At 37.5% G+C, this 72,089-nt stretch overlaps 1 long non-coding RNA gene across 1 annotated transcript; it reads left to right on the top strand.

Annotated features, from left to right (window-relative positions):
* The first annotated feature begins 16,844 nt into the window (after window positions 1-16,844).
* LOC137850214 (uncharacterized) lies at window positions 16,845-43,004 on the top strand. Its single transcript, XR_011092371.1, has 6 exons — window positions 16,845-17,052; window positions 31,771-31,996; window positions 35,099-35,215; window positions 38,525-38,628; window positions 39,893-39,978; window positions 41,705-43,004. It is a non-coding gene; the product is annotated as an uncharacterized lncRNA (long non-coding RNA).
* Window positions 43,005-72,089: the final 29,085 nt, after the last annotated feature.

The raw sequence follows: 72,089 nt of genomic DNA, 5'->3' as shown, positions 1-72,089 counted from the left end.
AAGACCCAGAAAGATATAGTTTGGGAATATCTTAAAAAGAGAACCTCCTCAACTTCTCAATCCATTAACCTTACTTCCCTTAGTTGCCTTTGCTTTGATCTGTTTCCTCCATGAAGGTACTTAAATATAATGAAGTGTTTCATCAAGAAAAGGAAGAGCAGAAAAATATCCCAAGGTGACTCACTACAAACAGCTGCATTAATTCTCTAAACACAATTTGCAAGCATGTCGTAGGCCAAATGTTACTGACACAAGATCTCCAAATAATTATAGGCTGCAGTCAGATTCATAAAAATAAAAGTATGTTTATGAACAATTCATTTTCTTAATTGTTTGCTTTACATAGGGACAAATGACAGTAGGAAATATATAGCTCATGTGCTACTTATGAATTAATGGCTTCTTTTAGTAATAATGAGAAGACCTTGACTAGTGGTGAGCATGCGAAGACAGTGTGGCTAATATAACCATAAGAATATTTTCCATATATGTAATACTATTAGACCTATTACAATATTATTATTTGGCTAAATATTTTACTTGACTAATAATCAGGCAGCTAATTCTGAGAACAGTCTGGTCACTTCAAAGTTCTCTGCTGTTTTCAGGTAGATGATATTTTCCTTTACTCTCTTTTTATTTCATCTGTCTATCCAGCAAATTTGCAGTCTCCTGAAGAAAAACAACATTGTCAGAAAAGGTGTCACAGATTTTGGTACACATACAGCACTTTAGCTAATCCACATTAAAAAAAAATACAAAACACAAACTCAATTGCATGTCTTTGTAATTCTTAACTACTTATACTTTATTCAAAATAAGTGTTACTTTTGGAAACTAGTATTTAATATGCACATCTGGAAAACAACAGAGACTAGTAAAATTGATTGTAAATCTAATATCCTCTAGTCAGCACAGCCTTAAGCTAAAAAGCAGTTAACGTGCTAGAATCAGACAGCTCTTCTGCTTCCTCCAGCGTCTCTCTCTAGCTCTGCATTATGAAATACCAAACTGCATTTTTAAATACTTTGCAAAAACAAGCTATTATTGTCGTGTTGTCTAAAAGACCAAAGGAATAACCCTATACATCCTGAATCTGAAAACTTCCTGGAAATTTTTTTGGAGGTCCTTTGGTGTGGACCCTTCTCAATCTCAGCTCTACAAATGCACCTGGCCATTGAGTTCAGTGATGCTTGAGCAGACAATGAGTGCTGAGAGAGGTCGAGTGTCTTAGAGGTTAGGATGCAAAATCTTCACTCAGATAATGAAAATTGCCCTGCTGAAGGGGAGTATACCTTTGGACATTGACCTTATGTACAAGATATGCATCCAAGTCAGTTTAAGATGCAGCTGTGTAAAAGACTGCTTCAAACATAACTCCATATTACCTGTGTTGGTGCTTTTTGTTTGTTTGTTTGTTTTGTTGTTGTTTTGTTGGTTGTTTATTTGTTTGTTTTAGGACTTCTCTACAAAGATGAGAAGGAGGTGCTTCATGAAAGTATCATGTATTGCCAATATTTTTATGCATAATAAGCAGTAGTTCAGCTTATGTATATTTTTTCTTCATTTTTTATTCTGTCCTGAGCAAACTTGCTGAGAAGCTGTATTAGACTTCTAGACAGGAAATAATTACAGAAAATGATTACATCTTTTCCAGGACTAAGGGAGTGGCTGGAGTTGGGGCAAAACACTGATGTAGCATGGTATATAAGGGAGAAAAGATCTGTAATTTTCACTAGCAGTTAATAAGAAACAGTAAAAAAAAAAAAAAAAAAAAAAAAAAAAAAAAAAAAAGCTCTGCAACATGACTGGTCTGCCATGGTCTGTTGTTTTGTGGTTTGGTTTGTTTGGTTTTGTTTTGCTTTTAATTGGATCCCAGGGAGTTAAATGTGCAGGTCCTAATGAAAGCCTATTGGGTTTTGGCACCCTCAAGTCTTAGCCTTCGTTTTATCTTTTGGAATTAGAAAGTGGATGTGTGTAGCAGATGTTCCCAGCCTGCTTTGCCTCATTGTAATTCCTACAATACTCAGTTCCTTATCTTTAACCCATTTCTGAAATCGATGGTGTCAAGCCTCTCTGGCTTCACATAATCTAGTATATTTTAAAAAATGATTTTTCTTGCCATCTTATTCTTTCCGCCTCACTTCTGCATCTTCCATCGACTTTAATTAAGCTTTCCTTGGGCCTGCGACCTTGGTGAGCTTTTAAAAATAAAGTGAACTGAGTTGCAAGGTGATTTTTCCCAATCTTTTTGTAGCCCTTCTGGAAATTCACTTCATGTGGTGTTTGAAAATACAGGCTGTTCTTCTGGGATCATCATATGTGCATGGAGTGGCAACAAGGATAAACCTCAGTCTTTTTATTATTCCATTGCAGTAAATATTTAATTTCTCTATAATTTATGCTTTGACTTTTCTACCTCTTTAGGACCTAACTATACACTGTTGTTTTTAAGAGAAAGATAGAGAAGACATGTTCTTTCAGGCAAACAGTTTTGAAAGAAAACCTTTAAAAAATAGAGAGTACAGAGTAAAAGGCATGCAGAAATGCCTTACAGAGATTCTCAGCATTCTTGTTACCTTTCTTACCATTTTTTCCCCAATAAAATCCCAGAATAGATGGGAAGAAGTAGATGACTCTTCCTAATCCCATTTATAATTACATTTGTCTGGCTTCCATCAAATGTCTGAATAGTAGTAGCATCCTGTCCCGATTTTCACTGCTATGGAATCTGCATATATATCACTGCTTATAGTCATACTCTGGAAGGCTGAACACAAAGCAGCCCTAAAGCTGAAGTTATAGGTGCTAGATAGATCTACAGATAATCTTACATATAAAATGACTAAATGGGGCTAAAACTTGAAAAGATTTTTGTCTGTGAGTTTGTTCTGTTCTTTCTTACAATATTTTTTTATTAGTTTCTGTGCCTTGTGGATAGTATGGAGTGTACAACCCTATACAGAGCTTTATGCAGCTTTTTATGTGCTTGCCATTGCAGAGGCTTCCCTTCCTGCATCCCTCAGAGAGCTGAAGGAGTTAGCAGAATGTATGGGACCTACCCAATGCTGGACCTGCAGTGAAAACCATGTGATGCTGGAGCAGCCACCTGTGTCAAGTAATGAAGACAGTAAGACAGTATTAGATCTGGCTGAACACACGGAGCACAGAAGTAGGAAAAAAAGGCGGGGGGGAGGGGAGGTTATGGGCATTGAATAATATACTAAATAACACAAATGAAATATTAGTAAAGGCTGGCGGTTTAGTATTAGGCCGAGGTAAACACTGTGATGAAGACTACGGTGTGCCTTGACCTAATGACCTATAGTAGTAGTAGGTAAGTAGTCCTTATTGTTTTTGCTAAGAATATATTTTGGTTAGTTGCTACTTGTTAAGACAGTAAGCTCCTTCCTGTTTAAAAAAGCAATGTCTTAAGAGATTGTGCCTAGTGTTAGCAAAGACGAACCTTGAATTAAGCGTGACCATCTGACATACTGCTAAATTTAGCAATCTTTTTAAATATGATTCATTTAAAACTCTCTTAACTAGTAGTACTCCTCAAGTCACATTCTAGCATGATGTAGTTTTCTGTCTCAGACACGGCCGTTAAATGAGGTTGTGAACAATATCAGTTTTGTGTTACTTATGTTCCCTAATATATACCCCAGCAAACTGCATGGGATCCCTGCAGCACCATTCAGTATTCTCCTTTCAGAACCAGGAGCAGTGCATCAGTTCAGCCAAGTGCAATGCCTTCCTAACACAGCTGCAATGCTTTTGAAATCCAAGAGCTCTGTGCAAGTGTGTGCTGTGCTAGGAAGGAGCTTGTGTGTCTCTGCCATACTGCCGCAGTGCTCTTCATGGACACAGCCCCACTGAATAGGAGGGGATGACTCACTGCCATGAAATTAGGTGTGTGACTTCATACAGTGATAGATCAAGGCATCATCCTGATTTTAAAGAGCACTGATTTAGTCATTTAGGTCAAGTTTAATGTAAGGTATTAATAATGCCATAAAATTATTAGCAGCAACTCTTTGCCATCTATGAAAAGTGAATATTTCAAACAGCTATGACATTAAAGTCACACCAGCCTTCTTTTCACTCTTTAATGGTCTATAGTCAGTCTATTGTTGCTATTGTATTTAAAGGAAAAGTTAGAAAAAGAATGCTGACAGCAGACAGGCTGCAAATTATTTCCCATGTGCATTTTTCCCCAGTGAAGCACTTCTTGATACTTTAAAATCTATTTGAATGTATAAGATTGCAACCCTTGAGATTTCTAAATAGACTTAAATTGAAAGGTGGGAGATGATGAAAGAATAGGAGGGCCACTCCTCAGAAAAGCTAGGACCTTTGGATAATACTGATACTGCCTTTAGAACTAGAGGGGAGCTTCGTGCTATTCCAGAAATGTGATTGATGAGAGGAAGAGATACTTTGGCCTGACATTTTTTTCCTAAGCAGATAGATTGTTGTCACAGCTTCTGTTGCATTGTGCACAAACTTTCTGCTCTTAAAAAGCAAATACCTTTCCTTCATATGCTTGAATTAAACCATAGATGTTTTTTTGTAGATTGGGGGTATTTGGGAGTGGGGAGTTCCTTGCCTGTGCTAAGAGACACAAAGATGCAAATGTTTTCTTAGACTTACTGAGAATGAATGGTAGGTCCTTAACTGTCTGAGCATAGATCAATGTTAGAGTTAATAAATCTGGTACATAAGGTTAAGGCACTTTTGCACTTTCTTTCTTTTTTTTTTTTTTGATCATAATTTGGAATATGTACAGTATCAGCAAAAAACTCTCAGGCAATTTTATTTTGGAATCTGTGAAACTCAGCATCTCTTAAGTGACTTGGAGATAAATTACCACTTTTTACAGTCCTCTTTGGAATTCATATTTAGTCAACAGCATTTAGGATTCAGTTTAAAAGAATTCATTGCTCCCTGTCCTATTGATACTAGCTAGCATTCATGCAGGACAGATTTATCAGCTTTATTTTCCAGCTATATTTACAGGAATGTTTTGGAAAGTTCTTTTTCTCTTAACAAGTACATCCAGACCAATGAATAAGATCTGTGCTTCCAGTGCCTTAAATTCATTTCGCCTTAGAGCGAGTGGCTGCTTATGGTATACTATAGCAAAAGCTCAGATCCATTCTAGGCTTGCCTGACAAGTGTTAAGTAGATATTTGCATTTAAAAAATACAGGTTATTTATATTGATAAACAGATCTGGGTTGGGGTTGATTTCCTGAACATTGTGCTGCTTTAATGGCTGGCATTCATAATCCGGCAAAACTGGTCATCAAGTGTGCTGCTCCCCTTTGACTACAGAGTAAAGCAACATGAGAGAAAAGAGCCAATGGCATCTCCTGCGTCGGTTATTGTGCAGAAGGTATTCCAGGTTTAGCCTGACTATTCTGACACTCATTTACCTTTCAGATCTGCACAGGCTAAAATATATATTAAACCAAATCTTTGACATTTTAGCGATGTCAGATGGAAGTAAATCAGAAGTTCATTACGAAATTCCCAAGTGAATTTGTATAAATGGGGATTTATGGGTGTCAAATGACATTTCTTTAGCTTTTTAGGCCTCTAACTTGGAATGATCTGTATGCTTAGCTATGAAGACTAATAAGTCATGGTGATATCTGAATCATTTTCTTTTATCATATTTTATGTCAAAATAACTTGGCTTTTGAGTATAATCATGTTACCAGTTGGTGAATCTCCCGTTAGTCTCAAATATCAACTGAACCATTTTTCTTGGTATACTGTTCATTCCTTAGATCAAAATTTTATCTTGCTTTTACTTTTATTTCAAATTTGTTTCAACATTTGTCTGACTGACACATGATTATGATTCAGTGAGTGCATAGCACATCAGAAATAATCTCAACAAATCCCGATGCTGAAGCTTGATGCTGAACATATACATAGGTAGATAGTATGCATAATAAAGTATATAGGTACTAGGGATTAAAGTTGTTGACAACTGACATTCTCCAGATCAGCTTCAGTTGGTGAATAAGGGAATCCTTATTCAAAATGGATTTGTATTTTGGTGTTTGAAAAACTGAACGACGTGCTCTATTGGTGCTCTATCAAGATTTCTCTAGGTCTTGTAATTTCCGTTTTCGTCTGTAGGTCCCGGTCTTGGACTCCATATAACTAATGTTTCTGAAGGCTTTAAGAAATCCATCAGTGGGTGTGGATTCATCAGCTCTCATGATACGAATATTTGACAAACAGGAGGCTCTTCATTCTAAGTGTTTATCTTTGCTGTACTGACCTTAACACAGGAAAGAAAGCTCTGGGATCCTGAAGCAACTCATGACAGAGTGTGCATTTAGGTTGGTACAAGCATATTAAGAACAACAAAAACTTGCTTTTATAGTCTGTCTGATTAATATCAATAACTGCAGCAAAGAGGTTCTGTATCTAGACACACAGTGATGTGTATCTGTTATGCTACAATAACTTTGAAGACAAAGTACTCAACATCTTTGAAAGATGGTAATTCATTCCTTAGTATTTTCTGTTTTCCTCTCTGACTCTTGAGTTGTCATGATCAACTTGTCACAGCTACATTGCTTTGAAGAAACAGTTATCTCTGACAGACAAATATGTGTGTTTCATGAGTATGTATACATGCCACACACCATTATTGTATAACACAGCTTCAGGCACTACTGCAGATATTTGCAGAATATCTGGAAATTTTTGAGTTTTAGTAAGTCACCTCTGACCAAAATAGCTGAGAACGACCCTGTTGCTGGAATGTCCTCCATCTTTCATGCATTCCTAAGCCCATCCTAGGTGAAATTTTAAGTGGTTGGAGAACAACCAGCTGGAGGAGACCAAGATGACAGGGAAAGCAAAGACAGAGAGTCTCAAAGAACAGAAAGATGAACAGTTTGAGTATGGTGAGATGAAGTACTGCTAAGCAGAGAGGTCAAGAATTACCCAAGCTTGTGACAACAGATTTAAAAACCTGCATCATGTTCTGCCAGTTGTTGTTTTTGTTTTTTCTTTTATTTGTTTTTGGTTTTTGTATTTGGTTCATGACAGAAGGCCTTGACAAAGGTGAGTTCAGCTATGGCAGGTATTTGATAGATGCTTCAAGATTCATGTGCACATATATACATATTTCTGAACAACCTATGAGCTAAAAAGCACAGCATTTGGGTTATCCCATTTGATTGTAATCATTAAGAAGTAAGTGCCTAAACAGCTTTTTGGATCCATTTCAGTATAACTATCAAGGTCTGATGGGTATCTGAGGGCTTCTAAGAACAGAGCTCACAGGCCCTGCCAGTAGCTTCATGACTGATTTGTTTTCTGGAGTGAAGGCATCACTTTCTAACTGTTCTCATTCCTAGAGAAGCATGAAAAGGGAAGGACAACTTCCATACTTACTTATTAGCATAGTAAGCAGTGCATGAATGTTTTGGGTACCTAAAGGAGGAACAGAGTCCAGGAAACACTAAAGTACTGCTTATTGAGTAGGTGATGACAAACAGACGTCTTTCTGCTCAGTGATGCTTCTTTATGTTTTGATTGTTTGGCACTCTGTAAAGATATAAAACTTTCATTACAGACAGCGCAACTGTCAACCTACTTTGAGTGGGGAGTATTGCAACTTGTGAATTTGGTGATGAACTGTCTGTTATGCCTAAGAATCAGTTTTTATCTGTTATAGCAATCTCATGCATTTAAAAGATACAAGGGAAGTAAAATGTCTTAATGTGACAAAAAGAACAGTATCTGTGTATGGAAAATGCCAGTCATAGGAATATTATTAAACTTCAACCCCTACCAGGCCTGCTATTGGGGCAGAGGTGTCCTAAGACAAATAGTGATACACAGAATTAGATTTGACTTGGAGCATAAAAATATTACCAATTAGAATAATTTTAAAGGCTAAAAAACAACTATTTAAACCTTCTGAGATTTATTCCTGAGCATTTTTCATATGCATACAGGCATCTTTTTTATCTTATAGTTTTTTTTTTTTATCTTGTCTTTTATGTAAGAAAAAAAATAAATAAGGCATTTGAGCATATTTTTGACTCAGATTGTGGACTAACATTTAGCTGTCCTGGAATGATTACTTCTGTGCAAACAAAGTAATAGCAATGTAGTGGGTCACTCCTCATTTATTAAATTGTTTCTGTTTTTAGCTGGTCTGCAAATGTTGTTTGCTTGTTGCTTTTTTTTTGGTAGAGGAAGAGCTGCTATTGTTGTCCCCAGACAACATGAACCAGATGCCAAAACATGCTGCTATTTATTGCTGCTGTTACTTGAAAGATATCTATGGGAAAAGAGAAGAGCCAGTAGTGCAACATTTTAGAAAGATGCAACTGAAAAAGACAGCATTTATCTTAAACATATACTATGCATGAGCAGACGGTAGAAATATAAATGAAGATTCCAATTGTCCTTGGGCTGCTAAAATTTTTCATATATAAAGAGGCCGCTATCTAAAATCATATCCAATGTTAGAGATGGAAAAAAGAAGTTTGAAACAGAAGGATGAAACAAATGTAAGTTACTTTTTTTTTACTTTTTTTTTTTTTTTTTAAGTCTTCTCATTACACAGCAGTGGCAATATTATTTAAATTTAAATGTTTCTGTTAGAAAAACAAATGCACACGTGAAAAATAGGAGTAGAACAGCTAGGCTGGTAACAGTGGGTGTTCCATTTTTCCAGGTAAGAGAGAAAATGAATCACCTTTGAAATATACTTAATATGCAGAAGTTGTAAGTGTGAATGCTGTGACTACCTCACTTGCAAAAACTATTCATATAAATAGGTTAACATGAGCAAACTAAAAGAGAAAAGCACAGGAATGAGAGTTTGAAGTGATTCAAAGCACCATATATGTAGCCTTGCTATTGGAAACTTCCTCCCCTCTTTCTCTTTCCCTTTCTCTCTCTCTTTCTCTCATATATTCATAATTTGTTCACTTTTCAGCCCTGTTGATGGTGAAAATTTCTCACTTCTTTATATATTATATTATATTATATGTATACATATATTATATATATTATATATATATTATATAAATTGGTGCAAAATTTTATCCTTTTATTTGTCTGTAGTGACTTTTTCTACTTATACCACCTGTTGGGAAAAAAAAAAAAACACACACACACACCTGAAATAGAAGGTGCAATTAAGGGCAAAAATTGTCTCCACAAAGGTTATTGGGGCAAATTTAATTTGGAAAAATTAGGCAAAATTAAGCAGCTAAACTATTTATGACATTAATCTACTCTTTTAAGCGTTTCTGCAGTTGTCTTCCCTCTTTTGAGTACTGCTGCAATTACATTTAAGTCAGTGAGTGAGTATACTTACCACTCCATCCCTGACTTGCCTCATTCACTTTTTCTTTTGCTTTCCAAGCCTTACTGTGATGGTAGTTCACATTAGTTAAATATGTATTCCCATATTTCAGTATGTCCTATAAGGAATATAAATCTATCTCTCTCATAAAACCTGCTGCATGTAGGTAATAATTTGGACCAGTGTATTTCCCTGAGACTTGATGCTTACTTCAGGTCAGGTGTATTCAGCCTATGTTTTCTGTGCACAAGATGAGGGTTTTTTTGGCAATCAGGAATTCAGCTCGTATGTGTTGTGTTTTTTGTTTGTGGGTGTGTGTGTTAATGTGAACAGGTGTATTGAGTCATCGAATATTCTCATTTCATAGACCTGAAAGGAAACTCCAGCTGTCAAAATGCAATAGAAATGGCAGGCAGTCCTTTCATATAAGAGGGAATTGAGGTGAACTGACTGATAACATCCGAAGGGGCAATGTATATTGCTTAACACTTTTGAAGGCTGAGCATTTGATATCTGTCCTCCAAGGCTGCATTTTTGCTCCTGCTCCAAATGGACTTGCTTAAGGTGGGGGCCAGGAGACAAAACAAATGGCCCATAACAGGTTTCTGGTTGATAGCATGGATTCAGGGGAGCTTGTTATAGTCAACAGATATTACTTTCCAATAGCTCTGCAATAAAATTTTTCTCTCAGGAAGAATCCATATTTTTACTGAAAAATAAACCAAGATTATTTAGCCAGATGTATTACAATAAACCTTGGAGTGTGAATGGGGAAGAACACATGGCTAGAAAAGAAACAAATCTGTAAGATAGATATATTTATTGCCAGTTGATATAATGCAGGTTTTTATGTACTACATCAACTTAAATTTAATGTCTAACCAAAAAGAAAGCACTTTTCAAGTGATAATTTAAAAGGAAAAAAAAAAGTAAAAGAGAGAAAGAGAGACAGGGAGAGAAAAAGAGATGGGGAGAAATGATTAAAATCTCTGCTAATAAGTTGAGATCTGCTTTGCTGGAGGCATGTTTACCACTGGAGAACAACCAGAATATCAGAATGAGATTAAAGCTGTGCAGTTATAATGGAGTTGTGCAGTTAATGTGTATTTCCAGAGTTGCAGAAAAATAAAATATATGACCACTTCTTTGGGAGATTTGTTTTAAACTGACTGATATGGCTACTACATTTTCTACTAGATATGAGATAAAGTTAACTTAATTTGTCTCAGGCTTCAAGATTTGGGGAATTCGTACATACCCACTATTTACTATATAAATCATCTACCAAATATCTAAACACAGTACAGCATTTTCTCTTCTCTTCCTTTCATTTAGAATAATATAAATGTGAGTACTTCCTGCGTAAGTGCATGTGGCTTTCTTTTTCTTCCTAAACCTCTAGCAACTTGTTGAATAAACAGAGAACATCCAGGCAGATGGTTCTGAACTAAGTCTCTCACTTAGCCCATGTATTGAAAATATTTGTGAATGCTGTCTTCTCTGTTTTTCCCAAAGTGCTCTAAGTGTGCATGAAAATGGTTAGTAGAACAGAAAGTTTTGAGAATTACTAATGGAGCATGTTATCAGTGTAGGTTCCTGTTGTAGCCATGGTATAGAATACCAAAGGTCAGGTTACTCGATTACAGAAACTCTCTGCCTTATTTTTTTTTACCTTAAGGAAAATGTGAACATGTATTGATTTGGGGGAGAAAAAAAAAAAAAAAAAAGGAAAAAAAAGAAAAAAGAAAAAAAGTTATTGTAAGACTTCATTAAATAAATATTGCCTTTTACAGGAATGAAACTAAATCTCATCAATGAAGCATGTACTAGCTAAAAACTAGAAGTTGATTTGAGATCAATATTGACAGACTGTTTCATTGAAGGGTGTCTTAATATACATGAGTAAAACATTGAGGCTTTTTTATTAATATTTTGTACATCCCTAAGACTCTTGAATATAAAAGAACTGTAAATTGCTACTACTTAGTCATTCTGCTTTCTGCATCTAAGTTCTGGCAGTTCATCAAAAGTGGAAGAAAAGTTCCAATAAAGGTATCTTCTTGGATTTTGTACATACAAGAGTATGAAACAGAAGATATTGTTGTAAATTAATGATCATATATGGGACCAATACTCAATGAGTTGGATGAGATTTATGTTTGGTTTTATTTTCCCAAAATGGACAATCTGCAGCTGGCTTGATGCCTCCTAGGTAGTGACAAAGGCAAGTTAAATGCAAATCCCATCCTGCACTGATTCAGCTGAGGAACTACCTTAAGCAGCACTATGCTGTGAATGCTGCCACAAGTGAAGTGAAAGACTTCAGCAACAGTGGTGTTCCCATTAATCATCCAGATAATGATACTGGAAATGATGATCCTCATCATGGGAGTGATTAGCCTGCATTCAAAGGGTCTGTACCTGCTTTTATTGAGTTCAGAGGCAGCTCTGAAAGAGGTCAAAGATAGTTGGTAGCAGTGTATTTGAAGTATAGCAGGAGTGAGAGCACTTTTATCTCCCCTCCCCCCCTTTTTTCTTTAAAACATCAATTAATTTCAGCAATTACTCTTCCCTCTTTCTAGTTTATTGCTTGGATACCACTAAGGCCACCTTTGCAGCAGTTGCAATAGCAGTATCAATTTACTTGGAAGCTTACTGTGCAACTCCCACAAACCCCACTGATTGCTACCAGAACAAGAATGATATATGAAGATAGAAGGGAGGCAGAGGCTTAAGGCAAGAGATGCTGAAAGGAGTATTTGTGCAGCCATCTTGAGATGCCAATCCCATTGAGCAAAACTGGCTCACAAGCAGGCTACAAACATGCAGCCTCTGTACAGCATCATTTCAGCGAGTTAGTAGCCCTGTGATAGAGGTGGTCGTGCATCCGTGCAGCCCACGCCCAGAGATGCCCAGCTGGGACCAGCACTGTACCATTGTGTGAGTTCAGGGCTGGCCCTGCCATAAACTGGATGAGAAACACTTGTTTCCATTTGGATTGAACTTCACACCACTGCAGCTTCCAGGCCAGAGCTGACTTGTTTCTAGTTGATGTGGAGGTCAATCGAGTAGAACTAGTACCTGTAGGGAAATGAGCTCTAATAAGTGATCTGACTGGTCAGAGTAAAATGGGGTAACATTATGCAGTGTGTAAAGATACAGGGCAAATAAAATGCAAAGGTCCCTTCAAGGAAAATGAGCAGAAAAAAGTACTTAATTTTTGTTGTCGTTTGTCATATGATCTAATATGCTATAACTGAGAGACTATTTACTTTTTGTTGCTTTATGAAGTAAATAGGGTAATATTAATTTCATTTATTTATCATTTATTTTTATTTAATATTTTTATTTTTATATAAAATTTTATGTTTATATTTTATTTTTATTTAATATTTTTATTTATATTTATTATTTTATTTTATTATATTTATTTATAAATAAATATATTATATAAATATAAATAAGAATATTTATTTCATTTATTTTTAACTTTTTTATTATTATTTAAAAAACTGGACATGCAAATGGTTAAAAATCTTATTCATAATGGTCAGAGAGCCATGTTAAAGTTTTCATTCTGGACAGCATCAATTTGGATAAAGATCTAGGCATTACCAGTATTTTCACGTATTGTCTAAAAGGTTTTTAAGGTCAGGGTACACTATTCTGATCAGAGCTTGACCTCCTGTCTGCAGCATGTGCCACAAAACTTAACTTGTCAAAGGAGTTTCTTTTTCTTCTTGCTGCATTTAGATCACCTTGACTAGCTCACTGTGAATATTCACGATCTGACAGGCTGCAAGGAAAACGTTCTGGAATTTAGAATCAGAGAATGGTTGGGGTTGGAAGGAACCTTAAAGATCATCCAATCCCCCAGGTCATTCCAACCCCCCAGCCAAGGGCAGAGACACCTCCCACCAGGCCAGGCTGCCCAAAGCCCCATCCAGCCTGGCCTTGAGCACTTCCAGGGAATGGGACATCCACAGCTTCTCTGGGCAGCCTGTGCCAGGGCCCCACCTCCCTCAGAGTAAAGATTTTCCTCCTAATATGTAATCTAAATCTCCCTTCTTTAAGTTTAAAGCTATTACTCCTTATCTTATCACTACCATCCCTGACAAAGAGTCCTTCCTCAGTTTTCCTGTAGCCCCCCTTTAGGTACTGAAAGGATGCAACGAAGTCTCCCCAGAGCCTTCTCTTCTTTAGGCTGAACAACCCCAACTCCCTCGGCCTGTTTTCGTAGCAAAGGTGATCCAGCCCCTTAATGATCTTTGTGGCCCTCCTTTGGACTCTCTGTAATACTTCCATGTCCTCCTTATATTGGGGGCCCCAAAGCGGAACACAGTGCTCCAGGTTGGCTCTCATGAGAGCAGAGCAGAGAGGCAGAATCACCTCCCTCAAGCTGCTGGCCGTGCAGCTTTTGATGCAGCCCAGGATACAATTGGCTTTCTGGGCTGCAAGTGCACATTGCCAGCTCATGTCAAGCTTCTCATCAACCAATACCCCCAGGTCCTTCTCCTCAGGGCTGCTCTCAATCCATTCTCTGCCTGTCTGTATTTGTCCTTGGGATAACCTTGGCCCAGATGGAGGAAACCATATTCATCAAATCAGATGGTTAGTTAGTCTGAGTTTAATATGATATTTTCAGGGGAATCAATCCCCACAAAATTGTTGTCCTTCAGTACGTTCATGTGCATATACTTCTTTCACATCCTGTGTGCTTAAGCAGTTACTGAGAATTGCTTACCTTCTCGTTGACCTTACTGACTTATTCACCTTTCTGAAGATGGTTCTTCGCACACCTTGGGTTTTTCACTTGAGGTCCATATTGGTTAAAAACATTTATCATGGGCCTTCTCTTTTAAGGGGTGGACTTGTACACAAAATGGACAAGCAAATATTATTATTTTCACATGACAAGAGGATTAGGCAGTCACTGTGCCAACTTATTTCATTTGTTGTCTTCCGGTTTCCTGGAAAACAAAACAAAACACCAAACCCTGGGAATAATCATTTTACAGATAGCACAGATGCAGTACATCGAGTAGGTGATGGATTGCAATTGAGATCCTCTTACTCAACTAGTTTATAAAGCCACCTCTACTACCACTAGTTGTTTTCTGACTTTGCTTATAGAATTATATTCTAGAGCTTCCTATCCAAAAAGGTGTCAGGGAACATCTGAGAAGACCTGCTGTATTAGGTCAGGTTAGAGAGAAGGATACTCTTTTCTTCTTGATTATTTAGCATTCTGTTTCATCTTTAATGTTCGAAGTGTGGGGAAAAAAAAATCATTTGGACAAATATTTTTTTGCCTATTCAGGTCTATTTCAGGGGTTGTAATGGAAGATGACAGAACAGCAAAGTACTCATGGCTAAAAGGCTGAAGGCTATGGTATATGCACAAGTAGTTGAGTTACCTCTTGGTCAAGCCCAGTTATGCTGACACCTGAGGAAAAGTGCCAGGATTATCAGGCTAGCTTTGACAGCATTAGCATGAATTGACAGCTTTTATGTCTACTTAGGGCCTAGGGCAGAGATGACCTAGTTAACAGGAGTACCCAAGTTTAACAATATTAGCACTTCACATCTGAGTGAGGAAAACAAGCAGATCCCCTGAACTAATCATGTTAATGCTGCTGACAGCCTCTTCTGTACCATGAGGATTTTTCAGCTTTGTCGCTGTGCCAGTGGGGTTGTATGTGGGGCTCGTGATAGCATGAATCAGGCTCTGCTTGGTCTTGTCAAGAGTGTGGTAGATTACTCACACAATTTCCTCTTTCAGCTGTACTTGCCGAGAACTTCTCCAACAGCTAGCTGCTATTTTTATGCAGCCACAAGGAACTGATTTATCTGTCAGTGCAGGAGAATGTGCTTTGCAAAGCAGTAAGCTTCATATCTGGGTCATGCATTGTATCATACGAGGCAACTGTGTGCAGTTCAGTCAGGAATTAGACAGCTATCAAGTGTTGGTTTGGGGGGAAGGAAAAAGAATCCTGAAACAGCGGGGAAGGAGTGTTCTTTGGGATAAAAATCACCATATGCTAAGCTTCTCTTTTGCCACAAGCTAGACAGCCATACTTTGAAGAATGCCTAGAGGATTAAAGTGAAGCGGTCTCTGTATTCCACAATTTCTTATGATAAAGGAAAAGTGAGCACTTATTCATTGATTGAAGCTTTGTTCTTGACATCAGTGACAGAAGCAGGTACCCATAAGCCCTTCTCTAAGCCATCCTAGCCTATGTGTTATTATTGTAATTATAAAGGTATTTGGGGGTGGGGTGGGAACAGAACTAGCCTAGCCTTTGTGGTAGGAAAAGGACAGAAAAGCAACCTCTTCTGTGGGAGCCTGAGACAGGCAAGCTTGTTAGCTCTGCTGTTTCTCTCAAACAGATTCACTGGAAAATTAATTCACAAAGCATTGGCTGTACGTGCTCACAAAGAGGAGAGCTGTGTCCCTCAGGTTTCACTAGGCTAATGGTCTTAGGCTTGAACCTGCTGCTCAGAGAAGGTGGCACAGCTCAATTTCTCCTTTGATGGAAGGAGGTTGATTATCCTCTGTGTGGTAAGGGATGAAGTTGAGGGAGCTCCACATTGGGAAGATGCGAAAACAGAGTACACAAACCTCTGCATCCTTTGGAGAGATTTTGAATGTCTTGCTGTTTCAGTGTGGAGAGCCCATGCTGGGAGACTGGTTCTGGCTGGCACAGTACCTTTGGCATCAGACCAGCTGCTGCCAGCTCCATATTGGCAGAACATTTGATGAAAACCAAGGTTTATCCTCTGCCCAGCAAAGTCTGATAAGCTGGGTGGTATTGGCTGTGGATGTTAGCATTTGTGCTAATTGAAGTCATATATTTCAAATCTTCAGCCACAGCTACTGCATTATGGACCAGCTGTCAACTATAATATGTTCTCTAAGAGTTTGTAGGAGGAAGAGGGAAGAGAAGAAGGAAGAGATGAAGGTGAAGATGGACCGTCATAAAAAGATGGAAAAATGAACTAGAAATCAATGTGTGTGGTAAAAAATAACATGAAAATTTACCTTACAAGAAGGGTATTTTATGCACAAATTACCAGCTATGCTCTGATACATATGGCTGGTACAAGATATTTTTAAGGTTTTGACAACACAATCCTTTAATGTGGATAAAAAATTCTTTCTTTTACGTAACTATGAAGTCTAGGCAGATCAGGAACAGGCCTGGGTCAGGATCTGTCAGTACTGCTGAATACTTCTAAAGCAATATCAGGTAAATTTTAAGCTGATGATATTTCTAAATTGAAGTTTTGTGTTGGTGACTTTTAAATGAAAGAAGAAAATGTGTATGAATGAAGAAAAACATCTGTTTGATTTGCTGAGGACCTGCTGATCAGTGGGCTGATGATGTGGATTGACTGGGGTTAGAAGATGAAGTAGAGCTGACAGAGCTTTGACAGCAAGTATGTGTGCAATACAAAACAGAAGCAGAAGGAACTCATGACTTTATTTTTCAGGATCTTGCAACAGCATGGAAGTGGTGGCAACATTGACATGACCAGGGCTCAACTGTCTGTCTGAAGATGGAAGGACACTAAACTCCAGAATCTGATGAAGTCCTGTCATTGTGCTGTGCTTGCCTTGCATGGCCAGGACTGGTGCACTTCAGACATCACACACCTGGGTGGAATACATGGGCTACAGCAGCTGCTCTCTAACAGGTGGGTAGAAAAGGAAAAAAATGTGTCATTAGAAAAAAAAGTATAAAAACTGCTATCTAATTAAGAGTTAAAAAGGTCCATGGATTGTTGCATTATATTGTCAACCTATTGCTCCTTCTGATTTTCTGTAGTACAGTATGTCGTCATAAGGTTTTACCGTATGCAGAACCCTTTTACAAAAACTTTGAGGACAGAAGAACTTTTAATTGAGTTACGGTTGCTTTGGATACCTGCTTCTTTCAGTGTTTTTGAGTTAAAGTATCCAATTGGCTTGGATGAAAGCAATTTGGAAAATGTACAAGTTTCATTTAACGTTTCATATGAGCTCATTGAACTGGATTGATGCTAATAGGTCTGTGTATAAATGAATAAAATCCTGTGAGAAGTCCTGTATGATCATTTTCAGGAATTCATTTTAATTCTTTTCTCTTATGCAAATGAAGTGACATTGAACTAAATTTAGCAGATGCAAACTAAAAACTGTATTTTCCATATTAAAAGGTGCATGATAGGTACACAAGAGCAATGTCTTTCTCTTGAATGCTTTACTAGGAAATTGCTCTTTATGTCCCTTCTCTTTCCCTTTTTTTCCCCCTCTCCTCTTGGTTACCTGGTCAATCTTCCTGCCTTCTTGTTGGAAAGAGTATGATGTATAGTGTCATTATGTCAACCCTGTTGGTTCTGAAGAGGCTTCTTAGCTATCACTGTATTTCCTCAAATACACTCATGTTGTGTACTTTTCTATATCTTCATAATGAAATGTTCAATTGAACTGAAGCTCCTTTTTTTTTTTTTTTTTTTTTTTTTTTTTTTTTTTTTTTGCCAGCCCTAGCTTTCTGAATGTAATCCAAGGTTCATTAATACTATTTAATTCTGTGAGGATTTGTAATCTTGTCAAGGGCAAAACAGGTTAAGCTGAATTGATGTCTACCTCACATGTTAGTCATCTGAATATTACACAAGAGTAGACCTTTTGAGGTGCCTATTACAACCTTACATGTTTTCCAAAGTTATGTATATGTATCTGTATGCATGTATATGATTTAAAAGATACAACTTGGTTCTGCCACTCTAAATGCATTTTTTTATTACCAGTAGTGCAGTGGTTTAAATGAGTAGCAAGATACGCGTATTGGATTATCTGACATGAACTACGTGACATATAGGATGTCACTTGATTGTATTTTAGTAATTTGATACGAGTGAGTATGGGAAAAAGGAGATCATAGTCTGCGAGTAAGACGATTTTGTAGTTTTACTTGTGAAGACCTAGAACCAGGGTTATGATGATTATTAAAAAAAAAAGGAGAGAACATAATGTTACTAATAATTTAATGTGCAAGTCTTCAAATTAGAAATTTTTTCTTTCAATTCTTAGGTTTTGGTCAGCATGCAGCACTTCCACTCATACGCTTGATGATAATCTAGCCAAATGTCCTCATGATAATCAAGAAAGGAAGACTTTATGCCCCATTTATCCAGGAGTGAAACTTTTACATCTCTGGCATATTGCAGGTCTCCAAAATAAATCTGTCTTCCTTTAAGGGATTCAAGCACCTTATTTTAACAGCTTCTTACATTTGCCTCAGTAAAACTTTATGCTGAAGTCAGCATGTGGAACAGCTTGGATGGAGAACTTCACATCTTTCCAGTGCTTTTAAGCAGAAATGTAAAAATCTCCATCTGGCAGGATGCATTGATACCTACTGGCCAATTCTGTTGTTGAGAATTTAAATCTCACATTAAGATTTTGAAGATCATACAATATAATATATCATATCACTAATTAACTGTTTGCTTTCAGGTTGTGTGAGAGGTACAAACTGAAAGTCTTTGTTTAACTTGGACCTATCTGTTCCTGTTTACAAACATTTTGAGGTTAGTAAATTCACAGGGAATCACATCAATCTGGTGTCAACCCTTAAATCTTCCTTTGTGGCATAGTGTAAAACTCTCTTTTTGATCATGAACATGATTTTTGTTTAAAAGATAATAACAATATAGTGTCTACTCTGGGAACATATGATGACTTTAAGCAGATCTCTGAAAGCTTCTGTACTACTCTAGCAAAATGTTACTGAACTTGAATAATATGCTTCTAAGATAGGATTGCAGGGTAGAGGACCCACTTGAGTTGAGTGTTTCTATGACAGAGTTAATATGAACTGCTGTAGCTCTAGCTCAGTGTACTTTGATGTAATTACATGACTTAGGAAACCTCATGAAGTGATGCTGTACTTGTGATTTTCATTCAATTTCTTTTTTTTATTTTATTTACTTTTTTATTTATTTTTTGGTGATGTCTAGTGTGTGTAGGCCTCAAGCTGAAGCAGTGTTTATATTAAAAGTGACCATAGACTATTTTATTCTAAATAGTATTGTACACATTTATAGATTCTGGCCAGATAGCGTTACAAAAACAGAACAATGTTTTATGCCTCAAAATAGCATCAGGGGAAAAATCCGTTACATGCATCCATGTCTACTTTCAAATGTCATGTAAGGTTTTTCCTTTTAACAAAGTGTAGTGTTCAAAATAAAAGGAGGGATTGTCCAAAGCATAAAAATGCGTGCTTTGGATTTACCTGTTTAGTCCCCGGTGTAAACTATGCTTTATATATCAAGTATGGAAAATGAACACAACAACAAAGAAACATCTGTCATTAGCAGAAAGAAAGAAAGAAAAATATTAATTCCAGGAAAAAGTCTCACTTTCAGGTCAAAGCCAGAACGTAATGAAGATAACTGGACATGTAATTAATACTCCATTGTAGAATTCTCCATTGTAAGCATTTCCCTGAATAGGTTTACCCCAAATGTCTATTCCTGTAATTGCTATCCAGGCTTAGTACACATGATAACTATTGCATTCTGAACCAGTAGAAGACTGCTTCACAGAGACAGTGAGTTATGTGAGTTTTACATATAGAAATGATGAAGGTATTGTACATGTATTCTGACTGGAATTTATCAGAAGCATATCTTGAAGTCTCTGCTTCAGATCACATTGGCAGTTGTGGCTGTGATGTTCCCAGAAGGCCTTAGTGACTGATCTTCTCAGAGGTAGGATAACTGGTGATTCAGTTACACCAGTAGGGACTTAGGCTCTCTGAAAATCAGGTTATTGCCAGCACATAAAATCATTCCTCTCAATGGAAGGAGATTTTTTTTTTTTTTTGCCAGTGAGTTCTCAAGGACTCACAATATTCCCTGCCCAATGGTTTTATCTGCAGCCCAAAGATACAGCACAAGTAAAGCTCTGGAGCTGGTCTGCAAGGTCCTTCCATGCCTCTAAATGTAGCCTATTTTGATGCTGCTCAGAGCCCATGTGTGGAGTAACTACTATTTCCAGAAAGCTATCAATTTTGACCAATCCAGCAGTGAGGGTGAGGACTTCAAAGAGGCATAGCCTCACCCTCTGTTTGTGTGGAGGGAAGTCAGGCTCCCATTTGATGCCCTGAAACTCCCAGACCCTCTTGAAAACCCGATGGGTCTATGCTGCCATTTACTTTCCAAACTAAGCAATACGCTTCTGTCCCAGAGACCTCATTACAGCTAAAAAGATTAGCTAAAGGCCTTCTGGAGAAGGCAATCTGAGGCCACTTGGGGAAGTAATTCTTGACTAACTGTTAATATGCTTTTTGTTTATGCCTTCTGAGTCCACAGCCTTCTTACAACAGAATTGGATTCTAAGTGGGTGATCATATTTATATTTGAGGGGAATTATATCACAACAGTTCCAGAGATGGTATTTGAAATGAAGATAGAGATTTTTCCCAAGCCACTGCTAAGTAATTGTGGTCTTCCTGGTGCTCTTAAGTTTCTCCCTATTAAACTCCCTGCTATTATTCAATGCCTCTTTCCATCTTGAAATAAGCTTCAAATAATTCCCATGCTTGATCCTTGGAGCAGAGTTTCAGAATTATTAAGATGGCATTACACAGTCTGTCCTCTAGGCTTTCAAAGTGTGTTTATTTTATGATGACAGGATAACTAATGAATTAACAGTATCTATAGAATGTAGAAGAGTAAAAATACCTCCAGATATCCACTGGCTTCATATTACTGTTTCAAATCCAGTTCAAGACTTTTAAATCTATAGGATTCTTTCCTGATACAGGCACAACCTTTATTTTAAAATACTGCCTATTTGCAGAACCTTTTTATACAGTTCAGATTTGAGGCTGACAAAGACAAAAAAGTGTAGTTTGGAAGATTACACAACTGGGCACTCCAGTTCTGGGCTATACATGTATTTTTATGCCAAAAGAACTTCCTTTTTGAGGAATTATTACTAAAGGTTTGGTATCATTTTTGGGTATCTACAAGTGGAAAAAAGTAAATACTGAACCAATGAGATCAGTATCGTACTTTTATTTTATACTTTATTGTTGTATCAGGGTGGATTACTCTACTATTCAGTACCCCAGTGGTGACTGAGGAACATCTTTTGTCACTGCTTGGAACGGAGTAGCTATTGTGCTTTCATCTTTATATTAGCAAGTACTAGTGTAGTGGGATAGACCTATTGTATACATGCTTCCCTTATCAATCATACTTACTAGAGTTGTTCTACATCTATCCTGTTGGCTGGGGGGAGGACAAGGAACATGGTGTGATGGGTGGAAGAAACAGCAGCTACAGCATTGTTTCATTCACCATCGTAAGGAGAGGGTGCAGGGAGGGCACAAAGAACAGAAGGTGCTGAGTAGCATTGATTGTAGTCTTTTGATGTTAACTGTGTTCTGAGGGAAGTTTTGATGCCTTAATAGTACAGACAATTTTCCATTTCAATGGGGAAATGAACCTATCAGGCTAAAGTCCTACAAAACCTTGTATGTATTCTGAACTTGGACTGGAACTTTAATTTCATTTCTGATCTACATATGCTAGGGTACATTCATATGTTTACACTAAGCTTATTAATTCTGTAACCTATTTTTGTGATGTATCAAAGGGTAGGATTAAAATTTACTCATAAAAATTACATTTTGCCATAACTCTCATCCTATCATAAAACAGCATCCTTATTTGTAACAGGAGTGATAAACTAAGTTACTCTCTGTGTTGTGTGGTATTTGATAACCGTGTAGTTACTCCACTAGTGACAATGTGAACTATACCGTGATTCGTGGCAGCAATCCTGCAAGTATCTTTCAGTAAATCAAAGTGGATGTGCCAGAGCTGTTACTCAAATTCCTTTGCAAATATTTACAGGAGTATATCAAGCCCACTGAATTATAGCTACTAAGTTGTTGGGAATGTACTCATGAAAACAAATCCTGTTGGTATAAGAAAGGAGGCACAATCATTCTTCAAACCGTACAATAAATCTTACTGCTCTGAAAAGGTTGAAAGTCATTTGCATTTGGCAGAGGTAATGAAATGCATCTTAATAGACTTAAATGTTCAGCCTTATTAATACAGAGTAGCAGAATATAGCTATTTTATGGGTGTGATCAGGTGGGTTCTGTGAAAATACAGTTTTGTTCTGCAGTTGGATCTTGTTCATTGCCAAAATTCTTATTTCTTTGTGGCAGCAAATCGTGCAATAGGCTTGGAGACAATATAGCATCAGAACTATTATCTTATGGAAATAAACAAGAGTCATTTGTTTAGTCAGCAAATGCATGCTTAATAAAGAATACAGATTGCTACAACATTTTCAGAATTGCTGTTGGCTTGATTAGTAAAATGCTGTCTTTAAAGAACTTAACTGAACTCAGGAACAATAAAATATAATGGAATCAGTGTCCCAAGGGTGTTTGAGTGATACTATAATTGTGAGAAACTAGTCTTGCCACAGCAGTTCTACCCAAAGGTAGATTTCTATGCAGCTTCTCTTCTAGCTGAATAGCTAACATTTGAAAACCTGCAATTTTCATCACGTCTTTTAAAATTTGTTTTAAAAGAAGAGGCTAATTCCATGGGCAGTGTTGCAGACTTAGAATGTAATCCATCCCTTTTAAAAGTGGAACTGTGCCATAATAAAGTCTGAATGATAGTTCAAGATTCATACTCAGTGTTTGTGACAGGGAACATGGTTGTCCCAGGTGAACATTTTTATCCTTCTGAAGAAAAATAGTTTATTTTTTCAGCTTCATGAAATACTGAGATACAAGGCTGTCATAAAAATGATTTTTCTTTTGTCTATGAGCAGATGTTTGTCCTGTTCACAGATGGAAAATCTAAATACTAGTGAGGAATAAAAATAAATGCCCTTCCATATCTTAAAGAACATCTTGTTTATACCACCTATCTACATTTCCATTACTGTGTATGTGCACAATGATGGTTAGACACTGTACAGACAGGAAGGGGAATAAGGCTATTAAAAATTCATTTGATTGATACAATAGGAGTCTCTGCATGGAAAGTCAGCTTTTTCCATCTGTTACAAGTTATTGATATATACTGATGCTTAAACTATGAAATACTTTTTTAAAACTTTGACTAGAGATGTTTTGGCTTAATACTTCACAAACTGGAAGATTTGATCATGTTTTCTTCTAATTAGCAAATAAGAAGAAATAGGATATAATTACAAATAAACAGAAATAAAGCAATAGACAACAGCATAAGTCAGCACCCACATGTAAATTTCTCTTCTGAGCTACTTGAACACCAGAGAAACCAATTGAAAATTATTCTTCCTCTTTCATAAACAACAACAACAAAAACACTCAAAATGTCAGTTTCTGCAATACCAAGCAGTCTTTTAGAAGAATCAGAAGGATTCTCATGTAAGCCCCAAGAAATGGTAAGCTTTGCTTGTTATTTGTGGCTGTGTGCACGCATCCAAGCCAAACACCCATCTTGGAAAGGATCACTCTTTTCAAATAAAGGTTCCAGTGAACTTTCTATTCTGTATCTCTGCTTTTCTTTGGGAGAGGGTTGTTGTCTTTTTTTTTTTTTTTCTTTCTTTTTTTTTTTCCTTTCCTATTTTAGAGATACTGAAGTCTAAATACAGTTTTGTTTGTAGTGCAGCTAAGAAAAAGACTAATGTACCTTCAGGTTCTAGGAATACATTACAGGGGCTGGAGGAGAGTAAACCCAATCTCTATTACTCTTTAGACAGACCCTGTTTAAAATGGACAGAGCCTTGAGGAGAGAAAGAGAGCTGCTGCTGCTCCCTTAAAAGTGTGACCTCATTTTATGTAGTCTTTCTTGTTGCAAGCACCTTTTGGTTGTTTTATCTATCTTTGGTGCCAACTAACCTTCTCCACTGCAAAGCTTGCGTATTCTGCCCTGTACACAGGTGCCATGCCCACAGCCAGGACTAGCATGAGTCAAAAACTTCTGCTGTGTCAATCTTAAGGAATCTTCCTTCGCAAATCCCTGCACTGCACAGCAAATGCTATCCAGCTCCTTAACAGGCCAAAAGGTATTTTGAGAAGGTCTTGGAATTGCTTCATCCACCTGAGCACTCCTTTCTGAAGCAGACAGTTTTGATGCTCTGAACACCAGCATTTATATCTAGTCCCCAAAGACCAGCATCTTTTTGAACTGAAGAATCAATGATGTTAGCTAGGTGGATTATCTGAAGACGGTTTTGTTGTTGCTATGTAACCTTAGTTCAGTGGCAGACACTCTGTGATGGGGTAATTCTTCTGATTCATTTGCTACCTCACTTTTTTGTTTTATCATGTTTCACTAACTTGTCCTTTGCTTCTAACAATAGCTTATATGATCTTTCTTTCAGTTAGATCATCTTGTATGACTACAGAGACATTTGATAAAGCTTCTCGGTGATTTTCAAATGCAAACAGTACAGCAATATATACCAGAATACTTTAGCTCACAGACGAACAGAACCAAAATAAGAAAAAAGATATGGTCTGCAATTTGTTGTTCTTTGACAACACAAGGACTTTGTTTGCCATATGATATTGTTTTAAGTATAAAGCATCCCTAAAAGTTGCCTTTATTACTTGGATATTTAAGGAAACAGCAGCTGGGTATGAAGGTGACAGACAAAGCAGCAAATTATGTAAGCTTGAAAGCAGAGAAATTGCAATGGAAATCAACAACCCTGCAATGTATAGCAGTCAGGTCTTTTAACTCAAGAAATAATGTGGAAAAATAACAGCAGAATTATTCTGTGACATTTGCACTCTGAGATAACAGTAGAAAAAGTAGAGTGTTTTGAAATTCACCATCTATACCAAAACTATTTTTAAAAGTGGAATCACCCTTTTCTCCCTCTTACTAAATACTAAGCTACCACTCAAGAAAGGAGATGCATTTGAAATTTAAACAAATTCAAGGGGTCACTTTGCAGCCACAGTTTCAGAAGAATTCTGTTTTGAATAACAAAAAATAAAATAAAAATTTCCTCTTTCCCTAGGATCACATGCTATGATTCGCTTTCAGCTGGTCTCAGAGCAGCAGGAAAGGCCAATCTCCAGGCACAATGCATTCAGGACACAGCTTCAACTTGAATTCTGAATTAGGTTCTTGTAGTGTGAACAGTGTTCTGAATATTTACATATTTTTTTCTTAGCACAGCATTGTCCTAAAATGTGCTGTTTCTGGATTGCCATAATTGCTCTGTAGGAACCGTTTGAATCTCTCAGGTAAATGCAAAACAGATTTTAAAATATATATTGTGTGAATTCCCATTACTTTTCTGACTAACCTGCATTTTTGAACTGTTATAATCTGTTATGTATATCTGCCTTTAAAAGCTCATTTGAAAGCTAACCTGTAAGCTAATACTTTGTGACAGCTTCTTTCTATATTTTTTGAGCAGCCCTGGAGTAACATGTACATGAATTTGTACAGACCTTGGAATCCATAGATTATTCATCTATCATGAATGTGTGCTAGGACTGCAAGCTAAAAATCCCCTTGAGAGTTTTATTGGAGATGGTACTGCATTTTCAGCCTCACTCTGAGACAAAATAACATCTCAATCATTTTTATTTTTCTCCTTGAATAGTCAATACATAGCATTTGAAGACAAGTCTGGAGAGGTAGCTTTATCACCATTGTGTTTGCAGAGTAATTTCTGTCTCTCTTCTATTTTGGTGGTTGCATGTTTTCTTAGGAAAGCTGTCCCATGGAAGCTGTGCATGTGTGTGTGGGGAGTTCCCCTTGTTTAGCCAGTAGGACAGTCAGAGCAAATGATTAGAAGGGAGAGAAAGTTAATATTGAAAACAATGTTTTCTCTCTTGGGACAGGGAGAAGAATCATTGAGTACCCACAGGGGTACTCAAGTATTTTCACAGGGTGGAGTTGATTGCATAGATCTTTCCTTTTATTCAATTAGCCATTTATTTATATTTATTTCTTGTTTCACTACATTTTTGGATAAAAAAAATATTATTTGTTGACTTGCTGGCAAAACCAACACAATTTGAAACAAAGAAAAGAAACTACCAAATTACTAGTAGCTCAATACATATATATTTATTATTTTATTTTTGTACAGTCTATACATTTTTAAGCTTCCGTAATTTTTTGATGGGGGGAGGAACACGGCATAAAGATGCAGGATAATGAGGAAATTCTGTATGGAGGGAAATCTTTTCTTTCCTGCTTATGATCACTCGTACTACCATACCAGGACAGGAAAGGAGTACATCTCTCTCCTCTTGCTGTAATTTGAATGTGAATTTGATCTTCCTAAGGAAGAAAGATCAAATATCTTCTATCCAAGCACAAATAAAGAAGGGGAAGTGAAGAGAATAATACTGTTTGATATTGTCAGAGGTAACACGTAACCTACTGCTGAGCATATGTTACAGACCTACCTGTGTCAATATACAGAGAGTGTGTCTATTATAGGCCCATCTAGAGACCTTGATTCTTCCTTTCAGACACAGCAACTGAAATTTTCAGCTTTACAGATACAGCTGTAGTTTGACAGTCGTGACACCAGTCTGTATGCATGGGATTAAATGCATTCGGGCTGTAGACTGTGCAAAGGACTTGCATAGTGCTTAAGTGCATCTTCTCTTTCACTCTTTGTTATAGTGGAAATAGCAGCAAACAGATGAAGAAGGTATCAACAGGAGCTTACTAATGAGTCTAAGTGCTATTTGATATACACATGGCTGGCTGCACATAGACCCAAGCTGCCTCTCCTTGTTCTCCGTGCTTGGTTAGAAATGAGTCTACACTTTCTGGGTGCTGTAGATAGCTACCATCCATTTGGCTCTGATAGTTTTACAAGACCGGTGATCACAATAAATTGCCTATACTAGCATGAGGAATAACCCAATGAGGACAGTTATTTTGTAGTGAAGCTAAACACCATGTGAACAAGAAATGGAAGAGATTTTTTTTAGAGATTTTATTTGACAGACTGATGTACCATAAAGTTTTGTTGGGTTTTGAGAGAGAAAGTGTCAGAGATGCTCTGGAGAAGGGAAACAGTCAGTTCTGGAGTTTTGTAGCTACTTCACAGGCAGGACCAACAAGAGGTGAAACTGCAGAAAGAGCTTGAGTGATCTTTTCAGTGAACTATGTTTTTTTTCATTCAGGAAAAAAAATATGTTAATAGGACCTGAATATTTTCTCAACATTTGCTAGATATTTTTTTCCTGATTTTGATAAAATAAATGTGTTCTGGACCTAAAATTTTTGCACAAATGGCAACTTATTTCTATTAAAATAAAATAAAAAATAAAATAAAACAACCTTAAAATTTCAGTGGTTCTAGGTTAGAAGAAAGGTATTTTCTTTGTCCAAGTTTAGCTGAGAAGTAACTGATCTGAAGGAAACTGAAGTCACTTGCAAAGGTCATTGTTAAACAGCTGTTGTTATAGTTGTGCACTGGACATAGTTAACACTGTAATTTTAGTAGGTTTAATGTTTCTTTCCCTCAGACTGAGGGAATATGAACATTGTATATTTGCTCTTTATACATTCTTTGTGCCTGGAGATCAATAAGAAAATTCAGACAATTTACTAGTCTTGTTTCCTCATGTTTTGAAACAAACTCCCTTTGCAATGCCTGAAACATCTTCAAATGATTTCTCTTATCCTGTTTACTTTCTAAGGGCCATAATATGCAATTGATTTTTTTTTCCTTTTCTTTTTCTTTGTTGTTTTTTTTTTTTTTTCTTTCTCTTTTAAAGGCAGAGTTTCTTACTGAAATCAATGGGAGGTTTGCTTAAAAATCAATTGGATGGTTTGGCCCTGAAACGTAAGACGATGGGGGCTCCTCAATCATATCAAGAGAAGTGATTAAGATACCACAAACAAACTGCTAATCCATTCATAAAGGAACATGTGCTACTTTAAAAGCAACCATCTCTACAAGTGTGTAACTCTGTTTAACTTTGGTGGGAGCTTTGCCTGGAAAAGTGCAGTAGAATCAAGTACTAAATGTGAAGCAATGTCATTGGAATTATTAATCAAACGTTTGTTGCTGAACTAAGGTCACTTACCAAGAGCAGATTGGTCTTTAAATAAACTACACAGGCAACATCGCTGATTTCTTGGTTCAAAGAACTTCTGGTCCCTGGGGACTGGGAACGCAAGAAATGAATGTGAATGTTCAGAGCATCAAACTGCATGTTCCCAAAAGGACAGACTAAACTGATGAAACAATTCCCAATCTTTCTCAAAAGACCTTTTGGACCTTCAAAAGGTTGGCTGGGCTTTGACATGCATAACAGGGATATACAGAATTACTCCCTTGGGAAGTAAGGAAGTGGAAGTACAGATTGCTTCTGGTTATTCCAAGCCTCCTGGTCCTCAAGTGTTACACTTTGATTCTTTTTGGTAAGCTAAAAACAGGTAAGTAAGCATCTCCAACATTTCTTATCAACCTTTTTTTCCTCCCTTCCCCCTTTCCTCCCTCCCTCCCTTCCTCCCTTCCTTCCAGAAGCTAACAGGACTCTGGCTAGGGAGTTTTGTTCACTGGTCCCATGCTACATCTCTTTTTCATGGTTCAAATTTTACATATTTTATATTTTGGGGAACTGAGTAGTGATAGAACCAATTAGCACCTCTCAAATTATTGCTTTTTAAGCAATATGGCGAAGATGTATATGGCCATATTTAAATTATTATTTTTTATTATTATTTGAAGGGTGTTTTTCCCCTTTAAAATTTACAGTGCTAAAGATGCTTGTGGGAAAATGAGTCTTAGGGGGCAATGTAGGCAGAAACTGTACACATAAGGTTGCTTGTAGAAGTGGTACATCTGTTATCTCCTCTATCTAGTTGTCTTCTAGCTCTATATTTAAGGTTAGAAAACTGGCCACAGATGGAACCTGGTTTTAGTTTCTCCTCTTGGCCACTTCCAGAAAGTGAGTTTAGAGAGTTATTACCATTTCCAAGGGCTGGAAAAAGAAGTGGAACCCAGATTAGTTGTTCATCCTGTGAGTCAAGAATTATTTTGCCAATAAATACTGAGCAAGTCTTCTGTTCATCTTCCATGTGTGGTCATTATTGCAAACAAATGAGTTTAATTTGCTTTAAAAGCTTGTTATGTGAGGCACAGTGGAGAACAAGGGCTGAAAAGAACTTCTGCATGTGTGGTTTCATTAAGATTTGTTTTCTCCAGAGAGCTTTCAGGCTGTCAGATTAAAAATGTAAAGAAACCTTTTACTCTAACAGCTTTCACGGTTATCCCCTTAGTAAAGTTTGCTTTTGTGATAATTACATTTTACCATCTACAGCTTGACCAGTTTTCCTCTGATAATTTGTGGTTTCAATGAAATATTTAGAAATACTTGTGCCTTATGTTTGTTGTTTTCTTGTTTTGTTTTGATGGTAAAGGACTTTGTAGTTTTGGTGCATATGAACCACGAGGTTTACTTTAACAATTATGACTGAAGTAACATTTCATTAACACCGCTGTATCATTGAGAAGAAAACTTCTGGCCCATTCCCCTGTTAACAGGAAGGGGTCTTGCTCTGTTATGTTCGTAGCTTCTAGGATGCACTGAAGAGGAAGGACATGAGGCTAAAATCATCTCCATCACTGAATAACACTTTTTTTTTTTGATGGAAATATTTCATGGGCAAACATGTGCGTGATAGTGCTCTACAAAAACTTTGCTTTTTTCAGCTTTGTAGCAAATAATGAACCTCTGCTTACATGTAAAACTGTTATTAGTACATCAAACCATCAAGCTTATCAGTAGTGACCATTTTCAGTCAGAGAAGCAGAAAAATCCAAACTATTTCCTATGGTATTGGCATCATTGCTGCTTGAACTGAGTAGCAAGTAGAACTTTAAATTGTGCCAGTCTAAATGGGCACCTCTATATAAAATAAAAGTAAATATTTCTCATTTTAGTTCAATGTATTTTATTTTATTTTTTTAATATTAAGGAATATTTATTTATTTTTTTCTTTGCAGCCTGATTCCAGATCATGTTTTGGTATGACTGCTTTACATTGAAAAATGTGAACCATAACAAACTTGACACAAAACCACTGTTGCTTCTAAATTAGGATAAATAACATTAAAAACCTTTGATTGTGAATTAATATGCAGCTCTAAGTCTCTGATTTTTGTGTACACTTGTGACTGTGGTGAGAATTTCTTCTCTATCTCTGTCTTTGAATCAGATCTGCTCAGTTTTGAAAGAAGCTAGTCAGAAACAGGTGTCAGAGGACAGAATTGAAGAAAAAACAAAACTCACTCGTCTGATTAAAAAAAAAAAAAAAGCTGGAATTTGGAATTCTTAAAAATAGATAAGTTCTTTTCCTACCTGCATTTTGAAGGGAATTTTCTCTTCCTGAATGGAATTATGGACCTTCAGCCTCCCAGCTTTCTAGAAACCTGGGCCATCAGCAATATAGAGTACAGAGTTCAATCTTATAAAATAGTTGCTGTATTATCCCTATTATTTGGAACTTTGTTATTTCTGCAAATGTAAGCCACAATCTTAGGCACAAAATTCAAATTGCACCAGTGAATTTTAATTTAGAATAAACATGAGTGTGCAGGTTAAAAAAAAAATCAGGAAAACATCTCAGGACAGACTGAGATCTTTTTTTAAAAGTTCAACCTTAAGAGAGTCCCAGATGCCTTAAGAATGGGGCAAAACAGTATTTTTCATAGTAGTGACATATCTAATTGCTCATGTTTTTGTTACCCCTTTTATAGCTTTGAAAGGACGTTAGGCAATAGTACTGTTGGTTGGAAGAGATGCGTTTCTTCATCGCAGCCCCCAGACTCACTTTCTCCCCCTGTCTTTCCCAAGATCTTAGTATGAATTTACTAAGTATGAATACACTAAGAGTGAATCAGCCTTTCTGAACTGTTTAAAAATGGGCGTCAAGCCAAGTACAGTTGTCCTATGCTATCTTCGGGGAGAGGGAGGCTTTCATAGAGATGAATAAAACCATACAATCTTAGTGTCTTAAGTAAGGCCCATTTCATCATTGATAGTATAGAGACGAATGCATTTCCATTGCTACAAGTTTATCAGGAAATTCCACCATTTACCATGCTATGTCTCAGTATAAGCAAATGTGTCCATTCCACCAACCCTGAAAAAGAGTCATAAATTCTCTGGCTGACGGTGTAGTTAGCATCTGTGCCTTGTTCTAGACATATCTTAATGCAGGGTCAGGAATCTCAGCAAGCAGGTAAATGTTCTCTCTCTCTTCCTCTCTTTCTTTCTCTTTTTCTCTTCTTCTTTCTTTGTAATAAAAAATTACCTGGCTACTGATAGCAGTCTAACAGTTTAAGCCCTAAAATTATTATTGCATGTTCTGTGCTGAAATGAGGAATATTGTGTGTCTCAGCTGCTACGCATATAATCACCTCTGCATCAAGCAAGAACACAGCAGCAGCAAGTCTACATTGAAATCACTTTAATGATGTGCTGAACAAGAAAGATGGAGAATCCAGAGGCAAGGCAGTCCCTAATCCTGTCGCTGGCTGTAGGATTCCCAGCTGTCAGAAATCAAGGATCCAGCCACAGTGCTGCTTCAACGTCGCTGTCACAGAGGGGCTGACAGCACAGTACCTGTAAGTACAGGCAATGTGGAGCAATTTACTTTCTTTTTAAATGCATTTGAACCTTTTGTACTCCCTGTGATAGTGATGAACTTCAATTCAATTCACAAAAATCAAAATTCAGAACTATTTTACACAAGTGACTGATAGTTTTATACTGATAAATACTGTAGTACTGTAACTTTGTGCAGGCAACCTCTACCCTAAAGATCATACAGTCAAAGCAGACAAAATGAATAAAAGGTAAGAAATGCATTGTTATTATTCCCTTTTTAGAGCTGGGAAAACCACAGCACTGAAAGGTTAAGTGGCTCGTCTATGGTCACGCAGGGAGCCCGTGGCAGGGCTGTGAATTAAATGCCTCTTCTTGTAAGAACTGTGCTGTCTCCTTAGGAAATATGAATAGCAGAGTAGAGAGAAACTACCCAGCACGAATTTACTGTGTGGTACTTGAATAACATGGCAGGTAGTACTGGAACTGAAATAATGAACTGATAGTTGAGAGTGGACAAAAATGTATTATAACACTGAGAAATGTGAGAAACTTGGTAATTTTCCTCTCTATAGCCTTTTTCCTTATGGCAACAAAATGTACGCATTTACTCTGTCAGTCCCTCCACCTCTCCATTTGTGCCTGATCTTTACACACAGGCAGCAGCAGGTCTGAGGGCACCACGTTCCTACACAGGCGGTCAAGTCATCTCCTCAATAGGGGGGAGAACCTGAGTTTCACATCCCCTACAACAGAAATGCTGCATGGAGGGCTCGGTGGCCACCTCCTCTGCTTGGCTGGCCGGGCAGAAAGCACAGCTGGCACTGAGGATACTGTATTATACCTGCTGCCCTGACCATGCCTCAGGCACTCAAGGACTAGCAGAGGAATCAGGCAGAAGTGCAGGAGGTACCTGCAGCAGTGCATGGGAAACCAAACTGATAGTATTGTGCTGTGGTCCATAGGTGCAGAAGAATCTAAAATTATTTAAATCCGTTCCTTAATGGGTTCATAGTGGTTTTCTCATTTGCTCTGCTGTTGCTATTTTTTTATTATTATTTTTCCATTCTCTGTTGCCCTAGGCAGTTCAAGTAGAGTTCCTAATTGTTTTCAATTTATATAAGTGCAAATTCACAGCTTGACTTTGAGGTTCTTACTTGGTAGAGTTTGGTTTTCTTATTTCAGACTTTTCAAGGGAAGTTGGCCTAAATTCAACAACTTCCAAAGCTATCTGCACTGCACAAAAATAAGTACATGGCTAGTAATTAGCTAAACCTTGAGAACAGGTAGTTTAATTAGCGAGTATGAAATGACCACTTCAAATCAAGGACTTTCTGAAACCTTTAAATGAGCTTAAGAACGTTTACATTTCTGCAACTCTTCTAGTTTCCTGTAAAAACCCTACAGCTTTTCATTTTATAGTTGCAAATGTTATAAGAAACAATACTTTTGAAGTTTATAGAATATTATGATTCTAATGCAAACAAGCAATGTTTTCATTCTGAACTTTCAAAGTGGCCATGAACTCTTTAGTTGTTTTTAAGATATTTTTTTCCTTTCTCTCCTGTTTCTGTAGGCTGGACAGCATACAAAGTGTGTGGACTCCTAACATATAAGCTTATCTTGTCCTGGATAAATGTTCTTTCCAGTAATTGGCATAAAACACATTCTATTTAATGCAAACAGATCTTTGTCTCCACAGACAACTTATTAGAATAGCCAGAAGGACAGCTTTCCAGCAATCATTGTCTTGTCAAGACACTTCTGCTTGTTTCTCGTAGCTAGAAATTCTTCCCTTGAAATGACAAAGGGCACTTTAGCTTTTGATGATGATTTACGGACTTCCTTTAAAGATGTAACTTCCAGTGAGGCATGTGGAAACAAAACAGGGTACCCATCTTTATTAGTAAATAAATTTCAACAGTCAGGTATGTTGCTTTCTGTTAATCATATTTCTTTGTATACACACAAACAAGAACATTTTTCAATATCTTCCTCTACAGAAATGTGCTATTTTCATTCTGTATCTATACTTGTAAATACCTTTGTTTGCTGGCACATTTATTGTCAGACTGTTGTCCATGCTAAGGAAAAGCAATGAGTAAAAAAAGAGCCAAAAACCCACTGTATTTCTTTAGAAAAGTAAAGAGGATAAGCTGGGGTAGCTAGAGAAACAAGCTTTTCCTTACGAAACAATGATAAGCAACAAGGATTTGGATAATTCAGTGCTTTATCTTTCTGCCTGCTGTAACTAAACTAAGAAAAGAATTCAATAGAAAATCAGATATGAAATTGCTCTTCCACTTCTCATGGTGTGAAAAGAAGGAAAAAAAAAAAGTATATGGCAGCTCTTTTTCAAGAAGCAATCTACAAGGCAAAAGAAATATTATTCAAATCGTTTGATGAACAAGCATCAACTTAAATTCCTGGATCCTGTGTGTGTGACCTGAGCATTGCCTCATCTCCTGTGTGTGAACGTCAACTCTAGAGGCCTTTCTTGATCTGGCACACGCTGGCTGCCTGTTCTTTATTGTTCCACTTGTTATGCAGAGAAGCGCAATCACTCGGAGATGAGGAAATGTTATTACTGCTTGATAGCAAAAGATTGGCTCAAAAATTTCTGTAGCTTTTCTGTAACCCACTCTTTGCTCCTTAAATGTCCCAGATTTCTTTGCTTATTTTCAACTCCCTGCATGAAATAGCTGTGATGGAGATGCTTTCTTTGAGGCTATGGGAAGAGGACAGTACGATTGCACTGGTACTCTCAGTGCTAGAACTGGAAATAGCAGCTTCTCACTGTGCTTCATTTCATCTACCACTTTCTTGCAGTGAAAAAAAAAGCTCACTCACTTTCTTGACATAAAACATTGACTTCTTCTCTGCAACAGAAGACAGGGGAAACTGGAAACAATTTCTGTGAAAGTCACACCCCTTACACCTCCAAAACATACAATTATTAGGATCTTGGTATAAAACCATTTTAAAATGTTGTACAAAACACACAAAAAAAAACCCCTTACTTTATGTTTAAGTAACTTCTTAGTACATTATCTCCCTTCCTTACTGAGTGGCACTGTGATTTATTTTTATTTATTTATTTATTTATTTATCTTGGCCCACAGGTACATTTTGAAAACAGGTTTGTGGGAAATGAACACTTCCTGTGCTGTATATAGCGATGCTGGGTGACGTAGCCTGTGCATTCAGATTAGATGACCTCTTCAACCGTGCACTATTATGTGAGTACCATTTGTCTGCTGTTTTCAGTGATGTCTGAAGACACAAGCTCAGACCTTTCTACACTTGGACTGATGAAGCTGCCTTTATATGAGCATTCCTGCATCTCAGATCAAATTCCTGTACCTAGGGGAAAATTTTGCTGCTAGATACTTGACATTAATGAAACACACAGAATGTATTTCTGTATGCCGGCTAATGCCTGCAACTGAGCAAAAGAATCAGCGCTCTGTTTTTAAGTACGTGTATAACAAAGAACAGCAGGATGTTCCTGGTTAAAAGAATGCTCTGCTCTTTCTGCTTTTGTTTCTGGCTGGCTATTTCTGAGAAACATTTCAAAAGTTTAAAGAATGGTGTACTATGATCCACTACAGAATGGGAGGCTTATTAGCATGCACTTTGTGGTGACCTGTGATCAAAAGGCTGAGCTCACCGTTGTTTGATGTGCTTGTGAGCATGTATACCTGAATGAGGAAGTTTGGCTTTCAGGAGTTTTGCTTTTAGAGATGCTGGCATGGTATGCATAGCAGAGGGAGGCTGCAAAAGAGAAGGAATCATTTTTTTACTTCTCTTCTCTTTTGCCCTGCTATATACAGGTCTCCTGCTGGTTAGAGCTTGCATACGAGATGCACACATTCAGATTTCTGCTCTGAACTGGGCTTCGATTCTGGATCTGCCACCCTGTAGTGAGCTCTGGCCACAAGACATTGGCTCTGGGGTTAGGGTCTCTCTTCTAACTAGAAATTCCATCTCTCTATGAAATTGTTGTTTGATGTTTTCTCTTAGAAACTGTTTTGTTAAAGACTAGCAATCCAAAACACCAATCCATATCCCATGCAGCTCTTTTTTTTTTTTTTTGCAATATTCAAGGAAATGTTTTTCCTATATTTACTGAAGTGTTTAGTACAGAAACTGTTCTTCTGTTGGTTGGTTTCAATAATGCGAGCAGATCTATATGTATTGATCTCTTTAGTTGTGGGGAATTTCACTGACCTTCAGTGCAGATATAAGAAGGGATAAATTTGTCCTATTATTTTCCCACTGATAAGAAGGAACTGTGTATGTAAAAACAAGTCCTAGTCTTACCTCCTTGTTACCCAGCAGTACCTGAAACTCAGACTACATTCCGAGGGACAGAAGAGACAGTGAAAGCTAAAGCTATGGCTAGATAGACTGGGCCCTGGGGATGTCCTTTCTAAGCATATAATAAAAATTTGAGATGAGAGAAAAATGCAGTATTTCTGTCTTCAAGGTGACTTCAACTGTGAATTTAATGCAGTAAAAATGGATATATATTATGCAAATGAAGCAGCAACTGGATTTGGGAAATTGTAGAAGTGTCTTAGGAACACATCATATCTCTATACAGAAGAAGTGTGGAAGGTTATTTTCAATTCAAATTCTCTTCTGCAGCTTGCCATCTCTTTCTGCAAGCATTTGGTAATTTTTTTGAATCTGTTCTTGTTTCAATCATTAGTACTTCATTCTCAATCTCCTTTGGTTCATTTCTTCCTGTTTTAAATGAATGCTGGTGTCCCATTTGCCTCTGTCTTCTCTATATCAACCGATCTTCCATTCTAGATCTTCTAAAATTTAGCTTCAAACTCTTGTAGTTTGCTCTTCACAATGATTCCCAAGCTATTTATTTTTCATGTCCTAGCCAAAGCTATACATCTTGAACTGCTAATTGCATCTCGTGCTGTCATCCATACTTGTCCTGTAATTTCTTCTTTCTCTGCCTTCCTTTTCTCTGTTCTTAAAAGATCATCTTCAGACTCTTTCTTTCAAAGTATAAAAAATACAACGAATTATTTTCCTCATCTTCCCTCTTGATACTAAAATTTTTGCAATAACTGCAACTAAGAACTTCTAGACCCCAAAATCTAAGCTAGGTTAAGCTTAGTATGTTCACAGGATGGATCTTAGAGATGTAAGTGGATTATTTTTTTGTAAGGATCATATGTATGTGTAATATGTATTCAGAGGATACGGATGTTATTTTAAAACAGTAATATGTGGAAAAAAATGGAACTACAGCAGAATTCTTCCTTGACTGTAATAACGGGTAAAACTGACAAGGGAATGTCAGAGGAATATACAGAATAAATTACATTCACATTGATTTAAATTGGTTTTAGAATTAGTCTTTAACCAGACAGCACTCCCATTGTGCCTTGTGGTGTACACCTAATCAGAAGGAGGATATTTTAGAATGACTAAGCGAAATATTAGAACAAGAAAAATGGTGCATTAAAAACAAAAGGCAATAGGTTACGTTTCAGAGAAGATTCCCAGATTGTCTCCAACTTGCAGATTGTTTTTGCTGAACCATAATGATTTATTAAGGCTGGCATAAAAAGACCCTTCTGCTCCCTGTCCTGAGATGACTGTTCCATTGCAGGCCTTTATAGTAGGTAAGTAATTAGTCAAAGGAATAAAATAATTGATGGGGCTTTCAGTAATCAGGGTCAAATTAACCCTACAAACCCCTTCCTGTTTTCTTCAGCTGATTACCAAAAGCTCTTAGGTCTCTTGTCTCTCTCCTCCTGTTTTTCCTCTAAATAATGCTATCTTCAAACATTAATTTATTTCCCTTTTCTGTCATCTTCTTAATAATATATTTTTCTTTAACTAACATCTATCCCCACTTTTACCACCTGCACTCCTATGGGTCCATCAGGCAAGCTCAGTACAACTGAAGAGCTCACTGCCTGCTGCCTTCTCCTGTACCTGTCAGTCTGGAACATGGTCTGCTCATTTTGGCTAGTGAGTCTTCTGGACACTGTCTCACCCTTAAACTTTCTTCCTCTTCAGCACTTCTGAAAAGATTTCCATACAGAAGATTTTCTATCCAGCTCATTCAGCCTCTCCTTTTATCTCAGCTACAGCAACATCCGTCACTCTGGCCTTGACAAATAGTGTTCTGCTCCACTTGTAGCCGTGGAGGATACTGCTGAAAAGATCACTTTCTTTTGTTATCCCTCTCTTGCATCTTTCCTTTTTCTATATTGCATCAGAAATAACTGCTTTTGCCTTCCAGGTCCTTTAGAGTCCAACCCTATTGTAGCTATTACCACTCATTCACTGTCAAGATGCTGACTCTTGCCTTTGATCAACCTATTATAGCAGCCTCCACTGCCTACTTGTTAAATTTTTAAACAGCCACTTGTGTATGTACTCTAGAGCTGCCTGTCATCCTTGAAGGAGCTTCTCCAGCCAGAAACTTAAACTAAACAGGCACTTTCCATTCTTCATGTTTCTAAACTATAAATTCAAAGTCCCAAATGTTGTCCCTTGCTTACTATCCCCAGCACAACTAGGTAGATCCCTGAAACACTGTGAGTCATGGTGGGCATTTATCATAAAAAAACATGAGGATTGGTGCTGTGGGAAATTGAGAAGACCACAGTGAGCAGTAAGTAATCATCTGATGACACCTTGCATAACAGGTTTAAAGCAGGTATTCCTGCTCAATGCATAAAGAGGTCTCTTCAACAGGCCTTTGTGAAGAGTGGTATAAACGTGGGCAACACTTTTTTGTCTTTCACCAAGAAAAAAAGGAGAAAAATAGATTTCTTGACTCTTTTTTCCTTCTAACACTTGTAATTGACTTTAGCATGATGGGTCATGAAAAGAACACAAAAACAGGGCCTATCTTTGGTACGTGTGATAGAGACAGGAGAGAGTCAGCTCCTTGCCATGTGTTTTAAATAAACGTAACAGAAAAAGGAGAAAGTGGTTTGCTAAAGTAGTGAACAGTACGATGGCCACTGAATTCCTAAACATTTTAGGAATGTTTAGGCAGAAAGGAGTAAGTTTAATGAGCAGCAAAAGGAAAAGAAGTGGAGAGCAGTGGATTCTGTGAAGAGGAGGCAGTGTGTCGAGGCAGAGGCAAAGTCAGCACAGCGTGAAGATATCTCATTTTGATTAAAATCCTAAGTAGTCTCTATAAAAGTGACACTCTCAGTGCTCTCCCGAAGCAGGGTAAAGCAGGGTGAGACCACATAGCCGCGGGAAGTCAAAAGCATGCAATTCCCACCCATTGGGTATTCAGGTGCCAGGTGAGAGTGCTGCTGAAGCCAGGGCAAGAAGAACCCTGCTACCTCCTCCTGCTGGCTGTGACTGTTCTTCCTTAAAATACAGACACAGATCTCTTTAATCATGTTGTGCAACAAGGCAAAAAAAAAAAAAAAAAAAGCTTTGCTAGATTTGGGGAGGGTAGGGAAGGGAGGGAGAAGGCAGAGTTGAGTTGAGGAGAGGAGAAGAAAGAGAATTATTAACACACATTATTTTGTAACAATAAAACAAAGCCATTTAATTTTTCTAACTAAAAATACTCAGCTGAAAGCAGATTTTTTCTTAAAATATTTATGTTTAATAATAAAAATTTCCACGGACAAACACTTTTGTTAGAAGAAGTGTTCAGAGCAGCACTCAGTTTCTGTTGGCAGTGTTTATCCATTATAATTAAAGTTAAAATAAAATATGACATGCTCATTAAAGTGAAAATCAATTATTGAATAAGAGTTTATATTTGCGTGTGTATATATATAGATAAATATAATTCTGCTTATTAATTACAAAGAGGCTATATCTTAAACCAGTAATAGACTTGCTTCACAGTAGTAACTGTAGTGCAATCAGCCACACCTAAGGTTGATTTTTTTTTTCTTTTTCAGTGTTGCAAATAAATAAATGAATTATATTTCCAAAATGGCATAAGAAAGGATTATCAGTGGAAAAGGGAACAATATTCCTCATTAAGGTGAGTGCAAAACATTTGGAAAGCTGGGAAACTGCTGGAGGAGTGTGTATCATTAACTAGTAATTAAAGATATGTCTGAAAAAGTTAGAGAGCCCATAATGGGAGATGAAGAGGAGGAAATTATTTCAGTGTAGCAGAAGGATGGAATGCCAACGATGGTGTTATGATAGGCAAAGATGGTAAAACTGTCAACCACAGTGCAGAAAAGGCAAAAGACCTCAGTAAATATCCCTGCTGTGGTTTGGAACAAAGCAGCATGATATACTCATATTTGACAGTGATAAGGACTACTTCGTATCCGATCAATACATTGGGAGGATGTTAAGCAGCAGCTGTCAGAGCTAAACGTTTTTTTGAATTGACGGGGCCAAATAACTCGCACCCAAGAGTATTAAAAGAGCTTACTAGAAACTCTCTGAGCCATTAATGTTGATTTTAAATAAACCATAGAACAATGAAGAAGTTCAAGAGCACTAAAACAAATTCAATGTAACAATAAATTATGAGAGTAAATGTATTGCAGTAAGTTGGGTTGGCAACCCAACATTAATCTCGGGCCAAAAGTTGGAAAGGCTGACCTGGAACTCAGTCTGTAAAGATAAATATATATAGCCTATGTTTAACTGTGGGTGGGAGGATGTAAATGTACATGAGAAATCATCATCATTTGGTGATTTATTCTGCCTGGGTTTTGCCTCAGCCCAGTGCTGTTCAATATTTCTATTAACACAGCAACAAGCAGCACCAGGCAGCATGTCCCACCACCCTTGGCCCATCTGTGGGGCTGTGGGGAGAGAATCCCCAGGAAGTATTCAGAGTGTAGCCAGAGCCAAGAAATGCCTTGGTGCATGAGGTTCAGTAGGGTATGCAAGGCTTGAGAAATCATTTGATCTTGCATTTTACTAAGACTTCTATTCAACTCAGTCAGGGAACAAAAATAATTGGAAGTGCAGCCATTTCTCATGATCAGAAAATAAATCCTCCTCTTAGGTCACTTCCCACAAATATGCTTTTCTGAGCTTCAGCTGCTGTTAAATTTTATACAGCATCACCCTCTGATAGTAACCTTTGTGCCTGATCCCCACTGGGTTTACCCAAACTGTCAGACAATGTCCTACTAACTGCCTTCTCCAATCAATTCTTACATGGGCTTTTAGCATTCTCTGATACAGCACCAGTTTATCCTAAGCAGTGTGTGTATATAAATTTATGTGTGGGATAAGATGTACTTGAAAGGATTAAAAAAAAAAGCACCCAAAGCATAAATGTGTTTTCTTTTCATATTGTGCTTGCACTGGGTTTAAGAAACTATCATTTCACCCCGAAGGAGTGAGATGAAGCTTAGGTCATTTGGATGCAGATCCTGAGCCAAGATTATACCTGCTTTCAGGAATTACAGTCCTAATATAGTTCAGAGCTCTGTGTGCTTCACTTCACTGTACTCATATAACATGTAGGCTCCTGTAACAAACACACTTCCTGCAAATGATAAAATGCGGACTGAGACAAACCATCAAAAGCAGTGGCAAAGTGGTCTTGTCCATGTATGGGGCTTGGGTGCTGGAGCACCTGGGATCATTGGGTGCTGGAGCACCTGGGATCATTTTGTAAAGCACCTCTTCTACAAATTATGAAGTTTTGCTACTACATGCTTAGTCGCTGCTTTGCATTTTATTCTTGATATTTTACTAATAACTATTGCATTTTTTTATTTTTTATTTTTTAGATTTTGGGGTCCAGAGGGTACAGCCTGAACAAATGAACAATGTTTAACCCCAGAAATGAACGACAAAGAAAGGCAAGTCTTGGAATCTATGTGGACTGCCAATAAGATGCATTTTCAGTCTTGAAATTGTCACTGCATCTTCTGTAAAGAACACAGAAATATTTTCATGTCAGTAAAGCCTACAGCATGTGTCAGTAGTGGATCAAATATTAAAAGTAATTTTTAATAAGTGTGAATCAAAGAGGGATTAGAAAAGCTCAGGGGATTTGGAGATGAAACTTCAGTTCAGGGAATCCCACAGCTCAGAGGCATAACAGGTGAATGCTCTGCTACCCACGGATGAGAGACCTGACAAGGGGGCTGATGAATTTGAGATTTATTATTAGAAAGTAGGGACTGAGGGTATGTATAAATGGAGACCAGTTTTGATAGGTATGAAAGGGACATTTCAGACAGGTAATGAAAAACTCAGAACAAAATTTTAAAGTCAATGCGTTGACTGATCGGAAGCAGGTATAAATCTGCCACAGCTGAAGTAATGTGATGTGATTTATTGCCACAAGTAAACGTAGGGGATGCAGCATTCTGAACAATGGGGTCATTTGCGAATATTATTCCATATAGTGTATGCCTATTACTGTAATCTTGAAGCTATAAAGATGGGCTTCGCAACAGGGCAGGCAGCACAGAGGCAGTAATACCTGTGTAACACCTGCGAAGTGGAAGCATGTCACCCAAGTGGCTGCTTTTGAGAAAAGCTTTTAAGAAGTTAGCAGTAAATGAACTAAGAAACCAAAGAAGAATACAAAGTCAAAAGTTTTGTCAGATTCATCAGATGCACACAACTGCCACCAGATGGGAAAACAGAATATGACAAACAATACATAAATAAAAGACAGATGAAAAGGGGAGGGTGAATTTGGGAATTTGATTTCATAACGCAGTGTCTTATGTATCCATCATCAGTAATGCCTTCTAGCTCCTTCATGTGTGCGAATGTGCATGCCTTTTTTTCCCTCTTCCCTCTACCTCCCTCCCTTGCTTGCTCTTTCTTTGAGAGATTGACAGCCACAGTTTGAAGAGAAGCTTACAGAGAAATACATACCTTTTTTTTTTTTTTTCTGTCATACATCAGGAACCAAGTAATCTCATGAGAAGCCAGAGGTTTTGCACAGCAGGGGCCTGTGCAAATTTGGATATGGATCCTCTACAAAATATTTTTGTACACTGTAGTAGTTAAGAACCAGATCACTTGGGTCAGTACTGAACCTGTGAATTACTTAGAAATAATGTTGAGAGTCATTACTCTTCCAGCAGTCACTCATAAAACATTTATTTAAAGCTCTAATTTATATTACTGTAAATTCTTATGCATTTTATTACTGTAATTGTTGTCTTTATTTATTTATTTATTATTATTATTTTGATTTTTCACATACTTTAGAGAAATAGGTATTAAGTGATGATTTTTCTGTCCCTGGACAGAATTTAATACCGGAGAGTTACACCTGTCTGAATCTAACACTGTCTCTTTTTCTGAAAAGTTTTTTTGACAGTTTCATGATCAGGGCATTAAGCATCATGATCAAGGTATCATGAGATACTTGTTTCTGAACAACTTTTATATATGATATTATGTTTTTTAACCATGAAACCTTATGCTTTAATAGGAATGTATTTCAATATCAACTCTTCAAGGACTTTTAGTATTAGAGCTTGGTAAACCTCATAACCTATGAGGCTTGGTGCCTCATAACCTGGAATCATAATCTAGTACAGCTGACTACGGTGCTGTTCATGCCCTTCCTAGAGCAAGTTGCAAATGGGAAGACCAGATGCCTGTGGTCATTTATATCTAGAGAGGACAAACACTGAGCTGTGTTTAGTTGCAGTTCTGTTACCTTGGCAGCCTGAAGATGTGGTTTTGAATCTTGCAATTTCAGTGGCCTTAACTAGAGCTAGCAATGAAGAAAGACCCTGAACAGATGATCTATTTGATCACAGAGAAGTAAATTCCTAGGGTGGCTTTCTTACATTATATGCACTAGCATATGTGGCTAATAAGTTTAGAAAAAGCAGCGTGTTCTTTTTTAATTTCTACTCAGAACGAGTCCCCTAAAAATGCTGTGGTTGACATTTCGTTTCCATTATCATGCCATTTTGTTCTCATTTTGGTGCCCTGATATCACCCACTAGGGACAGAGAAAACATTGATATCTTTGCCAGTCATTTTAGATCTCTTGAAGACTTTATGACTCTTTCAAACAAAAGGTTTTTATATCTCAAAGGTAAAATAAATTATGGTATAAGATTACTCTCTCTTCTTTCTGTTTATAGGGAAATGAGAGAACATTGCTCAGGAGCAGGTAAGAGAGCCTCAAAGCTCTGAAAACTAACCTAGGGCACTTTTTAAAATTAGTTTTTAATATAAAAATAAACAGTTATAGAGAGACCTGTAAAAAATACTTATATGCCTAAATTTCACTGTTACCATATAAAGTTGGAAGTCTACCTTTCAAAAAGCACATCTTCATCACTTTTTCACTACATCCACAACACCAGGAAAAACGGGTATCTTATAGCAGTATTTTACCCTCTTTATCATTTTTAATGACATACTGTTGACTCAAGCAGATAATTCCAAGATATTTTTCTATCTTGGAATTTCAACCTCTCCTAATGCTTGCCAAGATGTTGTTTTTGTTAATTTACATTAAATTTCTATCATTTATTTTTTAGTTGTCCTTGTTTCAGTTGGGATATGGTTAATTTTCCTCCTAGTTGCTGATATGATTCTGTGTTTTGGATTTTTGATGAAAACAGCGGTGATAACCCGCCGATGTTCCAGCTGGGGCAGAGCAGTGCTCACGCAGAGCCAAAAATGTCCCAGCTCCTGGTGCTGCCCTGCCAGCAAGGAGGCTGGGGGTGCACCAGGAGCTGGGAGGGGACACAGCCAGGACAGCTGGCCTGGGCTGCCCAAAGGGATGTCCCACAGCACGTGGCATTATGCTGAATGGGAACTGTGGCGTGGCTGAACCAGGGCTGGGGAGGACTGTTGCTTGTAGTCTGGCTGGGCATCAGCCAGTAAGTGGTGGTAAACTGTTGAAAGTGCATCACTTGCTTTGTACATTCTATTATTATTATTATTATTATTATTATTATTATTATTATTATTATTATGTTGTTGTTGTTGTTGTTGTTGTTGTTGTTGTTGTTGTTGTTGTTGTTGTTGTTGTTGTTGTTATGATTTCCCTTCGTTTTCTGTCCTAGTAAATAAACTCTTTGTATCTCAACACAATTCTGTCCCTCATCCCACTCTGTGTGTGTGTGTGTGTGTGTGTGTGTGTGTGTGTGTGTGAATGGCTATGTGGTGCTTAGATGCCTTTAAACCATAACATGTTTACGTGTTTTCTAATTTTACCAAATACATGTGAGTACTCAGATGACGTGGATAATTTCTTTCTCCAAACACATTATTGTGCTGCTGAACCACAGTTCAATAGCTTCTCTTCATTCTGGAAAATTTAAAAACTTGCATTCAGTGTATTTCTTGCCAATATATTTGTACGATTTATCTTGGCTGAAGCTTAGTATCCCTATAAGAAAATATTGAGGAGCTTTGGCCCATTTTTGGGAAGTACGGAGCTCATTAGGGTGTTGCTATTAAAGGCCATATATAAAATTGTGATTATTTGTGGAACACTAACAGATGGTGTGAAAAGGTATCTTCCCTTCAATTTGGAAAATATACAGCAATGGGGCTGCCAGAATATGGCAAAGACCTGAAGACTGGTGAATGACTGGGAGATGAGTAAAAATCAATTGTTTGCCATCTACTTCAGTATGATAACGTGAGTACATAAAATTAAGTCATCAGATTTCTGGTTCTCTACAAACAATGATTTTGGGGAGGGTTGTAACCCAATCCATAATCATGCGCTGACATTTTGGGTAGGTATTGTGAAGTTGTTTCATTCTTGTTCTCTGGCTACCTGCTTATGGTCTGTCTGGAGGCAGAATACAAAACCATGTGGACCTTCAATTAGGTCTGACTTAGTATGAAGCTATTATGACATTTTCTTTGTACTTTGTGCATGACTCAACTCTTTTATTCCCCAAATGTATGTTGCAACTGTCAGCTTTACTAACATTTCTAACATTTCTACCCATTCAATCAGGATGCAACTCACACCTCACTTGATGATTACTGTTTCATATCTGAACAGAGCAACAACCAGAAATAGGATGCATCCTTCAGGAACATCAGCATGATGCAGAAAAAAGGATGAAACATCTTCACCCATGGTGGTAATACACTGAATATACTCACATAGTTTACATATTGTGTTAAAATTCATCGATTTAGGATAAAAGGGCGTGGTCTCAGGGAACAGCTTGATAGTCTGTTGAAGAAATGAGATGTCCACCTTGCATTCAAGATATGGGTATGTATTATACAACAGTGAAAAAATGGGTCAGGGAAGTAGGGGGTGAGCAGGAGTGCTGCAGAGAAAATGTTGTAGGAGGTCTCGAGGTGCTGCCACCAGCTCATAGGTGCTGCTGCCACACCAGCATGTGGCCAGCACTCGCATACCAGGGACCCTGAGGAAGGGGGTTTCTCTCCAGAGCACATAAGTATGTATGAGGTGCTTTCAGGATTATTTGTGGGCCTCTTTGATGATGTCCCCTTCTACCCTTCCCCGTCCCCAAGAGAGAGAATTAGGCAATGCCTGTTTGCACCATTTAGGGAGCTCTGTGTGTATGTGTATATATATAGGTATGTGTGTGAGCATATTTGAAACATGCAGCTCATACAGAGTGAATAGCAGGCCATGCACTGATTGTTTGTACTACAGCACACTGAACTGGCACACTGAGGAATTACACACGTAGCTGTATCCTGTATCACTCAGAGTGTGTAACCATGAAGATTTTACAATTCCACCTACTATGTGATCAATCAGGTAATGAGTTATGCTATGAATTCATAGTTTTTATGGCCTAGAAGTGAAGGTCGAATGCGAAAGTTTGTTAAAGTGCCCCCTTTGAAAGGACAAGATCAATTGTTCTCACATTGTAATAAGTATTCATGTGGCTTGTTCTTTCCTTTCTGTCTCTCCTCCTTCCCTCCCTGGCACTCGTTTTAGACTAGACCATTTTTCTACCAGTGACCTTCAAAAAGAAGTGAAATTATTTATCTCTATTTTTTAATTTCTTTTATTTTTTAAGAGATATTCTCACAGAAGTTATTGTAGTAAATGTCTGAACATTATGAAAATCCTTTTAACAGTAGAGCCATTAGAGTAATGCAGTAGCATTGTTTTTTTAAAAAAAGAAGTCTAAATATTACTTTTCTAATTAACACTAAAAAAGGCTGAGTTAGAGAAAGCATTGATTTAGATTCAGTTATTTTTTCTTTTAAAGTCAAAGATGTGTTAAGAAGTAGAATTTACTGTAAATGCGTACAGTGCAAAAGTTAATAGAAGTTATCAACTACATTTGCGTTTCTAGGTTGGGATTCCTACCTTGAGACAATACAGGACCATAGCCACAGTCATACCAAGCAGTAGAGAGATGGCAATAAGATTTTTATCTGACTTGGTGGTTATATTTGCTCTCAGGATTAAAGCAGCTACTGGCCCACTGAAACAGTAGAGAACTGGATCCTTGTATCTTAAAGAAAAGGAATATATATATATATGCTAGCTTACTGGAAAAGGTTTCTGTCCCACCTGATTGATTCACCATTCTGTCTTTCCTTCCTGAGGCTTCTTTGCTCATCTAAGAAGTTCATCATTATTCTTTGAACAGTCATTTCTTCAAATAAATAAAATATTAGGAAAGTCACTGCAAGCAGAAATGTAACTCTGCATTGTACTCGTTTCTTTTGTTGCTTGACTTGAAGGAGGTTTCGCGAGGGCTACATCTTTCCAATTAGCATACAGTAGGAAGGATTTTCTCAAATAAGATGTGGTTCTGTGGTGACAAAAAGCTGGCCAGCTTTCTAAGTAAGGCACTGTTATAATTAAAGTGGAAAAGCAAATCCATTTCATGAAACATCGAAGGTTTGAAGTTTATTTCATTTTACAGCAAAATGAATGTGAGACCAGGGTTTCACAGAGGAAGAAAGACTTCACGCTATCTACTACTGAGTATTTAAAGCACGGAGTGAAGATGGCTGAAGTAGATTCATTGCTTTACCTCTTTTGGAGCAGAAGGGTTTTTATTAATTTTTCTCCATTCTGATTCAAGCAATTGTCAGTTTGGATCTGACAGATTCTTTCCACAACCTTTCCTTTTCCAGTTCTCCCTCCAAGCCTTCTCTGAATAAGAATTCATCCTAGCAAATGTTTAATTGAAATTGATTCATTTTCACAAAGCATTTAGCTTCAACCAAATTGCATTTTTCCTAGCAGAAAAAAAAATAATAAAAATGACAGGTTGTAATTATATTCTGTACATAGCCATTGGGAAGAAAGCATATAGGATCACAGTGGTAAATGAGGGAGTCTGAGTTGCTCAAAAATTTTTTATTCTCCTGCATAGAATAATAGTAAAACTCATCTGTCTTAGAAAGAAAGACATGGAACAAATCCAGACACCAGGCAATGTCTGTGTCTCTGTTTACAGTGGTTGCATAAAATGATCAATATTGAACATTCAATGAAAGCAGATTGCATGTATAGCATAATTAGGTTGTTTAGGTGACCTGCCCTTGGATAAACCAATTTCTAATAAACAGTGAATTGGTTTGCTTATTCTCAACTTCTCCAAAATATAAATGCTGCTTGTTAATTACAGCTCACCTGTTCATGTGCCAGGGTAAGTTTTACTCATGAAATACTCCCTTGGGAGATTTTAGTGAGCAAAGGAGTTATGCTAGTGCTTCACCCTTTAAAAAATCTCACAACAGTGGTTGAGGTTTTTGTCACAGAATTGTGTTTTCTGTTGGTTTTAGGTGTTTTAATTTTCTTCCCCTCCACCCCTTCTCTCATTCTTGGCAGGGGACTATATTTTTCCCTCTAAATGCAGACCTTGCTATAGTTATTCTAGTGATGCAGTCTGAATATAAACCCAGTAAGGTACATGTGAGCACACGAAGACTTGCTTCACACTAAAAGCACAGTTTTGGATATCATACAATGTTCTTGCAGTAAGTTTGTGCCAAAACTAATAAGCCTGTTCCTTAATGAATGATCAGGTTAGCAAAGGCACTGTGAGCCTGTGATTGCTCAGCTGGCTTGATGGTAAACAAACTCGCTCAAGCAACAGGTTTTCTGCCAGACTACTCTGCTGATCTCTGCCTCCCTGGAGAAAACCATATTTCTACACCAGCTGTAAGGCAAGGGAGCAGGAGGTGAGGGGAGGCAGTGGGGCTGTCTGTCCTTCAGTGGATGAGGTTGGGCACATGTGAGGCTGCATCTCAAGGAGGTGAACAAAAGAGAAAAGCCAGCCAGGACTGGTACCCTGAAACTCATGTCACGGAGTAGCAGGCAGCCTGTGAGGTGACCCTGTCCTGCAGCATACAAACTACCTCAGGGGCTAAAGCTCTCTCCCAGCTGTTTTCTGCAGTGTCTCTTCCCCTGTCTACTTGATGTCAGTTCTGAAAGCCTGTTCTTTTTCCATCTTCTTCGCCATAAGGAGCTGAAAGCAGTTCCTCTTTTCTGTGTAGAAGTCAGGAGCAACTTGGCAAGAAGTAGTCTCTCCAGCCATTTCCACTTTAGCTGTTCTGCATGTATATTCCATGGGTTCACTTGTGGCTGCAAAAGCTAGCTCAGGCAGCCAGTTATCTACAGCACTTTTTCCCTGGTCTTTTTGTGGGCATAGCATTTCTAAGAACATATTATAAACTCGTGTATAATCAGGCAGTCTCCCCCAAATGTTTTATTGAATAGTTATTCAATATTGAGAAGGTGCTCTCATTTGGATGATGCCAATTACATGGTGCCAAAGAAAAGTCTTAACTTTGCAGCACTGATAATAGTGCTGTTAAGGGACATGGTTTAGTGATGGGACTCTGTTGGTCAGGCTAACAGTTGGATTTGATGATATTAAAGGTATTTTCTAAGTTAAATGATTCTATTGTTTCTACAGGTTTATAGAATATACATGTATGTAGCTGAAGGTTGATTTTTTAAAATACGCTCAAATATATATTTATTAACATAATTTTTAAATGCATAATAATTGAGTTGTCATCTACTGTCTGTTCTTGTCCTGGCCAAGGTGCCAACTCCAGTAAGTTATACATGATCTTAAATGCTAGAGACTTGCATTTTTAAATTCTTCACCTTCTGAATAACTTGAGGGAATAACTTTGAATATGTACCTACTCACTGTCTTATAAAAGAAGGTTCAGCACAAAAGACAAAGTTATGATCATTGATCTAAAATGCCTTTGAGTGTACTCACACCTATAGCATCATTTTCTGCTCATCTTTACCACTTTTTTTAATTGCTTTTTTTTTTGTCTTCCCACCATTTCCTTTTTTTCTTTTTTTTTTTTCTTTTTTCTTTTGCTATCTATTGCAGTGCCTTTCTGTAGTTCTGCATTTGTAGCTACTTTTAAAATCTTCACTGGCTGCCATTTTTCTTCCAAAGCATTTATTTCAATGAGCTGTAGAATTTGCTATGTTTTCAAACCAGGGAGATATACTATTTTCTGAAACAATGCAAACCACTCTCAAGATTTTGTTTTACAACAAGCATATGTTCATTCACAGTAAGTGTTTTCCCCACTGCAATCTGAGTTTTCTCTCTCTCCATATTCAATATGACTCTCTTTTTTATCAAAATGATATAATGAAATAGAAGAGATCATATTAAATTATGTATCCATGTCTAAATTGTAAGTCATAAAGCTTCTTTCATATTCAAGGTGATATCCATGGCCTCTCAACGTAGCTTTCTCTTGAGCAGTTCCCATAAGGGAATTTAGCTCTTTGTTCACTATGCATACAATGTGTATTTTGTTTCTCTTTAAGTAGCTTCAGTTCTTTGAATGCGGGCTTCTGCAAAATGTTTTAATTTCAAGTATAATGGCCCTGTTCAAGAAAATAATGCTGCTAAGGTTTTATTTCCTCTTTAAGACTTTGAGTAACCTTTCCTGACAACTATGTCAACTCATTCCAATAGCATTTTGCAGATATCTCCTTTTAGCGTTTAGCTCTGTTTTACTTGTTCGTGTTCCTTAAGGAATACTAACTAGGGACACTGCCTTGTTTTCTGTCCATTGGTTGGAAACAGAAATTTGGTCTGTTTTCATTCTATTCTGTCTGATATTGTTTTATTTTATTAATTAATTGGTTGATTAATTTATTAATAATCCTTTGTTAAAATCACCTAACAGTGTTTTCCTCAGGTCTTGATTTCTAAGACCATTACTGTTTGACTTTGGATTAATGATTTCATAATAATTTCATTTCAACAGGATTTGGACTCTTTTTTATTTATTTTTTATTCAGATTTGTTATAAAGGCTTCACAAGTTTCTTTCACAAGTTTCTTCCCATCTTGGTGTTCTCAGATGAAATTGTTCCCTTTCAGAAATAAATTTCTGTAAGAGAGCAATATTTTCAAATTTTATATGCTAACCAGATAACTGTTTTCAACTTCCTTAATTAGCTATAGGCTGTTAAACAGCTTCCGAGTCTCTGAAAGGTTATGTTAAAAAAAAAAAGTGTATCTCCTCCTGACTTCATAAGGAGGTAAAACTCTTTAATTTCTTCTGTTTTTTTTTTTTTTTTTTTTTTTTTTTTTTTTCTGCTGCACTTCCTAGATTGTATAGATCCATATTCCCTTCAATCTTTATCATTTTTCTTTTGTTCTGTTTTTATATTTGTTCTTCTGCTTCTTCCTTATACCAAATATTGCCTGACAGGCTATGCAGGGACAGAGGGTCACCACTTACAACTGCTAGGTAACTCATAATATAGAAATGAGGTAACTATGATGAAGCCTCGAACCAGCAGGCTGTCTCAGAGCTGATTCAACTTAAAAAACAAACAAACAAACCAAAAACAAACAAACAACAAAAACAACAAAACAAAAACAAAACAAACAAACAAACAAAACAACAACAACAACAACAACAAAAACAGACAAGCCAGGTTAGGCTGAAAATGAGAATAAAGGCTTTATAACCAACTCTTTCCCTAACAGCACTGTCCTTGTAGAAGGCTTTGTGTTTCCAGGCTGGGCTTTGGCCAACTTTTGGCTTCCTGCATTGTAGCAAGCCCTATTCAGCTCCCTCTGGGAGATCAAGAAGTTCTTTCTAATGCTAGGCTTTTTGCACCCTGCATCTCCCAGCATTTTCTAAATTCCAGCATCATATACAGACTTCTTACTCCTTACTCTGTTACTTTTCTTCCAACACCTGCAAGAGGCTCAGTGGTTTCTTTCTGCTGGAAAGAAACCTGATGCAGTCACTCTCTTTGTCTTAAAATTACAACATATGCAAATTTAGAACAAGCAAAACAGGCAATTATTTCAAAAGATGCAGAAGCTTGTCTCTGTCAGGTTGCTAAAAATCATCAGTGATTGCAGCAGCCCTCTCAAACCGGCCTTTCTAGTCTCTCCAGGACAATTGACTGTACAACCAGGTTAACCATGATATGCTGGTACCTTTCATTGTAGTTGAAAATATGGATTTGTTCTGCAACTGCATAGTTTTACAGTTTGATTGATGATGTTAAGGAAAACCTTTCCTGTCTATTTCCTTTCTCATTTTCTGGGATCTGAAAAATAGAAGTGTTGATATGAAAAACAAAGCGTATTTAAGCATCTTCTGTGGTTGTGTCCCAAATCCCACTAGATCATTGCTTTAAGCAGTATAGGATCCAACAGATCATAGAATCACTTGATTCTATGGTTTGGGTTGGAGGGGAACTTAAAGACACCTAATTCCAACACCTCTGCCATGGGCAGGGATACTTCCCATCAGACCAGGTTGCCCAAAGCCCCATCCAACCTGGCCTTGAGCACTTCCAGGGATGGGCCATCCAGCTTCTCTGGGCAACCTGTGCCAGTGCCTCACCACCCTCTGAGTAAAGAATTTCTTTCTTATATCTAATCTACATCTACCCTTTCTTAGTTTAAAGCCATTACTTCTTGACCTATCAATACACTCCCTGATAAAGAATCCCTGTCCTGCTTTTCTGTAGGCCCCGTTTACACATTAGAAAGTTGTTATAAGGCCTCCCCAGAGGCCTCTTTTGCAGGCTGACCAACCCCAACGCCCTCAGCCTCTCTTCATAGGAGAAGTGCTCCAGCCTTCTGATCATCCTCATGGCCCTTCTCTGGACTCGTTCTAATACTTCCATGTCCTTCTTATACTGGGGGCCCCAGAGCTGAGCGCAGTACTGCAGGTGGCATCTCATGAGAGCAGAGCAGAGGAGAAGACGGGAACTTATATTTAGTCCAGCCTACCACATGGCTGCACACAGTGCTGACTGAAGTGGAAAGGGCAGGAACATACCCAGGGGGAAGCTTTTAACTGTTCTTTTCACCAGCAGCATGGACCTGGATTAGCATAAACCACTTGTGAAAACACATCCGAGCTTAGAAGCATGAAACCTACTGACTCCAATCCTACGGATGACTATTCCTAAAGCGCATGGAGGGGGTCTACTCCTGTGCCAATGATCCTCATCTCTTTTGGCTGAGTGCAAGCAGTCTTCCATCTAGAAACCATACAGATGCTTTATCATTGTATATTAGCTCTTCCTAGACAAAATATCAGTGTATAACTTCCAGGATGAGGCGATTTTCAGCTATTTAGTGTGGAGCATAAGTAGAGGATTTTACATTATGTCTATCTAAATATGCTTCCCTAAATTCACTGAGAGTCTAAGGTTTCTACTTTCCCTTTGTATTTTTTGGAAATGTGATTAAGCTCTTATGATTCTTTGGTATTTTAGATTTTTTTCTCAGGATTTTTTTTTCTTTATTTACATTGAAACATATTTCTGGCTTCCTTCACCCACTTGGTGGTTTTGTTATTGTTGTTTAGTGTTTTGTTTTGTTTTGTTTTTAACTAACATTTTACTGATTGTTACAGTAAAGAGAATAAAACTCTACAACTAGAAAATTGTGATTTTTGTTAAATATTAACATTGATGCTACTTAGCTTTTTTTACTTAGCTTTTTTTTTTTTTTTTTTTTGGATGAATTCATGTTTTTTTTCCATGTCAAAAAGGATACCTGTTATTAAAAGGTAAAGAAATTGAAGGTTGTATAAAATGAACTTGTGAATGTTTCTCTTGTGCTCTATGGGCATCCACTTTATTTTGTGATGAAAAGTGTACTACAGAAATGCTTCAATTTCTCAGAATACAGGTGCTTTTCAACAGCTTTACTCAGATGATGCTTTGAAAAATGTTTTAATTACTTAAATTTAATGATGAACACTGAAAAAAAAAAAAGTCCATAAGTCCATGCTGTGCATGGACCAATTTGTGTGCTTAAATGTGGTGATTAACATCCATGGTGGAGAATCTGCATCTTCCTTCTAGACATTCCCCAGGTGGTTCCTGCTGAAAAATTGATGAAATTGTACATAGATAAGACACTTCTGAATAGTCAATAGAAACTGTTTCTGCAGGTGCAGAAAAGGTCATGTAGGACTTTTGTATGTAAGAGGTGTTTTTAATGCAGTTTAACATAGCCAATTTTCATGGACTGTGCTAGAGTGGTGTATGTGTGCTATGAGCTGAGCAGAGCAGTGGCTCAGGAAGCTTTGCCCAGCCTAGCTGAAGATGTCATGGCAAGGATCCTGGCATCAGAGGCTCCCAGTGACCATTCAGTTTAACAGACTCAATCCTCTCTCCCCTGCAAGCACAAAGATGTCAAAACTAAATTAGTTTTCTAATAATTGTTCTGCCTGTTCATGTCTGTGTAATAGATTGCAGGTATACTACTGTGATTTGAGCAATAGTCTGGGCAGACTGTCAAAAGAGTTTTTGGGCTGATTGGCATCTAGCAGTGGATTTTTGAATTTCAGGAGGATAGGGAATTGGAAACTGAGAGGACTTGATTTTCCAAACTGAGAGCTGTGAAGTGTTAAGAACTTTTCAATATTTTCATGACCAGGTGAAAGTTGATTGATCTGTGAAAATCTAGTGCTAATGGCTGCAGTCTTCCTGTTGTGGGTCTCTCCTACCTCCAGGTTGAATGGCCAGTTACAATGTTACTCTGCTAACCAGTCAGGGTCAATACAAACTGTTTGGTGTAAACTTCTGAGTCTGTCCTCTGATCAATGGAAAAAAAAATAATAATAATAATAATTATGAGAGAATGCATTAGAAGGAGCAATATTTGAAACGAGAGGTGATAATTACATGTCTTTTAGCATTTCTTTCCCGTGTTTGTTAGATACTTTTTTTTTCTAAAAATGTTGTTGTTTCTGAAACATAAATTAATATATCAATAATTGGTTATTATATTCCATTGGGAAGAAGTGCCTTCTGCTTAATATATGGCACAGAAAACCCTGTGCTTGCTGCCTGGATGTACTCACTGCACACAGTAAACAATTATAAAATGCTCAATTGTATGACTGTTTCCTCTCTTCTCTGAACAAAGTTATTTTTAAAACTACGTATTGATTTCCTTCTTTCCGCTTTAAAACTCCCCGGAAACGACCTCCACTGTCCTGCAAGGACCCCTGTTTATAAATGGTGGCTCAGTTTCACAGTCAATTAAAAGTCTCCTATTGATCCCTAAAGGACCACTGATGAGTTCCTCGGGGACCTGGGGCCAGAACAGGAAGCACTGCTGTAACGAGCACCCTTTGAGAGAAATACTGTGTGAAATAAAAGAGAGCCTGCAAAATGTCCTTAAATTTATATTTCTATCAAGATTTCAGATAAAGCACACAAGTTTCCTGTACTTTAATTACATTTTTGTCATTTCATAATAGTTCACTTGGGATACTGGTGTAGGAAACCAAGAGAATACAAAACCACAATCACCTTGTTATACTAGTTTTTGTGGAATCCTCCCCATTTCAGTCCAAAAAAATTATTTTGATTCCTCCCTTGAGAAAATGTCACTGTGGGAGAATGTCCATAAGCATCTGGATTTCTCAGCCTGAGTGTATTTCTGCTAAAATATAACTTTCTTTAGCTGCTTCTTCTCTTTCTTCGTCCTGGTAAAGGTATTGAGAAGTTGTCTAAAATAACAGAGATGGACCTAGACATGGTGGACTAATGCATTTTCTAGTAGGGCTACTTCAGGACCAGCATTAAGAGCCACACACTTCAGTGAAATGCTTTTTGCCCAGCTCAATAGATGTCAGAGCTGCATAGCAAAGACTGAAAGTAAATATTGCATGTGGGCACATAAAAGAGATCAAATTTTGGAGACTTAAATGTTCCATAAGTCTTACATTTATTGAAGGTTTTTTGTTTTGTTTTGTTTTTCCTTTAATATGAAGAAAATGCACAAGTATTATTAACTAAAAGGAGGAATTGAAGGGGCAAAAGGACTTTCATACAAGGTCGCGCATTTATGTGTTTCTTTTTAAATTCACTTGGAATATCTGCCATTAAAATTAATTTATATAATATTAGCTAATCTGCTATTAACCACCTGAAAGGAAATTGCAGAGAGAAGGGTGTTGGTCTCTTTTCTCAGGTGACAAGTGGCAGGACACTTTGGTGCAACAGCCTCAAATTGCAGTAGGGGAGGCTGAGATTGGGTATCAGGAAGAATTTATTCACAGAAAGTGTGGTTTGGCATTGGAACAAGCTGCCCAGGGAGGTGGCAGAGTCCCCATCCCTGAAGGAATTTTAAGAGAAGTGTGGATGCGGTGCTTAGGGAGATGATTTAGCATTGGACTTGTAGAGTTAGGGGGACTTGATGATCCTGAAGTTCTTTTTTAACTGAAATGATTCTGTGTCTCTCGCTCTCTCTCTCTTTTTTTTTTTTTTTTTTTTCCCTGTCATGCTGTGAGGCACACCAGCGAGGAAGGTTGGTTCTTTGGAAATAAAGAGCTGTGGATGTTTTCATCTTCACTTCACTAAGCATATGATTTCACGTTTCATGTTTCTTGTAAAATTAAATAATAGAGACAATTATCCCACAGAATGTTTATTTTCAGAAGGTTTGAAAAAATGTCAATTTTCATTTACAGTAGCTCTCACATATCAACTGTATTTTGGTTCCAGATCAATTGAAATATCATCCCAAATGTTTCAAAATTAGTCTGTTCGGTATGGTTATCATCTCTTAGCATGGCAAAGTGCAATACTGTTTAAAAAACACATTACGTGGATTCTAATATTTTTCATATTCTTCAATATTTTCATATGAACAATGTAGATCCTACTGTTAAGTCTGGGACCTCAAAAGAAGAATCACATTTAGAGATTAACCAGGATCAATAGAGTTACGTGGACAGAAACCAGTAAAATGTCGCTTTTATTCTTTCTTATGATTGTTCGAGAATGCTTGAAACAATTTTAACAAATATGAGACTACTATAGGCAATTTCTGTTGCTGGGAAATGCACAATGTTTACATGCTGACTAAACAGCATTTTAGCTTTGGTTGTGAGTTTAAAAGTGTTTAAACTACAGCAATTTATGTTCCTGGGTGTTGTAACTTATAGAAGGTAAACTTAGTTTCTCAGTGTTTTCACCTTTCATGGGTCAGAAATCAGCATATCTCTACTTAGTCTGGAAGTCCTATGGCTGAAGTCCTCACCAGATGTGAAATCTCATGGCTCCAAATTCACTGTACTTGGAGAAGGGATTGAGAAACGGCTGAGAAAATGAATTTATTCTTTGTTATATGTGGTTCTTAGAAAATTTACATGACACAGTTTCTGTAAGTATGGCAACTGAAATCAAGAGAACGTGAAGCTGACAGTCATATGTCTGTATGACTGTTAAAAAGCTTACATATATACATAACCCTTGAAATACTCAGCCTCACAGGCTGTGGTGGTAAAATCTGTGAGCAAGCAGTGAGGAAATGAGCAGCAAAATGTGATACCTTTAAGAAAGTGAAAGTCCCTTTTCAGTCTATTGAAGTTGACTGCAGTGTTTTTGATGATGTTTTCAGCCAACAAGGAATGGTAAAATGAGGCAGAATCCCCTTTCAAAATCTTTGCAGGATTTTAAGTGATACTACCAATAGTAGCATTAGGGACATCTTTGTATTTAGGTAGAGCCCAAAATGTTTCTGGAACTGATTATGTTCAGAGATGCCCAGAAACATCTGCCCAGGGATAGTTGTTGTATCTGTCCCTGCCTGATGGAGGTGCTCTGCCAGGTCCTCTATTCCAACTCCTGGTAACTGCCTCCTGTGTAACAAGACTATGTTCCTACTATGACTCCATTTTGACCTGTCAGTTGTCCCTTTGCCTGTGAGGCCTGATGTAAGAGGCTGTCAGGCTTGGAAGTGCCCACCAATGCAACTCCACTGGGGACCCAGTGCTGTGGAGGGGCACAGTCTTGTCCCCAGTCCTAACTACAGAGAGACAGCAGCCTGGCAGGGCTGAGGGCTGTGGCATTGGAGCAACCACAGACAAAACATCTCTGTTGTATAGTCATAGTCTTTAAGATGAAAAAAGCATAGGGGAAAGTTGGCACATTCAGGTAAAGGCCAATGTCTTGGGATATGTAGTTTAGTTCATGCTTAGAAAGTGAGGAAGAGAGACAGAAACAAATGGGTAGTTGTTAAGCTGATCCAATCATCAGTGTTTTTTTTCAACGACAAGGAGTAAAATACCAGGAACAAAGAAAAATGTAATTGTTTATTCCAATGCTTAACAGACCTCTGCTGTTCAAAGAAAAGCAGAAAACAAACAGAGGAATGCCTGTCACAAACTGCTGAACTGTCTAAAAGAACATAACATTTTATAAGAATAAATCATTTAACTTCTCACATTTCCTGTGGTTAAATGATGACACTATCTACTTCATAGGTTTCTGCCTTGCTTGTTTGTTTTAAAGCATTTTTTTCTTATCTTTTGGTATTTCTATATCACAGTAATAGTTTGTGTGTGTGTGTTTGAGTCATTAGAATACAATAGCTGTGGTATTTTTGGTCAAATTCTAAAATATATGTTATTAGGGCTAGTTTTCAAGATTTAAAAAGTGTCGTGACATTTGGTAGCATGTTTGAAGATTATAGCCTATAAATGATCATGAATAATTTAGTTCAATTTAGTTTAAATGATGCCTCACTGAATTGAAGGATGTAGCGCATCTAGATGGCAAACAATTGTAAGGTAGGTAAATGCGTATAAATACAGAACATGGCTCTAAAGAAATGCCTGAGTGACATTCTGACAGGTTAGCTCCAGTATATGTATAGCATCATGATATTTTTAAATCTGAAATTGATTAAACTTCAGCCTATTTTTTATATGTATATATATTAAGTATGTCTAATTTTAAAAGACAATGGTTAAAAAAGTCCAGGAAATTTGAGAAAAAATGAGAAAAAAAGGTAAATCTCTTTTGGTCTAACTGGACAAGGGAAAATGAAGATTGCAAGACTGTCCCTCTCCACCCCCCCCAGTGAAAACACATCTGAAGTAATTACGTATTTTAGGTACCATATTGCAGGCATGTAGAAGAATATTATCATTAGGATGACAAATGCTTGCACTGTGAAGAACGGAAAAATTAAGCTTGGATTCTTTATGAAAGTGGAGATTAACAGGAGCCATTATGTAGAGGTGTTTATTGTTCTGAGGAAAGCAGAGTAGATACAGATGCAACAAAACTGCTGGAGAATATATGAGTTTTGAATATGTCATTTCCTTAGAAAGAAAATTTTTGGTGTGTGAAAATATTTTAAAGCTTTGGAACCCTGAATATGTCAAATGTCGTTTCACACACAGGTAGAGATTTGCATGCAGGGGATCTCTAGTTTAGCATGGACTCCCAAGTCCTGTTGGACTGCATGCGATATTGCGTTTCACTGACCTTTGACACTGTGCCAAAGCCCAGACCTTTGAATAGAGCTGACATGACTTCTGCTTCTTTCATAGTTAGAAGGATGTCTTAGCCCGTATGGTGCAGACACATGACTTACCAAAATCTTTTGATCTCATTCAAGTCCACTGAACAGTAGAATGTTCTAAACAGTGTTGTCTGTCACTCCTGGCTACTACCTATGGTGGGTAATGAGTTGGCCACTGTTTGACCCAACAGGCACCAGATAATTAGCTGAATTCATAAGATAGTTCTTGGGAGTTTCAAGATCAGTCTCTCTCCTTGCTAAAAAATTTGGGATGATAATGTCAACATTGTGCAACACTGTAATTTTTTAGGTCTTATAAACTGTGGAGATTTCACCTGCTATTGTCAGACTTCCATCCAGGATCAAATGGTACACTCAACTGAGAAGCAAAATAGCAGCTATTGACAGCATCTTATATAAAGCCAACATCCTAGACTTGAGACAATCTGGAGGTCATGGATTTGCTTCAGATTGAGTAGTACTTGTGGTTGGTTACTTGCTGTTAATAAATGGAGAATATGTCTCCACTCAAATTAGCTTGGACCTGTCCCTTGCTTCTGGCATTGCCCACAGTGACATAAGGTCCTACCTGATGAAGATAACATGACAGAGAAGACTGATAATTAAAACAGTCTGGTTTTAGATTGATTTTTTGAAATTTTTAGCAAAATTTCATAGAGCTATAGGAGCCAGTGAGATATTTTGAGTTTTGACATCAACAATTCACAGATGTAATTTTGTTTGCTTATCCTTCCCAGCACAGGAAAATGTTTTTTCCAACCTAACCCAGATTCTGGTTCATTTCTGTTAGCATGTGAACACCTAGTTGAAACCAAACCACAACAAATCTGAGCTCCTGCTGGGTGGCAAAAGTGCACAAATGGGCCATAGTAAGAATAAAAAACTGGACATGCAGTAGAAGTATTGTTGCTGTTCTGGTGGCATATATTTGACTTAGAACAAGAAACATTAACTATGTTATTAGAATGATCGTGTTTTTGCAATTTCTAGAATGGCAGAGTAAAAGTGAAGTGCTAAAATATCTTGTGTAAAGAACTAAACTTCTGGAGGCCATCCAAACCAGGCTTACCCTTTGGGGTTTGTTCATCACTAGTACTGTTCATGCCTTCCTTCTTGAACTTCTAGTTTTTAATGCTATCTAGGCTGGATGTGTATAGCATCATGTTTCACAGAAAGACAAGTATAAAAAAGTATTCATCTTTTTGTCAACTTACAAGCTGCCAGCACTGCATTTGAGCTGGTGAAAGAAAGGTTAAAAAATAAAAAAAGAAGGTATTAAATGGGATTTTTTCTACTATGAAAATTTATTGAGGTTTACTTTGAAAAAGGGGTTATAATTTATAAATAAAAGTTACATATTCCTGAATATCAATCTGAATATCCTTAAAAGCAAAAGCACCTTAGTTCAAGTACCTAGAATTGACAGAATAGATAGCTCTAAATTCTGTTTCTAATAGCTGAATGGAAATAAAGCAGTGATGCAAGCATTCCCCTATTCAGTTGAGGGGAAAACATCCTTTGTCTTAAAATGTAGTGAGATCAACTCAGTTGTCTTATACGTGTCTAGATTTCTTTGTACACCTAATTCTACTTTTATTTCATCTTGACAAGATGCATGATTGCAGAAAAAAATATTCCTTATTTGTGTAGATAATATAGGACTTGTTTACTTGATCATTCTGAACAGGAAAGGTAATGGGACATGAACCTAATTTTTAAAAAACCCAGTGGTAAGAAGAGGTATTAGAAGAAATGTGAGGGAATAAGCAAGCAAACAAACCAGATAAATAATAAAATATTGATCATATAAATCATATAAACATTAATCATAAATGGTATAGATATTGATCATAAAATGAGGAATTAAATTTGTTGGTTTACTTATCTTTTCTTAGTCATGCAAAAAATGCAACAAAATTTTTTACTGGTTTGAAGCTTCCTTCCAGCCTAGTAATCTTTAAAAATGGAAAGACATTCTCACCCTGTAGTCAAGACTAAAGTTTCACAATTCATGTATACATTGCAGCTTACACGTGCTGCAAGACAAACTCATACCAAAGCCATCACTTGGTAACAGCAGGTACAGAACTTGGCCCTTAACATCCCTGGTCTTCCTTGCCCTCCATCTCCTGCCATCTATCTTCTTTCGCTCTCTGGTCCCAAACAGAAGTAAAGTAGTCCTCTTGCTCTTGAGTAGAAAGCAGAATGAGGGAGAGAACGATCTTACAAATATATCTTTATCCACAGATTATCACTGTAACTTGTGTTTAATACCAATTGAGAAACCCCATCAAGGCTGAGCCAACTTTTTTTTTTTTTTTTTTTTTTTTTTTTTTTTTTTCTGTGCTTCTGCATTACTGTCCTTTTTGTGCTTCAACACTGGTATGGAGTCACTGAATACTGCAGGTGAGGGGGAGCTGGTGAGGGACAGGAAATCTTAGACAACTCCAGAAACCAGGAAACAAATCCAAGAATCATCTCTTTAGCAGATGATTCCTCCAAGATGGGTCAGCATTTATTGTGAGATATCTTGCAAAATAGGCCAGGGGGAAGCCTCAGCATCAGAAAACAAATCTTGCTGAATTTCTAGCGAAGCCTCCACCAGATTTACTGATTTATTTGCAGTTGCTATTAATTACCTGTTGTGTGTGCAAATTTATAATGTTACTATTAGGCAATAAATTATTATAACAACTAATTAATGCCTGCTTTTGGTTGTAGATTGCAACGTATGCGCCGCAGGGCTGCTGCATGAAGCAGCCCCAATGGCCCCACTGCAGGGTACAGCCGGGCCCCGCAGCCAAGATGGCGGCGCCTCGCCTCAGGGGCAGCCTGGGGAAGGGAGGGCAAACCCCGTGGTGCGAGGGGCGGCCCTGCACGGACAGAAAGGGGAAGGGAAGAGGGCAGGAGGTGCTCCAGGCGCCTGAGCAGAGGTTGTCCTACAGCCCTGTAGGAGGACCGCAGACAAGCAGGTATTTTTGCGCAGCCAGTGCAGAGGACTACATGGAGCAGGTATCCATGCTGCAGCTGGTGGAGGACCCCACACAGGAGCAGGTATGTCCTGAAGCAGCTGCAGCCTGTGGAGCTGGACGAATGGAAGGGATCGGCAGGGAAGAGCTGTTGTGGCCCCAGAAACTATCCCTCACCCCTCTGTGCTGTTTGGGGAGGGAAGGTAGAGAAGTGGGGAATGGAGGGAAGTTGAGCCTGGATGAGAAAAGTTTTAATTTGTTGTTGTTTTCTCACTACCAAGTTCCACCTGGCAATAGATCAAAGTAGTTTTTCCCCAGGTCAAGCCTGTTTTGTGCAGGACAGTATTTGGTTAGTGATCTCCAAGTCTCCCTCTCCATCCACAAGCTTTTTAACTTTATTCCCCCTGGTCCTGTCCTGCTCAGGAGGGGCAGTGAGAGTGGCTGGGTTGGCAGCTGGCCCAGGTCTGCCCATCTCTGTATGGCTCGTCGTGGACAGGTTTGGGGGCAGGCAAGATAAAGGACTTACAGGAAACCCACGATACTAAGGAAAATATTGAAGATAATAAATATTCTCTAAAGAGATTATAGCCTGTATCAAAAATCAGCTTGCCTTCCCTTCTGAATAATGTTTATTTCCCTTCTCTTACTAAGGCAGAATACTTTTTAAAGATGTTTAGTGTATTTTTCATTGAGCAGTTATTTGTTATAGATCCCAAATAACAATAGAATTAAATGGAAGACATGTTTAATAAGAGTCTTTGAGTTCAGGTGGAACTGATATATTGAGTTAAATACGTGGATTATCTTGCTTACAAAGTGTAGCATGTTTTGAAATGCTTCATCTGCCTGAATTTTCCTCCATTTACATTGAAAAATGTAGTATAATACATAAGAACTTTCTAACCAGAGCTACCATATGAGAACAGTAAAAATAAAAATACAAAAAAAATACAAAAACTGCACACAGAAATGGAAATACTGTAATTCTGCTCACTTGTAACCTTCCATCTGTGTTTAATACCAGTAAGGTATACCCAAGGGGAAAAGAAAGTGACATCTAATATGTGGTGAAAGACTACATTTAGTTCAGTGAAGATTGTCTCAATATTTTGCAGTTTCTGAGTTACATTTCTTGGTAGAATGAATATCACCTTAATGCGAAGGCGTTACAGAGATAAAACATCGACTCCAGTTCCACTGAATTACTGCGAACAGTATCTTGTTCTTTCTAATGTATATATGTATACGTTTTGCTTGCAATCTGTAAAGTGAAAAAATAGCTTAATCTTTGCATAAGTTTAATAACACATTTGTATAATTTAGTTGAAAAGCAGGTTAATAAGAAAGTTGTTCTGAGCCATTAACATGTTATCTGTAAGGATGAGGTTACACATCTCTTAAATTTACTAGATGAAGACATAAAAACAGGCACTGGCTGAAAGCTAGGCAGTTAAGTTGAAACTAATAGTGAGACATAATGTTGGCAGTTACAGCAGTTAACCGCTGGAATAGGATAGGGAGAGATCTGGTAAAACCTCTTTAACACAGGGTGTTTAAATTGGCAGTGGGGTGCCTTTCTGAAAGATACAATGTAGTTCAACCATGAACTGAATTTGATGCAGGAATGGCTGAAATAAATGCTACTGCTTCCTTGCACATAATACCAGACACCATTCTCAAAATGACTGCTTCTGGTCTAAACGTCTGTGAGTTTCTCTGTGTCCTACATGCGCATGAAGAGATGGAGTAAAAGTGTGTGGCCAGGAAAGGAAATTATCACCATTATAAGTATCAGAAAAAATGTTGTTAAATACATTAAATTGTTGCAAATCAGCAAACTCAAACACTAATCAGTGGTTTAAGGAAATATAAGAGAAAAATTGTTGGCTACCACCACAATTTAACATGCAGTTTATGTTGTTTGCAAGAAGGTCAAGTTGTTTTCATAAAATGTGCTTGAAGATGTCAGAAATATGTCCAAATAAATACAATTAACTTCCAGTAGCAAAAGAGAGATCTGAAGTGTTATCTTACGGGAAGTTAATTTACTTGCATATATTTCATGATTGTAATTTTTGTGTGTGTGTGTGTTTGTTTTTTTCTCTATGTGGATAGAATAGTATAAAGTAGTATTACAACACTTAGATAACTCCATGAACACTGTGTTTTCATAGTCTTAAATTTATAGAGCATTGCATATGATACATGTTTTATTCTAATAAATTATTCTAATCATCCCTTGAAGAATCTGATAATCCTTAGTAGGAAGTGAAATACCAGGCTAGATGTACTGTTCTTGTGTTTGCAAAGCTAAAACCATGTGTTTCTATGGCAACAGAGTTAATCTATACTGTTTCAATTGGATGAACCCTGATAAATTTTGCTACCTAAAGTAATCTCTAGTGTAGTCCTAGTGACATTAGATTGCATAAAATAAATTGTCTGAGTCTAGTCTTTGTCACCATTTAACCAAGATGCATTAAAGAATTTGAGTAAGGTAACACAGCAGCCCTATTTGGTCCTACATTGTGAGATGCAAAAACTGCCATGTATAAATTGTATTTTCTTAGCTACTGAAGAATATACTCCACTATGTCAAATGTACTTCACCATGGCAAGCCAGTCTTTCAACCTTTTGTGTGATCACCTGCAATGGATACATTTTGAAATATAATCTTTATAAAAATTCAAATTCTAGTCAAATCACTTTGTCACATAGCCTTGATGAAGTTCAGCTAGGACGGCACCCTCACAAGTTTTCTAGGCCTGGTTTTCACTTCCTTGGGTTTGGGAGCCCATTCGGCAAACAGAATCTTGTCCCTAGCTCGTGTAGATCCCCATATCCATCAAAGGCTTCAACTCAACATTTTCTAGTGTGCCAGCAATGCAGGTGCATTGTAGTTTCACCTGCTGTGCTCTTGGCCTTCTTCCTTCAAACATGGGTTCTTTTCTGGTTTTCTGAAAATCTTTAATGGGAACTTATATAGCTTTCAAGTTTATTTGTCAAATGACCCTGGATCAGTGTCATGAATTTATTACATTTTCTTAATAGATAATTTGTGGCTTAATTTTTCCTATAATTCTTTGGATGTGGAAGTGTAAAGCAGCAAACATCACCGCTCTTTTTCATAGTTTGTGCCGCTTGGTTGAAGAACCATGAAAGTTAAGGGATATCACCTGTGTGACAGGCATCAGATTTGTTTTTCCTCTACAGAACTCTTGGAACCCTTGCTTGCTATAGTGTGGAAAAAAAAAAAAAAAAGCAGAAAAGGTTGGAAAAAAAAATATATCATCCTATTTTCAAACTGAGGTTAATACTTTAACATGACTATGTGTAAAGTCCTAACCAAACTTCATATGCATTAATTGAGAGGCTTTGAAATATGTTTTACAGATACAAGCAACCAAAATACTCCATAGACCTCATTTTAAAAGTGCAGTTCAATCAGTATACTCCAGATGGCACACAACGATGATAAAATTATGCATGTGTTACTTTGAGGGATGGAATATGCAAACAGAAGTAGTTTGTTAACACAAAGCCTCTAGAAGCTACCTTCGGGACTGACACAGTCATCTGCGTACTCAGGAAACAAACAAAACTTTTGACTTTTAGAAAGAAAATGTATCTGGAAAAAATAAAAAATCTTGTGCAAATCGCAGTTATAATGCAGAAAACACTAATGTTTGAAGAGTTAGCATCATTTGTATGCTAATAAATATTGAATAGCAGATGTTTTCCAAGTAGATAGATGATTAATTTGGTCCGCCCTAAGATATAAAGAAATGCAAAATATATGAGTTTATGAGAGTGAATAGGGTTTGATCATAGTAAGAAGGAATATACAAATAACTTCACATATTAAAGTCATATTGTGCTATCTTTCTGTCCTTCAGAGTAAACATTTTCTCTGTGATTAGCTTTAATTAAATTGGATACTGCAAAGGGCAACCACATTTGAACATTCATGAGCTTGAAATTCAGGAATAATTCCAGGAGATATCATTACGTGCCTGTATATACAGTGCAAGATAGATGACAGGTTCTCAGCCTGCATTTTAGCAACTGATGAAAACTCATTTTATAAAAAAAATTATAGACTAGAACAGTAGAAGCCGATGAGACTTTAATTGTGGAATAAAGCCCGTATTTCAAGTGAGGTACTGAGCTGCTCTGCATGTAAGTGGTGGTTCTGACTTTACAGGAAGGGTGAGGGCTGTAAATGTTGAACAAGAAGTATGCTTTTGAATAATTATACTGAAAACACACAACAATTTCTGGAACTTCTGTAGTTTGTATTAATAAATTTTCTGATAAAAACACAGGTATGTTGCAGAAACCCTTCAAAGGGTTTGGAAATTAGTCTTCCCGCTTTGCTGGCCAAAAGCCTTCAGACCTCATGAAAACTGTTCTCCTGAAGCACTGAGCACACCTTAGGCTAGGCAAATGGAAATGTGGTTGTCTAAGAGCTAGAGAAAACGGCCCTGGTAGAGTAGCTTTCCCTACAACAACCATCTGAAGCATATTTATTTTAAATAGTAGTTTAGGTGGTTTTAGATAAATGCCACAGCAGCGCTCCTTGTAAATGCACAAATCTAGGTAAGTACTGTATTGTGTGAGGGGGCAAGGTTTACTTTTTGTAGTTCTGTACATTGATTCTGATGAACATTTCATGCAAAAGGAGTTTCTGTAGTAGAACATTTCAGAATTCATGAATAGTAATTGAGCCCTTTAGTTCTGCACTAAACTTAAATCCATTATTCTCCATTTAAAGCAGACACATCATGTTGCTCTACAGAACACTGCTCTGTCAATTCAGTGCTTTTTTCAGTGAGCTGGGCTAGAATATTAAGCACTCTTTGCTCTCAGTATTCTTGCTGTGCTTGGCACATTTGGATTCCATTTGAAATAGGCAAATAGCAATTCTGTTGTTCATAATGAATAGCCTATATGTATATATGCACCTTGCCTTTGAAGAGGGGAGCATACATTATTTGCCACATCTTGAATATTTGGCAACCAGGTGGATTCATCTCCTCTCCCTCTCCCTCTCCCTCTCCCTCTCCCTCTCCCTCTCCCTCTCCCTCTCCCTCTCCCTCTCCCTCTCCCTCTCCCTCTCCCTCTCCCTCTCCCTCTCCCTCTCCCTCTCCCTCTCCCTCTCCCTCTCCCTCTCCCTCCTCCTCCCTGTACATAACCGCTGAAATGTGAAATGCAAGAGAAGTCACTGAGGGATTTCTGTCTTCTATACCAAACAAACCAGTCTACTTCAGTGTTCAGTGTACGTACTTTTTCTTTTTTTGTCATAAACAAGTTAAAGAAATGCATATAAAACCAAAGAGTTAAGTAAGAAAGATTCAAGTTTCTAAAAGTTACCTTCAGTGCTGAACATTTTCCAAGCATTTCTAGAATGTAGCTAACTAGTGTGCCTAGGTTTTAGCAGTGTGCTGATGCAGACAGATGTCTGTCTCTACCATGCTAGCAGAGATACAGTTAATACTCTTCCAATGTAGTTTTTTTTTTGTTGCTAAAATTGTATGAATATATAGCTTAAATCCTACTAACATGTCCTTTTAAGTTTCTGCGCTGGAAGGATGTTCAGCATAAGCAGCAAATCGTGCAATTTTGCTTAAATGAATTATCTTGCCTGAGAGCAGCGTGCTAAGCTGAATTTTACAAAAGCATACCAAAATCTAAAATTTCCAGCCTGCCAATTTTTTCCCTGTTAGCTAGAGTCCTGTTACATTTAGAACTCCATTTGTAAGGGTTGCCTGCTTAGAAGCCAGAGAGGGAATTGAATAGAGCATCTGAAAAAAATGATCTATATCTTCTGCTTAACACATCTCCTACGTGGATACCTACAACTTAGAGAAATAATTGGAGGAAATCTCTCATTTCCATCCTTGGTGTTCAAGTAGCTTTAAAATTGTAAGATTCTAAGGAGAAATTATTACAGTGCTTATATAGTAATCCATAAAAAGTGCAATGTTTCTCTCTTCTGTACCAGCAAAGTTGAAATACAGCTGTATAGGATAGTCACCTGTTTCTCTCTGAGCCACTTCTTTCTGTATGGGGTTGAGGTGTAAAGCCCACTGTTTATGTCTACACTGACTGATGGTATTCTTACCTGTGCTTCAAGTAGATGGTAGGGCAAACATGATAGCAAAAAGCTGAAGCTACCAAGATTATGATGATGACGGCTGTTGAAAATGGATATCACAAGCCTTTACTGGCAACTAGCAAAACATCAGAGAGATTGAAGTGCCCATGTGAAACAGACTTCAGCATACCCAGCAAGGGTGTCTGCAGCACATGTTTTGGGTGCAGCCATCTCAGCACCCGTTTCTGCATCTCTCACCCAATGGTACTGAGTAAGCTTTGTGTTTTATCCAGTGGAGTAACAATAATGCTTCCAGACAGCTGGCAGGACAGAACAGCTTGAAAAGACCTACAAACATATTCCAGTCTTCCCAGCCCAGGAGTTGTTAATGAAGTGCCTTAAGATTACCAATTAAAGCTTTCTTGTTTGAACTGGCTGAGGAATGGGAATCCTAGTTTAGAAAATTGTTTAAAATGCAAATCATTGTCTTGCCTCACAATCAATTTTTCAAGAAAATAAGAAGGTAACACTTCAGAATTTAAAGACTGTAATTTGAATTTAATATTTATGCTCGGATGCTTGGATTGCCAAGGTAATTGACCTGCAACCTCATGTAGTGTACAAAGTAGATGCTCACCCAGAAACCACCTTTTTTTTTTTTTTTTTTTTTTTTGTCAGAAAATGGAGACATTCTCCTATGGGCTGGGTTTTGTTCTTTGCAGAGGTCAAACCAGTGTCTGTTTGAAAAATTCATGATCCAGAAAGGGTAATTTTTAATGAATATTTATGAGAGATGTCCTTTCTTATCAGAGCTGTGCAAGTTTTCAGAAGCTTGCCACTAAGTCTGGCTTCTGATTTTTAGCAAAAAGCTTATGAGTTCAGTCTGAGAAAACAGGTTACATTTTGGTCTAGCTTTTTCGAGCTTTTTCTGGTATGTATCTTTTTGCATACCAAGATACATCACTGGTTGTGGTGGTTGGGTAGTGGTTGATGGTTGTGTCATGCACCACATGCAGGCTTGTCTTTTTTTTCTATGAGCAACTAGTACTGTAAGAAGATCAATGTTTTAAATTAATTCTGTTATTTTACTGTTAATCACTTAAAAATTCATCATGAAAGTAAACATGAGCTGATGAGTTCATGTCATTCATTTCTGTAATAAACTGTCTTTAGCTAGAATTGCCTGAGATCAAAAACTAGAAGGCTTTTTCTGGTCTGCTTTGCTTTTTTGAGCCTCAAGTTGTAACTGTAAAGCCCCAGAATACTGCCAAAAAGTAGGCAAAAAGAGCATTTCTCTTTGAGCTGCATTTCTTTTTAATGGTACTACAGCAACGCCTAGAAACCAAAGCTGAGATTGCTACCTGGTATTGTGTTTGTATGGGCTGCTAAGCACTGGGTGTCTGAAGGGCTTGTTTTGTACACAGCAGAGAGAAAGAGGGGTCTGGAGCCAGAAGTGCTCTGAGGTGAAATGACTTGCCAAGGCCATGCAGCAGGGAAGGGCTGAAGCATTGTCAGACCAAGTCTTGTATTCCCTGGGCAAAGCCTCCTTTAAGTAAGCCAATTTTCTTGCAAAATATTTCAAGAAAAATATTGCTCCTAAGCCTAGATAGAATCGTAAAGAATAAAAGTATTGGATTCTGATTTCCTCTCACAGCTTTACAATTTACAATTACTGTGTGGAATTTCATTCACTTTTCTTTCCTCTCCTTTTTTTTTTTTGTACTTTTTGTGTGCTGAAGAGACTACATTTTTGTGGCTTATTTCTCAAAATACATATATTTATGTTTTATATATTTTACTGTTCATTTTACTATACAATATAATACATATATATTATTTTACATTGTCTCTGCTTATCATGTATCTGTTTCATGATACTAGTGATTAAGGGAATTCTTTTCAATCCAGGTGGGAGTGTTGTGTGTATCTTAAGAGGCACTCTGCCATATATGTTATATCTGCTGGGTAAATACAAGGTGTCCTGAGCTCCAGTTTGTCTGCCTGACAGTGCATGCAGAACAGCAATGCAGTCTCTTGCACCGGAGTCATAATTCCTTGAGTTTTAAAAACAAGAGTAGAGGAAGGCTGCCTCTGGAAAGCAGCAAATTCCCAGGATATGGGGAAAGGCCTTCCTCTCGCTCAGCTAAAGCTGAAGAACTCATCTACATGGCAGCTAGTGCAAAAGAGAGCTTGGGACAGCATCCCAAGTGTAGGTGCCAAAAAACAGTGACATGTCCATGCTGTTTCCAAGACTCAGGCAAGTTTCTCTATAGAATTATGTATTAAGCATTGTTAAGTATGCACTTTGATCAGTGATGGATGCATCTTAGATGTAAGGCTGTTTCCTTGCTGGGTGTCTTCGTGTCCTGTGACTGTCCCAGGACTGGAGTGAAAGAGGGTGGTGTTGCCTAAGGTATATTCAACAAGGAAGGCCTCTGATAATGCCACTCTATTTCTGCTCTGCCTGCTTAAGGGTTTCCATCTGTTTCCATCCAGTTACGCTGGCTCCCCCTGGAATTTCTTTCAGATGTAGTCCCATGTGGTTGTGAATTATTCATGACAATTTAATATAGGTGTACTCAGCTGGTACGTAAGCAGATGTAGTCCATTCTCTCAGTGGTATTTGTAAGGCTGTAGCTGTTAAATGCTGAACTTTGTAGACAATATCCAAAACAGTACTACCTTTGAATGGAAATGGTAAGGTAGTCACGGCAAAAAATAGTCACGTCACCCTAAGTTCTTGAGTGATTATGGTACTCCTGAAAGATTTTTAATGTCAGTTATGTGTATAAAATACACGTTTACTTGAACAATTATGTAAATTTATATTAAAAGGAGAACTGTAATCTCATGTTCATATCCAAATTCATAGCTGAACATCTCTGTTGTTTTATGGGGAACAAGTTAAAAAGAAAGAGTAACATTCACAGGTAGCCTTTCATAAATATCTAAACAGGGTAATTTCCATAGTGCTTCAGATAGCCAAGAATCTGCAAGTTCCACTGAGCATCTTTGATGTTAAGTCCTAAAATAGTCTCTAAAACTTACTGTTATTTTTATACCTGATAAATAGAAGAGAGAGAATTTTGAAGAACATCTGGTTTTTTGCAAACAAGAAAGATAAGTGTGTGACTAGTTGCCTTTGCTTCAGAGGGGTATTTCTAATGGATTTGATATAAACTGTGTTAGAGTTTGGTGTAAATATAACCATTATATTACAGAAGTCACTTTGAATTACAGCAACATGTTAAGGAACTAAATCTAGAAAATGAAAACAGAGTTAAGGTTCTCTGTTGCTTATAGTTAAACCTGGATGACACCA

This window comes from Anas acuta, chromosome 1 (assembly GCF_963932015.1).
Source record: "Anas acuta chromosome 1, bAnaAcu1.1, whole genome shotgun sequence".
Lineage (NCBI taxonomy): Eukaryota > Metazoa > Chordata > Aves > Anseriformes > Anatidae > Anas > Anas acuta.
This window is presented reverse-complemented; position numbering and strand designations above follow the sequence as displayed.